Below are 72,089 nucleotides of genomic sequence, written 5' to 3' on the forward strand. Positions count from 1 at the left end.
CCCAACAACCTTACGACCATCAAGCAGTTCTTCCAAAGTCCACACTTTGTTCTCATACATGGATCCTCTCTCTGATTTTATGGACTCTTAGCCATTTGTCGGAATCCGGGCCCACCATCCCTCCTCCATAGCTCGTAGGTTCATTGTTGTCTAGCAACATGACCTCTAAGGCAGGATTACCGTACCACTCCGAAGCAGTACGCGTCCTTGTCGTCCTACGAGGTTCGGTAGTGACTTGATCCGAAGCTTCATGATCACTATCATAAGCTTCCACTTCAATTGGTGTAGGTGCCAGGCGAACAACTTCCTGTGCCCTGCTACACACTGGTTGAAGTGATGGTTCAATAACCTCATCAAGTCTCCACCATCCTCCCACTCAATTCTTTCGAGAGAAACTTTTCCTCAAGAAAGGACCCATTGCTAGAAACAATTACTCTTGCTTCCGGATCTGAGATAGGAGGTATACCCAACCATTTTGGGTATCCTATGAAGATGTATTTATCGGTTTTGGGTTCGAGCTTATCACGATGAAACTTTTTCACATAAGCGTCGCAGCCTCAAACTTTCAAGAAACGACAACTTAGGTTTCTCCAAACCATAGTTCAAACGGTGTCATCTCAACGGAATTACGTGGTGCCCTATTAAAGTGAGTGCGGTTGTCTCTAATGCCTAACCCATGAACGATAGTGGTAATTCGATAAGAGACATCATGGTACGCACCATATCCAATAGGGTGCAACTATGATGTTCGGACACACCATTACACTATGGTGTTCCAGGCGGTATTAATTGTGAAACAATTTCCACAATGTCTTAATTGCGTGCCAAAGCTCGTAACTCAGATACTCATCTCTATGATCATATCATAGACATTTTATCCTCTTGTCACGATGATCTTCAACTTCACTCTGAAACTACTTGAACCATTCAATAATTCAGACTTGTGTTTCATCAAGTAAATATACTCAGTATCTACTTAAATCATCCGTGAAGTAAGAACATAATGATATTCAGTGCATGCCTCAGCACTCATTGGCCTGCACACATCAAAATGCGTTACTTACAACAAGTTGCTATCTTGTTCCATCTTACTGAAAACGAGGCTTTTCAGTCATCTTGCCCATGTGGTATGATTTGCATATCTCAAGTGATTCAAAATCAAGTGAGTCCAAACGATCCATCTGTATGGAGTTTCTTCATGCGTATACACCAATAGACATATTTCGCATGTCTCAAACTTTTCAAAACGAGTGAGTCCAAAGTTCCATCAACATGGAGCTTCTTCATGCGTTTTACACCAATATGACTTACATGGCAGTGCCACAAGTAAGTGGTACTATCATTACTTCCTTATATCTTTTGCATGAAAATGTGTATCACTACGATCGAGATTTCAACAAACCATTCATTTTAGGTGCAAGACCATTGAAGGTATTATTCAAATAAACTGAGTAACCATTATTATCCTTAAATGAATAACCGTACTGCGATAGACATAATCCAATCATGTCTATGCTCAACGCAAACACCAAATCTCGATGGTAGAGGGAGCGTGCGATGCTTGATCACATCAACCTTGGAAACACTTCCAACACATATCGTCAGCTCACCTTTAGCTAGTCTCCGTTTATTCCGTAGCTTTTATTTCGAGTTACTAACACTTAGAAACCGAACCGGTATCTAATACCCTGGTGCTACTAGGAGTACTAGTAAAGTACACATTTAATTCAATGTATATCCAATATACTTCTATCGACCTTGCCAGCCTTCTCATCTACCAAGTATCTAGGGTGGTTCTGCTTCAGTGTCCGTTCCTCTCATTACAAAAGCACTTAGTCTCGGATTTGGGTTCAACCTTGGGTTTCTTCACTAGAGCAGCAACTGTTTTGTCGTTTCATGAAGTATCCCCTGTTGCCCTTGCCCTTCTTGAAACTTACCAACCATCAACAATTGATGCTCCTACTTGACTTCTACTTTCGCGGTGTCAAACATCGTGAACACTTCAAGGATCATCATATCTATCCCTGATATGTTATAGTTCATCACGAAGCTCTAGCAGCTTGGTGGCAATGACTTTGGAGAAACATCACTGTCTCTTTTGGAAGATCAACTCCCACTCGATTCAAGCGATTGTTGTACTCAGACAATCTGAGCACAAGCTCAACGATTGAGATTTTCTCCCTTAGTTTGCAGGCTAAGAAAATCGTCGGAGGCCTTATACCTCTTGACGTGGGCAAGAGCCTGAAATCCCAATTTCAGCCCTCGAAACATCTCACATGTTCCGCGACGTTTCGAAATCGTCTTTGGTGCCTCATCTCTAAACCGTTTAACTGAACTATCACGTAGTTATCAAAACGTGTATGTCAAATGTTCGCCACATCCACAGACGACATTCGAGGTTCAGCACACCGAGCGGTGCATTAAGGACATAAGCCTTCTACGAAGCAACGAGGACAATCCTCAGTTTACGGACCCAGTCCGCATAATTGCTACTATCAACTTTCAACAAAATTTTCTCTAGGAACATATCTAAAACAGTGGAACTAAAGCGTGAGCTATGACATAATTTGCAAAAATCTTTTGACTATGTTCAGGATAATTAAGTTCATCCTATGAACTCCCACTCAGATAGACATCCCTCTAGTCATCTAAGTGATTACATGATCCGAGTCAACTAGGCCGTGTCCGATCATCACGTGAGACGGACTAGTCATCATCGGTGAACATCTTCATGTTGATCATGTCCTCCATACGACTCATGCTTGACCTTTCGGTCTCTTGTGTTCCGAGGCCATGTCTGTACATGCTAGGCTCGTCAAAGTTAACCTAAGTGTTTCGCGTGTGTAAATCTGACTTACACCCGTTGTATGTCAACGTTAGAATCTATCACACCCGATCATCATGTGGTGCTTCGAAATGACGAACTTTCGCAACGGTGCATAGTTAGGGGGAACACTTTCTTGAAATTTTAATGACGGATCATCTTATTTACTACCATCGTTCTAAGCAAATAAGATGTATAAACATGATAAACATCACATGCAATCAAATAGTGACATGATATGGACAATATCATTTTGCTCCTTTTGATCTCCATCTTCGGGGCTCCATGATCATCATCGTCACCGGCATGACACCATGATCTCCATCATCGTGTCTCCATGAAGTTGTCTCGCCAACTTATTACTTCTACTACTATGGCTACCGGTTAGCAATAAAGTAAAGTAATTACATGGCGTTATTCAGTGACACGTAGGTCATGCAATAAATAAAGACAACTTCTATGGCTCCTGCCGGTTGTCATACTCATCGACATGCAAGTCATGATCCCTATTACAAGAACATGATCAATCTCATACATCACATATCATTCATCACATTCTTTTGGCCATATCACATCACATAGCATACCCTGCAAAAACAAGTTAGACGTCCTCTAATTGTTGTTTGCATGTTTTACGTGGCTGCTATGGGTTTCTAGCAAGAACGTTTCTTACCTACGCAAAAACCACAAACGTGATATGCCAATTGCTATTTACCCTTCATAAGGACTCTTTTCATCGAATCCGATCCGACTAAAGTGGGAGAGACTGACACCCGCTAGCCACCTTATGCAACAAGTGCATGTCAGTCGGTGGAACCTGTCTCACGTAAGTGTATGTGTAAGGTCGGTCCGGGCCGCTTCATCCCACAATACCGTCGAAACAAGATTGGACTAGTAACGGTAAGCATATTGAACAAGATCAATGCCCACAACTACTTTGTGTTCTACTCGTGCAAAGAATCTATGCAATAGACCTAGCTCTGATACCATTGTTGGGGAACGTAGCAGAAATTCAAAATTTTCCTACGTGTCACCAAGATCTATCTATGGAGAAACCAGCAACGAGGGGAAGGAGAGTGCATCTACATACCCTTGTAGATCGCTAAGCGGAAGCGTTCAAGTGAACAGGGTTGAAGGAGTCGTACTCGTCGTGATCCAAATCACCGGAGATCCTAGTGCCAAACGGACGGCACCTCCGTGTTCAACACACGTGCAGCCCGGTGACGTCTCCCATGCCTTGATCTAGCAAGGAGAGAGGGAGAGGTTGAGGAAGACTCCATCCAGCAGCAGCACAATGGCGTGGTGGTGGTGGAGGAGCGTGGCAATCTTGCAGCGCTTCGCCAAGCACCGCGACATATGAGGAGAAAGAGAGGTAGGGCTGCGCCAACAGGAGAAGAACTTCGTGTGTTGGGCTGCTCCTTTGCCTCCACTATATATAGGGGGAGAGGGGGCTGCACCCCCACCTAGGTTTCCACCCCTAGGGGCGGAGGCCAGCCCTAGATCCCATCTAGGGGGGCGGCCAAGGGGGGGAGAGGGGGAAACTTGCCCCCCAAGTCAGGTGGAGGCGCCCCCTCCACAAACCCTAGGCGCCTTGGGCCCTTGTGGGGGGGGGCACCAGCCCACCTGGGGCTGGTCCCCTCCCACACTTGGCCCATGCAGCCCTCCGGGGATGGTGGCCCCACTTGGTGGACCCCCGGGACCCTCCCGGTGGTGCCGGTACGTTACCGATAAAACCCGAAACTTTTCCGGTGACCAAAACATGACTTCCCATATATAAATCTTTACCTCCAGACCATTCCGGAACTCCTCGTAACGTCTGAGATCTCATCCGGGACTCCGAACAACATTCGGTAACCACATACAAACTTCCTTTATAACCCTAGCATCATCGAACCTTAAGTGTGTAGACCCTACGGGTTCGGGAATAATGCAGACATGACCGAGACGTTCTCCGGTCAATAACCAACAGCGGGATCTGGATACCCATGTTGGCTCCCACATGTTCCACGATGATCTCATCAGATGAACCACGATGTCGAGGATTCGATCAATCCCGTATACAATTCCCTTTGTCCAGCGGTATTGTACTTGCCCGAGATTCGATCGTCGGTATCCCGATACCTTGTTCAATCTCGTTACCGGCAAGTCTCTTTACTCGTTCCGTAACACATCATCCCGTGATCAACCCCTTGGTCACATTGTGCACATTATGCGGATGTCCTACCGAGTGGGCCTAGAGATACCTCGCCGTTTACACGGAGTGACAAATCCCAGTCTCGATTCGTGCCAACCCAACAGACACTTTCGAAGATACTCGTAGTGCACCTTTATAGCCACCCAGTTACGTTGTGACGTTTGGTGCACCCAAAGCATTCCTATGGTATCCGGGAGTTGCACAATCTCATGGTCTAAGGAAATGATACTTGACATTAGAAAAGCTTTTGCATACGAACTACGATCTTTGTGCTAAGCTTAGGATTGGGTCTTGTCCATCACATCATCCTCCTAATGATGTAATCCCGTTATCAACGACATCCAATGTCCATGGTCAGGAAACCGTAACCATCTATTGATCAATGAGCTAGTCAACTAGAGGCTTACTAGGGACATGGTGTTGTCTATGTACCCACACATGTATCTGAGTTTCCTATCAATACAATTATAGCATGGATAATAAACGATTATCATGAACAAGGAAATATAATAATAATAAATAATTTATTATTGCCTCTAGGGCATATTTCCAACAGTTGCCTCCTTGGTTTTCTCCCCTATATAAGTCCGACAATCCGGCTCTTCTGAAGAGGCTGCCCTAAGGCAGTGTCCTGAAAGATAAAAAGGGAGGGTTATGAAAGTATGTTGCGGTGATACCGCACTATTGACTAAGTCACTGCTGCGCCTCCGCCTGTGCCCATGGCATTTTGAGTGCGTAATAGTGCACGCACGGCACGAATGCTACTTTGATGGGGCTTGAGCGGAGGCCGGACTTCTAGTCGCGCTCTTGGCGTGCCTGGTGATCCTGTTGCGGGGTGCTCCGGACTCGCTTGACAGTGTTCGAGGTTGTCGTCGCCGGATTGGTGGTTTGTCAGAGGAGGCCGCATTGCACTTCTGCCGCTAGGGTTGCAGTGTGCTCTTCTGTATGGAGAGAGCGGTCCATGTTTCCGTTGACTGTTGTGACCCCGCGCGGGCCTGCCATCTTGAGCTTGAGGTATGCATAGTGTGGTACCGCATTGAATCTAGCGAATGCGGTTCGTCCGAGGCATGTGGTAACCACTACGGAAAGGGACGATATCGAAGATTAACTCTTCGCTTCGGAAGTTATCCGGAGATCCGAAGACCACTTCCAATGTTATAGAGCCCGTACAACGAGCCTATACTCCAGGAATTACACCTTTAAAGGTGGTTTTGGTGGGCTTGATCCTTGAAGGGTCGATGCCCATTTTTCACATTGTGTCCTGATAAAGCAGGTTCAGGCTACTGCTGTTGGGGAACGTAGTAATTTCAAAAAAATCCTACGCACACGCAAGATCATGGTGATGCATAGAAACGAGAGGGGATAGTGTTGTCCACGTACCCTCGTAGACCGAAAGCGTAAGTGAGGGAGTCCCGGACTAGGGGGTGTCCGGATAGCCGAACTATCATCATCGGCCGGACTCCAAGACTATGAAGATACAAGATTGAAGACTTCGTCCCGTGTCCGGATGGGACTTTCCTTGGCATGGAAGGCAAGCTTGGCGATACGGATATGTAGATCTCCTACCATTGTAACCGACTCTGTGTAACCCTAGCCCTCTCTGGTGTCTATATAAACTGGATGGCTTTAGTCCGTAGGACGAACAACAATCATACCATAGGCTAGCTTCTAGGGTTTAGCCTCCTTGATCTCCTGGTAGATCTACTCTTGTAACACACATCATCAATATTAATCAAGCAAGACGTAGGGTTTTACCTCCATCAAGAGGGCCCGAACCTGGGTAAAACATCGTGTCCCTTGTCTCCTGTTACCATCCGCCTAGACGCACAGTTCGGGACCCCCTACCCAAGATCCGCCGGTTTTGACACCGACATTGGTGCTCTCGTTGAGAGTTCCTCTGTGTCGTCACCAATAGGCTCGATGGCTTCTTCGATCATCAACAACGACGCAGTCCAAGGCGAGGCCTTCCTCCCCGGACAGATCTTAGTATTCGGCGGCTTTGCACTGCGGGCCAATTCACCTGGCCATCTGGAGCAGATCGAAAGCTACGCCCCTGGCCGTCAGGTCAGATTTGGAAGTTTGAACTTCACAGCTGACATCCGTGGGGACTTGATCTTCGATAGATTCGAGCCACAGCCAAGCGCGCCGCATTGTCACTATGGGCATGATTTAGCTCTGCAGCCGGACAGTACCCTGGAGGCCGCACTCGAGTCTGCTCCAATCTTTAATTCGGAGCCGGCTGCGCAGATCGAGGATGGATGGCTAGGCACCGCCTCGGGGGCTGCAACCTCTACGGCGATAGAGCCGAACACTGCCCTTGTTCCTCATGAAGCTCGTGACTCCGAGGTGCCGGACTCCTCGCCGGACTCCGAACCTCCCGCGCCCCCTCCAATTGAATCCGGTTGGGCGCCGATCATGGAGTTCACTGCCGCGGACATCTTTCAACACTCACCTTTTGGCGACATCCCGAGTTCGCTAAGGTATCTCTCATTATCAGGAGAGCCCTGGCCGGACTGCGGTCAGGACGGTTGGGATGCGGATGACGAAGAAATTCAAAGCCCACCCACCACCCACTTTGTAGCCACTGTCGACGATCTAACCGACATGCTAGACTATGACTCCGAAGACATCGACGGTATGGATGACGATGCTGGAGACAACCAAGAACTAGCGCCTATCGGGCACTAGAAAGCCACCCCAACTCACGACGTATGTGTGGTGGATATACCAACAGGAAGCGATAATGAGGAACAACGGGACGTGGCGAAGGAGAACTCCGCCAACAAAAAACCAAAACGGTGATGCAAGCGCCACCCGAAGTCCCGCATCGATAAAAACGACAGCCATACGGACCCGGCCCTAGAGTAGGGCAAAGCAGTGGATGGCGAACATGCCACCAAGCAATCATCCGAACACGGTGAACTGGACAAGCAACCCATCCCCGGCGAAAACAAGAGCCTAGACGATCTCACGCCGAACACAGCACCAGAGCATAAGAGCCTTCATAAAAGGCTCGTCGCTACTGCAAGAAGTTTGAAGAAGCAAAAGCGGAAGCTCAAAACAGCAGAAGGCGCACTCCGAATGAGATGAAGCAAAGTACTCAATACCATAGATAATTACGACGCTAGTCACCAGGCAAAGAGCTACCCGAAGCGCAAGCTATTGCCCGAATTCGACGAGGAGGCCTTAGAGCCCCCACAGTCAAAAAAGAAAGAGGCCGCCTGGCCGGATAGACGACACGATGACAGGCTAAGAGCAGCAAGGGGCTCCGCACACAAGCCGGCACACGATCAGCATAAAGATTCTCGGAAAAAGGATGACCCGGTCAGGTCTATCTACGGGCCAAGAAAGAAGACTCCAGGAAACAACACAACCCGCCGAGCATTTGAAGACAAAGGCACACCCAAATACAGGGGCGCCGCACACCCACTATATTTCACCGACGAGGTACTGGATCATGAATTTCCAGCGGCACTCAAACCCGTAAACATAGAGGCATATGACGGAACAACAGACCCCGGAGTCTGGATTGAGGATTATATCCTACACATACATATGGCCAGAGGAGACGATCTCCACGCCATAAAATACCTACCCCTCAAGCTCAAAGGGCCAGCTCGGCATTGGCTCAAAAGCCTCCCAGAAAATACCATTGGAAGTTGGGAAGAGCTCGAGGATGCGTTTCGAGCAAATTTTTAGGGGACTTATGTCCGTCCTCCAGATGCAGACGATTTAAGTCACATAACTCAATAGCCCGGAGAGTCAGCATGCAAATTTTGGAACAGGTTCCTCACCAAAAAGAACCAAATAGTCGACTGTCCGGACGCCGAAGCCTTAGCAGCCTTTAAGCTCAACGTCCGAGACGAATGGCTCGCCAGTCACCTCGGCCAGGAAAAACCAAGAACAATAGCCGCACTAACAAGCCTTATGACCCGCTTTTGTGCAGGGGAGGACAGCTGGCTGGCTAGATGCAGCACCAACGACCCGAGTACATCCGAAGTCAAGGATGGAAATGGGAAATCACGACGCGGAAAAGATCAGCGCCGGAATAAGGAACATGGCCCAAATAGCACAGCGGTCAACGCCGGATTCAAAAGCTCACGGCCGAATAACAAAACACTGCCCCTCAAGAGCAACAGTGACGAGCTATCCAACCTAAACAAAATTCTAGATAGGCTATGTCAAATACATAGTACCTCCGGGAAGCCTGCAAACCATACCCACAGAGATTGTTGGGTCTTCAAGCAGTCCGGTCGACTTAACGCCGAACGCAAGGAGCTCGCCACACCAAGCGAAGACGACGAACCCCGCAAGCAGCACGCCGGAAAACAGAAGACTTTCCCATTAGAAGTCAAAATAGTGAATTCACTTCATGTGATAACACGAAAACACAGTGCGGCACCTGCCATACCAGGACAACGTCCGCAGAATGGGGATAGACCCTACAATAGTTCGCCGTAGCAGCACTTCCTTCAAAGGAGTGACGCCAGGCCTTTAAGCCAATTGTACAGGCTCTATACCACTAGAGGTTGTGTTCGGTTCATCCGGTAACCTCCATCGCGAAAAGCTCACTCTCCATGTCGCCCCATTTTACAGTGGCCCTCAAGCACTACTGGGACGCGAAGCTTTCGCTCGCTTTAACGCAATACCACATTACGCGTCTCTTACGCTTAAAATGCCCGGTCCACGCGGCATCATCTCATTAAAGAGAAACTCCGAGTGTTCCTCGACCACGGAGAACGTGAGGTCGCCTTGACAGCCACGGTTAGGCGAGTCCGGCATAAATAAACAAGGGGCTTCCCAGCCGCATACCCCTTTATAAGGGGCTGCGCGTATAAACGATGAGAGCCAATAAAGCTCAACTTCATTCATCTTCCAAATTATACTTTACTTTAAATACATTCTTTGCATGATATTTCTTCCAAACTAAGTCCTTCTCTTTTACAGATGAAGCACGTGCTACACCCGTCCAGGATACAGCACAACGGAGACACAGGCGCAGACGTGCAGCAGGGACCCGTTGCAAGGATTCTTTTCAGATTAAGACCCTGCGTAAACCTTTCTTACTGTCTCTTGTTCATACACATCCCCCGGTTTTCTACCATAACCAAGGAGGAGGCTGGCGTTTTGGCATCGGCCGCGTCAGAAGTTCCTGCCTGTACCTGGACACTAGGGGCTTAGGGCATTGTTTTGCCCGGTATCATAAAGACCGAACACCTCAGGGAGTGTTCGGCGTCTCGAGTTAGGCCTTATATGCATCAGCTCCGAATCATGTCTTTGGTAAAATGTTGGGTTTGCCCGGCTCCTATGTTTTGCTGCCTTACGTTCCGCTCCATCGGCTAACGCGGCACCAGGAGAACTACTACGATTGTGCCCCGGTTCGGCCGGGCGAGCACCTCAGTAGAGAAAGCCGAAAACTGACTGTCATGATATAGCGAGAGACTGGTCAACCACTCGATCGACTATTGGAATGTTTAGAATTCCTCCGCTTGGACAAAGGACCGCTTCTCGGTCAGGCACATACACGCCCCGAGTTCGGAGAGCGCGGTGCCTCTAGGGGCTATATAGTAGCCCCACCATCGAGCTCCTATGGCTAAGTGAAAGTGATAAAGCATTATAGTCCGGTTGCCTAGTTTGCTATGCTATCACCTCCTTCAAAGGACCAAGACGTTGGATTAAGTGTGAAAAAGTGCTTTTCTTTTTTGCAAACACCCCCGCACCATGTGCGTGGGGGCTGAAGCCAAAGACTGCAACGTTCAGGTTATTTATACATATACGGCCGCACAGGAGATAGTTCAATACTTGAACGCACAAGTATAAAAAGCTATGACATTATAAACATAATCTCACAAATCATACACGTCATTTGAACATGACATCTTTCGAGCACTGCGACTCTATTACACGGGCGCCCTGCAGGACTTCCTCAAAATAGTGCTCGGCGGGTAATTGGCTTTTGTCCGAACCCCGGGATGCAACAGCGATGGCATCCATGTCCGCCCAGTATGTCTTCACACGGGGGTGAGCCATCTGTGCACCGTCTATGCATGCCCACCGCTTCATTGCCTTGATATGCGGCACCGCCTCAAGGAATTGTTGCAACAAGCCAAAATAACTCTTCGGCTTGGGCCTTTTCGGCCACAAATGAGCGACCACATTCGTCATGGCAAGTCCGGACAATCTATTCAGCTCAGCCCACTCCGCCAGCCAATCAGCCAACGGGAGTGGACGCTCCGGACTATGGAATTGAGACCAGTAAAGCTCTTCCATTTCATGATCCTTCTGGCTTCGGAAGTGCACGACTGCGTACGCTGCACTCGCCGCCAAATCCAGATAAGGATCCTCCATGCCACACAATTGGCCCAACTGAGAATACTTCAGATCCGTAAACTTCCTACGCAGTATGAAGGGCTTTCCAGCCGTAATGTCTTCGGCCTGACGCAGTTCCTCCTTCATAGCCCGCATCGCACCACGGGCATCCTTGGCCTCGGCGGCGGCCTTCTTCAGGTCCTCTTGCTCCACTCGGCGTTCTCCTTCAAGAACTTCACAGTGGTCGGTAGCATCTTTTAATTTCAAGGCCATTCTGGCCAACTCTTCCCTGCTTCAGCAGTGAGCAGCCTTTTCGGCTTTTAACTCTTCTGCTGCCTTCGAGGCAGCCGCATCACTTATCCTGGCTTGCTCCTTGGCTCGAGCAAGTTCTGCTCGAAGGTCTTCCACCGCAGCGGCGCCATCTGCATCAAGCATACATATTGTAAGGAACGGGCGTCAGCTCCCTTACTAGGCAACCGCGGAGCAACCACTTACCTTGTGGCTCATTAAGTCGTTTATTAACCAGCGTGATGTCCGCATCCGCAACATCGAGTTGCCTTTTCAGTCCGGCAACTCCATCAGTCCGGCTGGCCACCGAACATTCTGCCACCTGCATAGGAAAGGCGATATTCTATAACTGATATTATGATCCTTGGCACGCTGTCGCTTTCAAATAGCATACCAAGTCTCAGGGGCTACTATCTATACAGTACGCACTCTATGTGCAAAACTGTCATAAGGTATGTCATTTGTTGCGTACCTCAAACACCGTCAGCAAACTTATGACGGCCTTATACAACCCGCTCTCGGCGGATGATATCCTCTCAATCACCGTACTCATTAATGTGCGCTGATCTTCTGAGATAGATGCCCTCTCAAGCAAATCCTGCAGCTCCACCGGCCGTACTCCAATTGGTGCCGAACTCCCCGGCCCCGCCGGACTCGGGGAGACCCTCCGTGACGACACCTCAGGGTCTTCCTCCCCGCATGATGGGGCGGCATATGGAGGCGTTTCGCTCTCCATCATCTCCGGATGAAGGTCCCCCGAAGATGAGCTCTGCTGAGATGGGCTAAGATCCGAACTACAAGGTGAAGACTTCGGTTACCTTTAGAAATAAAGCAGGGGTGTCCCCTATTACAAAATCCCCTTTTTTACTTACGGCTCACTGGAGGGCTGATTCCTGTGGGGAGACTGTTCGGCCGGGGCTCTTCCCGGCGCAGGACCTTCCGGCACAGATTTCCTTCCCCGCTTTGAGGCCTTGGCCTCCGGGTCTTCGGAAGTGGTCCTCTTCTCCCCTTGGAAGGAGGGATTCTCGATTCCCCCCTTATTGAAAGCCTCCTTGGCAGAGGTGTTAGTTTCCCTGTGTCCCCCTTTGCTCTCCTCCGAAGGCGCAACCTCCAACATTTTGACTAACACGGGACCCGGTGTGGTCTCAGGGAGGGGGGCCGGACACCGTATCAGTTTTGCTTGCGCTATCCACTCCTGTCCAAGGGATAGCTGGTTAAAAGGCAAACCCATGATAAGTAAATAGACAATATGTCCGGACACAGGGCTACTTACTTGAGTATCTGGGCGATTGCAGCTTAGGCCAGCGTCCTCGGTCAAGTCCGGACGCATCTCTTGTGATCCGAAGAACAGTTTGTACATCTCCACGGGTGTCAAACCCATGAAGTGTTGGAGAGCTCGTGGCCCCTCCGGGTTAAATTCCCACAGGCGGAGGGGGCGACGTTTGCAGGGCAGAAGGTGCCGAATCAGCATAACCTGTGCCACTACGACCAGATTAATCTCCCTTTCTTGGAGGCCTTGAATCCGGTCCTACAACAGGGGTACGTCTTTGGACGGCTCCCAGTTAAGCCCCTTGTTGACCCATGACGTCAGCCGTTGTGGAGGGCCCGAGCGGAAGACGGGCGGCGGCCTCTACCTGCTGCCCCTGGGAGCGGTGATATAGAACCACTCCTGTTGCCACAAGCCGACCTCCTCCTGAAAAGAGCCCTCGGGCCATGGAGCATCGGCCCTCTTGCTTATAATCGCCCTCCGCACTCTGCCTGACGCCCCTCTATCATCCTCGGCTCCACATTGAAGGTTTTGAGCCACAAGCCGAAGTGAGGGGTAGTGCGGTGGAAGGCCTCGCAGACGACAATGAATGATGCGATGTGGAGGATGGACTCCGGAGCCAAGTCATGGAATTCCAGCCCATAGTAAAACATGAGCCCCCTCACGAAGGGATCCATCGGGAAGCCTAAACCCCAACGGAGGTGAGACACGAACACGACGCTCTCGCCGGGCTCGGGAGTAGGATAACTTGCCCTCGGGCAGGCAACCTATGCGAAATCTCATAGGTCAAGTACCGGGCTTCTCTCAGCTTTAGCATGTCTTCTTCCGTAACGGAAGAGGGCATCCACCGGCCTCGTAGGTCAGAGCCGGACATTGTCGAAGGTCGAAAGTGCCTGGATCTGGAGCCCTGGGTGTTGGAACTTGGGGCGAGAGGCGGATTCGATTGAGGATTGAAGAAAAAGAACATGCCTTGGTCTCATTATAAAGAGGAAGAATACCAAGAGCCGTCCCCGTGACCGTTTGGAACCCGCCTTCGATGGAGGGGGTGTGGCAACGGGCGCGGTTGGGTTACCCACGTCCGTATTTATGGGAATCCCGGAATAAGGGGAACACGATCTCTGCTTCGACAAGACGTGCCAAGGAAACCGCTTCGCTAAACGCGCTGAGGTGGTACAATAAAAACAATTCAAGTAAAGGCTTGGTAGTGGTGTGACGTCACGCCACCAAATACGTCAGCAGATTGAACTTGTGTAATATTATTCTCTCTACGGTGGTATGTGGAATTTATTTTGCAGAGCCGGACACTATCCTGGTGTTCACAATCTTCCATAAATTATTCGGAGGAGGAACCCGCCTTGCAATGCCGAAGACAATATGTGCGTCGGACTCGTCGTCATTGAAGCCTGGTTTAGGGGCTACTGAGGGAGTCCCGGACTAGGGGGTGTCTGTATAGCCGAACTATCATCATCGGCCGAACTCCAAGACTATGAAGATACAAGACTGAAGACTTCGTCCCGTGTCCGGATGGGACTTTCCTTGGCGTGGAAGGCAAGCTTGGCGATATGGATATGTAGACCTCCTACCATTGTAACCGACTCTGTGTAACCCTAGCCCTCTCCGGTGTCTATATAAACCGGATGGCTTTAGTCCGTAGGACGAACAACAATCATACCATAGGCTAGCTTCTAGGGTTTAGCCTCCTTGATCTCCTGGTAGATCTACTCTTGTAACACACATCATCAATATTAATCAAGCAGCACGTAGGGTTTTACCTCCATCAAGAGGGCCCGAACCTGGGTAAAACATCGTGTCCCTTGTCTCCTGTTACCATCCGCCTAGACGCACAATTCAGGCTACTGCTGTTGGGGAACGTAGTAATTTCAAAAAAAATCCTACGCACACGCAAGATCATGGTGATGCATAGAAACGAGAGGGGATAGTGTTGTCCACGTACCCTCGTAGACCGAAAGCGGAAGCGTTAGCACAACGCGGCTGATGTAGTCGTACGTCTTCACGGCCCGACCGATCAAGCACCGAAACTACGGGACCTCCGAGTTCTAGCACACGTTCAGCTCGATGACGTCCCTCGAACTCCGATCCAGCCGAGTGTCGAGGGAGAGTTCCGTCAGAACGACGACGTGGCGATGATCTTGATGTTCTACCGTCGCAGGGCTTCGCCTAAGCACCGCTATGATATTATCGAGGTGGACTATGGTGGAGGGGGGCACCGCACACGGCTAAGAGATCCAAGGGATCAACTGTTGTTGTGCCTAGAGGTTCCCCTTGCCCCCGTATATAAAGGAGCAAGGGGGGAGGGGGCGGCCGGCCTAGGAGGGGGCGCGCCAAGGGGAGTTCCACTCACATCGGGAGTAGGACTCCCTCCTTCCTTGTTGGAGTAGGAGAAGGGGAAAGAGGGGGAGAGGAGGAAGGAAAAGGGGGCTGCGCCCCTTGTCCAATTCGGACCAGAGGGGGGGGGGCGCAGGCCTCCTTCATTTTGGTCTCTCTCCTCTATTCTGGTATGGCCCAATAAGGCCCATATACTCCCCGGCGAATTCCCGTAACTCTCCGGTACTCCGAAAAATACCCGAATCACTCGGAACCTTTCCGAACTCCTAATATAGTCGTCCAATATATCGATCTTTACGTCTCGACCATTTAGAGACTCCTCGTCATATCCCCGATCTCATCCAGGACTCCGTACTCCTTCGGTACATCAAACTCATAAACTCATAATATAACTGTCATCGAAACCATAAGCGTGCGGACCCTACGGGTTCGCGAACAATGTAGACATGACCGAGACACGTTTCCGGTCAATAACCAATAGTGGAACCTGGATGCTCATATTGGCTCCCACATATTGTACGAAGATCTTTATCGGTCAAACCGCATAACAACATACGTTGTTCCCTTTGTCATCGGTATGCTACTTGCTCGAGATTCGATCGTCGGTATCCAGTACCTAGTTCAATCTCGTTACCAGCAAGTATCTTTAATCATTACATAATGCATCATTCCGTAACTAACTCATTAGCTACATTGCTTGCAAGGCTTATAGTGATGTGCATTACCAAGAGGGCCCAAAGATACCTCTCCGACAATCGGAGTGACAAATCCTAATCTCGAAATACGGCAACCCAACATGTACCTTTGGAGACACCTGTAGAGCTCCTTTATAATCACCCAGTTGCGTTGTGACGTTTGGTAGCACACAAAGTGTTCCTCCGGTAAACGGGAGTTGCATAATCTCATAGTCATAGGAACATGTATAAGTCATGAAGAAAGCAATAGCAACATACTAAATGATCAAGTGCTAAGCTAACGGAATGGGTCAAGTCAATCACATCATTCTCCTAATGATGTGATCCCGTTAATCAAATGACAACTCTTTGTCCATGGCTAGGAAACATAACCATCTTTGATTAACGAGCTAGTCAAGTAGAGGCATACTAGTCACACTCAGTTTGTCTATGTATTCACACATGTATCATGTTTCTGGTTAATACAATTCTAGCATGAATAATAAACATTTATCATGATATAAGGAAATAAATAATAACTTTATTATTGCCTCTAGGGCATATTTCCTTCAGTCTCCCACTTGCCTTCGGATCTGTGATAGAAGGTGTACCCAATAGTTCGAGCTTATCAGGTTGAAACTTTTTCACATAAGCATCGCAACCCCAAAATTTAAGAAATGACAACTTTGGTTTCTTGCCAAACCGCAGTTCATAAGGCGTCGTCTCGACGGATTTTGATGGTGCCCTATTTAAAGTGAATGCAGCTGTCTCTAATGCATAACCCCAAAACGATAGTGGTAAATCGGTAAGAGACATCATAGATTGCACTATATCCAATAAAGTACTGTTATGACGTTCGGACACACCATTAAGCTATGGTGTTCTAGGTGGCATGAGTTTGTGAAACTATTCCACATTGTTTTAATTGAAGACCAAACTCGTAACTCAAATATTTGTCTCCGCGATCAAATTGCAGAAACTTTATTTTCTTGTTACGATGATTCTCCACTTCAATCCGAAATTCTTTGAACTTTTCAAATGTTTCAGACTTGTGCTTTATTAAGTAGATATACTCATATCTGCTCAATTCATCTTGTGAAGGTGAGAAAATAACGAAACCCGCCACGAGCATTAACACTCATTGGACCGCTACATCGGTATGTATTATTTCCAATAAGTTACTAGCTCGTTCCATTGTTCCGGAGAACGGAGTTTTAGTCATCTTGCCCAAGAGGCACGGTTCGCAAGCATCAAATGATTCATAACCAAGTGATTCTGAAAATCCATCTTTATGGAGTTTCTTCATGCGCTTTACACCGATATGACCCAAACGGCAGTGCCACAAATAAGTTGCACTATCATTATTAACTTTGCATCTTTTGGCATCAATATTATGAATATGTGTATCACTATGATCGAGATCCAATCAAGCTATTTTCATTGGGTGTTTGACCATCGAAGGTTTTATTCATGTAAATAGAACACAAATTATTCTTTGACTTTAAATGAATAACTGTATTGCAATAAACATGATCAAATCATATTCATGCTCAATGCAAACGCCAAATAACATTTATTTAGGTTTAAAACTAATCCCGAAAGTATAGGGAGTGTGCGATGATGATCATATCAATCTTGGAACCACTTCCAATACACATCGTCACTTCACCCTCTACTAGTCTCTGTTTATTCTGTAACTCCTGTTTTGAGTAACTAATTTTAACAACCGAACAAGTATCAAATACTCAGGGGCTACTATAAACACTAGTAAGGTACACATCAATAATCTGTATATCAAATATACCCTTCTTCACTCTCCTCTATTCCCTTATGGCCTCCTTCCTTTTGGTCTCTCTCCTCTATTCCCGTATGGACCAATAAGGCCCATATACTCCTCGGCGAATTCCCGTAACTCTACGGTACTCTGAAAAATACCCGAATCACTCGGAACCTCTCCGAACTCCGAATATAGTCGCCCAATATATCGATTTTTACGTCTCGACCATTTCGAGACTCCTCGTCATGTCCCCGATCTCATCCAGGACTCCGAACTCATTCGGTACATCAAAACTCATAAACTCATAATATAACTGTCATCGAAACCTTACGCATGCGGACCCTACGGGTTCGAGAACAATGTAGACATGATCGAGACACGTTTCCGGTCAATAACCAATAGCGGAACCTGGATGCTCATATTGGCTCCCACATATTCTATGAAGATCTTTATCGGTCAAACCACATAACAACATGCGTTGTTCCCTTTGTCATCTGTATGATACTTGCCCGAGATTCGATCGTCGGTATCCAATACCTAGTTCAATCTCGTTACCGGCAAGTCTCTTTACTCGTTACGTAATGCATCATTCCGTAACTAACTCATTAGCTACATTGCTTGCAAGGCTTATACTGATGTGCATTACCGAGAGGGCCCAGAGATACCTCTCCGACAATCGGAGTGACAAATCCTAATCTCGAAATACGCCAACCCAACATGTACCTTCGGAGACACCTATAGAGCTCCTTTATAATCACCCAGTTACGTTGTGACGTTTGGTAGCACACAAAGTGTTCCTCCGGTAAACGGGAGTTGCATAATCTCATAGTCATAGGAACATGTATAAGTCATGAAGAAAGCAATAGCAACATACTAAACGATCAAGTGCTAAGCTAACGGAATGGGTCAAGTCAATCACATCATTCTCCTAATGATGTGATCCCGTTAATCAAATGACAACTCTTTGTCCATGGCTAGGAAACATGACCATCTTTGATAAACGAGCTAGTCAAGTAGAGGCATACTAGTGACACTCAGTTTGTCTATGTATTCACACATGTATCATGTTTCTGGTTAATACAATTCTAGCATGAATAATAAACATTTATCATGATATAAGGAAATAAATAATAACTTTATTATTGCCTCTAGGGCATATTTCCTTCAACTGCCGCTGTCCATAAGGACTCGCGTGAGGTGGAATCCGTCGATGATTGGGTCTAGGACCAATGCAGCTGAGCCGCCATGACGGATGCTAGTAGGGTGATCCCAGCGATCAAAGGTGATTGGACAAGCTGACCATGGGTTGAATTTGGGGGCGACTGGCTCCATCGCATAGACGTCCCATAGAGCTCGCTTCCATTCCCGCTTGGGAATGTGAGTGGCATAGATCATGTTGACCACTTTCACCTAGGGGGAAATTTCTTCTGTCCCCCCGTGTTCGGATGCCGGGGCTCCTCATCATCGTCGCTGTGCAGCCCCTTGTCCTTGTTTTCGGCGTTTATTTTGCCGGCCTGTTTGAACACCCAACAGTCTCTGTTGGTGTGGTTGGTTGGCTCGTCTGGGGTGCCATGAATTTGGCACGAACGTTCCAGTATGCGGTCCAGACTGGACGGTCCCTGATTGTTTCTTTTGAACGGCTTCTTCTGCTGACCGGATTTGGATCCGCTGAATCCAGCATTGACTATCGTGTCTTCAGTGTTGTCGTCGTTGTTCCGTCGCCTGTGTCTGTTGTGTCGTGGCTTGCCGTTATTGTCACGGACGTCCGAAGTTCCAGAATGTGGCGTGGTGCTGATGCGAGCCAACCAGCTGTCCTCGCCCGCGCAAAAGCGGGTCATTAGTGTCGTGAGAGCTTCCATGGACTTGGGTTTTTCCTGGCCGAGGTGTCGGGCGAGCCACTCGTCACGGATATTATGCTTAAAAGCTGTCAGGGTTCGGCGTCCGGACAGTCGACTATTTGGTTCTTTTTAGTTAGGAACCGAGTCCAGAATTTTCTGGCTGACTCTCCGGGCTGTTGAGTAATGTGGCTCAAATCATCGGCGTCCGGTGTTCGCACGTATGTGCCCTGGAAGTTGTCAAGGAAGGCGTTTTCCAGGTTTTCCCTACTGCCAATGGAATTTTCGGGCAGGCTATTTACCCAGTGCCGGGTGGGTCCTTTGAGCTTAAGGGGAAGATACTTGGTGGTGTGTAGGTTGTCTCCGTGGACCATGTGAATATGGAGAAGGAAATCTTCAATCCATACTACGAGGTCTGTTGTGCCATCGTATGACTCGATGTTTACGGGTTTGAACCCTTCTGGGAATTCATGATCCATCACTTCATCGGTGAAGCAGAGGGGGTGTGCGGCACCTCTGTGCCAGGCTATGTGGCTACGCAGTTCGAATTGGTCTGGGTGGCTGTGTTCGGCCCGGCCGGACTTGTTTATGGTGTGTCCGTCGCGACGGTCATCATCGCGTGCTGAGGCGCGCCCCCGTGATCTGTAGATCGATCTTGGCTGTCCTGTTTTGTTTTCCAGTATATCTTGCAGGTCTTGCCTGTTGCCCCGGGTCGTAGTGTATTGGCGTGGGGGTGCGGGCTGGTGCCGTTTTATCCCGGCCGCGGGGTGGCCGGTCAGCCGTGTGGCACTCGAGTCCGTATTCCTCGGCTGCCAGGACCTCAGTCCATCTATCTGTGAGCAGGTCTTGATCAGCTTGGAGTTGCCGCTACTTCTTTTTCAGGCTCCTCGTAGTGGCCATAAGCCGATGCTTTAAGCACTCCTTCTCCACGGGATCCTCAGGCTCGCCGAACTCGACGTCGCCGAGGCTAATCTCGTCTTCAGAGGGGGGGCATGTAGTTGTACTCCTCCAGATATCCATCGGTCACCTGTTCTTCTGGGCTGACATGCTCATCTTCCTGCTCAGCCTGCTCGAAGGCGGGCTGGTCAGGGTTGTATTCCTCTTTGGCACCATCCGGATTGTTTTTGTCTCCTCAGCCGGTATTGCTGTGGTGGGGCTTGGAGCGGCACCGACGACACCCATGCTTTGTTTTTCTCCCTGAGGGGTTATCCTCCGTTGCCTCATCGCCATTGGTTTCCTTCGGAGTGTCCACCATATATATATATCGTATGAGGAGGTGGCTGTCCACCGCCCTGTGAGCGGTGGTTCCTTTGCTTCCTCTGCATCGTTGTCTATACCGTCGATGTCTTCGGAGTCGAAGTCAAGCTCGTCGGTTAGATCATCGGCCGTGGCAATGAAGTGGGTGGTGGGTGGGCAGTGAATTCCTCCATCGCCTGCTTCCCACTCAAGCCGGACATGGTTCGGCCAAGAGCCTCCTGATAAGGAGAGAGACTTTAATGAGTTCAGCATGTCGCCAAAGGGCGAGTGCTGGAAGCTATCCTCAGCGGTAAACTCCATTACCAGATCCCAACCAGGCTCGGCGGGCTCGGGAGCGCGCGGACTGGAACCTATAACCGGATACGATTCCGGGGATCCGGAGTCACATGCTTCCTTAGAAGTGAAGCCTGTGTTTGGCTCTACCGCCGATGTGTATGCGGCCTGTAGGGCGGGGTCCATCCACCCGTCTGTGGGCCATGCAGTCTGCTCAGGATTTCGGTCCGGGACTACTGCAGGGGTGATATCCCGAGCATTGTCTGACAGCAGGTCTAAGCCGTGCTCATCGTGACTGTCCGGCGCTCCTGGCACATGCCCGAATCCGTCGAAGATCAAGTCTCCGCGAATGTCCGCCGTGTAGTTCAGGTTTCCGAACCTGACCTGGTGGCCATGGGCGTAGCTGTCGATCTGCTCCAGATTTCCAAGCGAATTGGCCTGCAGTGCGAAGCCACCGAACACGAAGATCTGTATGGGGAGAAAAGTCTCACCCTAGACCGTGTTGTTGACGATTGAAGGTGCCATCAAGCCTTGCAGCAGCGACACAGAGGAACTCTCAATGAAAGCACCAATGTCGGTGTCAAAACCGGCGGATCTCGGGTAGGGGGTCCCGATCTGTGTGTCTTAGCCTGATGGTAACAGGAAGCAAGGGACACAATGTTTACCCAGGTTCGGGCCCTCTCGATGGAGGTAAAACCCTACTTCCTGATTGATTAATATTGATGATATGAGTAGTACAAGAGTAGATCTACCACGAGATCGTAGAGGCTAAACCCTAGAAGCTAGCCTATGATGATTATGATTGTAATTGTGATCGGCCTTCTAAGGACCAACCTCTCCGGTTTATATAGACACCGGAGAGGGCTAGGGTTTACACGGAGTCGGTTACAAGGAAGGAAATACAATATCCGGACCACCAAGCTTGTCTTCCACGCAAAGGAGAGTCCCATACGGACACAGAACGAAGTCTTGAGTCTTGTATCTTCACGCTTCAATAGTCCGGACGATGTATATAGTCCGGCTGTCCGGATACCCCCTAATCCAGGACTCCCTCAGGTGATGCTAAGACTTGGTATAATTCTCTTGCTCCTGGTTGTGTGCGTAGTCTCCAGGATATGATTTATTACTTCTCTGCTAAATATTTCCCTGCTCATAAGAAACAAGCTGCCTTGCGGGACATATATAATTTTGTGCAAATCAAAGAAGAGAGTCTCCCACAAGCTTGGGGGAGGCTTCTCCGATTACTTAATGCTTTGCCTGATCATCCTCTTAAGAAAAATGAAATACTTGATATCTTTTATAATGGACTAACCGATGCTTCCAAGGACTACTTGGATAGTTGTGCTGGTTGTGTTTTCAGGGAAAGAACAGTCAACGAAGCTGAATTGCTATTGAATAATATGTTGACTAATGAAAATAATTGGACTCTTCCTGAGCCAATTCCTGAGGCAATTCCTAAACCAATTAAGCCAACTCCTGAGCCTATTCCTAAACCCACTCTGAAGAAGAGTTCTGTTTTATTTCTCAGTCCTGAAGATATGCAAGAGGCAAAGAAATCAATGAAAGAAAAAAGTATTAAAGCTGAAGATGTTAAGGATTTACCACCTATTGAAGAAATACATGGTCTTAATATACCGCTTGTTGAAGAACCACATTGTCTTGATAACCTGACACAGGTAGTAAAGGTAAATTCTCTCTATAGATATGATAAAGTTGAAATCCCCTATACTAAATTTCATAGCCCATGCTTAGATGAATTTGATGATTTTATGGCTAGACAAGAAAGTTTTAATGCTTATGTTGGTAGAGAGTTAAAGAATAATGCTATTGAGATAGGACACGTGAGCTATCATACGGCTAGAGTTAAAGGTGAACTCAAACTCGTTAGCAAATATGCTTCTATGGTTGCTACTCAAGTTGAGCAAGTACTTAAAGCTCAAAATGATTTGTTTGATGAATTAAATAATAAACATGACTTTGCTGTTAGAGTGGCTACTAGAACTGGTAGAATGACTCAGGAACCTTTGTATCCTGAAGGCCACCCTAAGAGAATCGAGCAAGATTCTCAGAGAAATAATCTAGAGGCACCTAGTTCTTCTAAAAAGAAGAAAAAGAAAAATAGTAGGACTTTGCATGCTTCTAGTGAACCTACTGTAGACACACCTGAGAATCCCAATGATATTTCTATCTCTAATGCTGCAACACAATCAGGTGATGAACACGAACCTAGTGATGATGTTAATAATAATGTTCATGTAGATGCTCAACCTAGCAAAAATAATGAAGTACAGATTGAACCTGCTGTTGATCTTGATAACCCAGATTCAAAGAATCAACGTTATGATAAGAGAGATTTTGTTGCTAGGAAGCACGGTAGAGAAAGAGAACCATGGGTTCAAAAATGCATGCCCTTTCCTCCTAAACCATCCAAGACAAAGGATCATGAGGATTTTGAGCGCTTTACTGAAATGATTAGACCTATTTTCTTACGTATGTGCTTAACTGATATGCTCAAAGTGAATCCTTATGCTAAGTATATGAAGGATATCATTACAAATAAAAGAAAGATACCAGAAGCTGAAATTTCCACCCTGCTTGCTAATTACACTTTTAAAGGTGGAATACCAAAGAAACTTGGAGATCCGGGCGTACCAACTATACCATGCTCTATTAAAAGAAATTATGTTAGAACTGCCTTATGTGATCTTGGAGCCGGTGTTAGTGTTATGCCTCTCTCTTTATATCGTAGACTTGAATTGAATAAGTTGACACCTACTAAAATATCTCTGCAAATGGCTGATAAATCAACTGCTATACCTGTCGGTACTTGTGAGGATGTGTCTGTTGTGGTTGCAAATGTCACTATTTTAACGGACTTTGTTATTCTTGATACTCCCGAGGACGATAGTATGTCGATTATCATTGGTAGACCTTTTTGAATACTGCAGGGGCTGTTATTGATTGCAATAAAGGCAATGTCACTTTTCATGTTAATGGTAATGAGCATACGGTACACTTTCCGAGGAAACAATCTCATGTTCATAGCATCAATTCTATTGGAAAAGTTACAACTATTATTCTTGGAGGTTTTGAATTTCCTCTCCCTACTGTCAAGAAAAAGTATGATATTCTTATTGTTGGGGATGTTCATATCCCCGTTGAGGTAACTTAGTGTTATTCGAAATTTCTCCGGTTCCGTGTTATTCGGAATTAGTTTGTTAACAAGACTTGATCAACTTGTTAGTGGATTCATTTTGATGATCATGAGATGGACGAAACTAGAAAGCACAACCTTGTGTATCCTCTTTTTACTTTCTGTTATTTAGATTTAATAAAGAAAAAATAGTATTATCTGTCTATTTTCTGAATTATCCGTGCAATAAAAAATATCCCGAAAATAAAGTGCTCCAAATGCCCTGCAAATTTAGTATGATTTTTATGGAATATTTGAGGATTTTAGGCACTGAAATCACTACAGGAGGGGCAAGCACCAGGCCACGAGAGTGGAGGGCGCGCCCACCTTCCCTGGGCGCGCCACCCTGTCTCGTGGGCCCCTGGTGGCCCCCCTCCACTTATGCCACCACCCACACACTCCATCTTCTTCCCAAAAAATCCCCATCCAGATCAAGCACGAGTTCTAGCTCATTTTGCTGCGATTTTCGATCTCCTTGCTCAAAGCTCCATTCACAAAACTGCTTTGGGAGATTGTTGCTTGGTATGTGACTCCTCCATTGGTCCAATTAGTTTTTCTTCTAGTGCTTTATTCATTGCAAATTTTTGCTGCATAGGTGACCATGTTCTTGAGCTTGCATGTTAAATTTATGAGGTCCCAAGTAATTCTAATGCTTGATATAGGCTCTAGGCACTTGTAGGAGTAGTTGCTATCAATCTTGTTTAGTTTTATTCACTTATATTTTGAAGTTACTAAAATTTTCAGAAAATGTTAAGGAGGCTTTTGAGGGGCTCTTCTAGCCAAGGCTCTCAGGAAAAACAAGCTAAAGAGAAGGAAAAAGCCAAGTATAATCTTCCTCGTGTAGCGGAAGTACGGCCGTGTGAATGGCCATGCGATAATTTCTTGAAAGAAGCTGGAATTCATGAAGATTTTTATTCTTTGATCGAGAATGCAGACCTCACAGATTTCCTCCACGACCGGATCGATTAGTATCTCTTACTTACCAATACTTTCGTGCAAATTGTTTATTGTTATCCTAAGAAGTCACCGCCTTCTGTATCATTTCATTTATATGATGAATTCAGAGAAATGTCTTTACGTAATTTTTACGCGGTATATAGGATACCCTTTGAGGGAGAATTAGAGGAACCCCATCGTAAAGATGTGGATGGCTTTGTTAACACTATCACTGTAGAGGATCCACAGAAGGGTTCCGATGCGAAAATCTCTAGCATACACTTTCCTGTTTTACGCTACTTTGCCATATTTGCTAGTAGATGCTTGATTGGTCGTGGAAATAGTGGAAACTTTAGTATTCCTGATATTATCATACTTCAACATGCCTTGTTTGGAGATAATAGTTTTAGTATGGGTGCCGTCATTGCTAAACTGCTAAGCCTGAATCGTACAAAAGGCCCCATATTTGGAGGTATCTATGCTTCACGTCTTGCTAGACATTTTGAGATACCTATTAAGCACCATGAGAAAGAGGAGACAAAATTGCCTCCTTACATTTTAGATTACAAGAGCATGGTAGCACACGCGTTTATTGTTGACAACAAAGAGAAGATGCTCTTGTATAACCTTAGATTTAATAAGAAACACAATGAGACTATTATTTTGCCTGCGCCTCTATTGTTTGATTTGATTGCAGATAATTTTCTTGTTACACCGGAAGCGGTGTACGCTCATCGAGGGCAAGTATCCACTCCAGAACCTGAACCTGAGCTGGAACCTGAACTGGACCCTTATCGTGCATCATCCTACTAGTGGGACCCGGAGATGGCTAGCCAGTGGTATCCTGATTACACCTCCCAGTACATCGGGAAAAGTAGCAGCGGTCCTTGGTATTAGACCAACTTAGGCCAAAAGCCTAAGCTTGGGGGAGTACGTATTTCTCACCGACTTTACATTCATGTTCACACACTAGTCGTCGGTGCTCATACTCTTTCATTGTATTATCCATGCTAGTTTCATTTCCTTTTTCGCGCTTTCTTCTTGTGTGTTTGATAAACCTTAAGAAAAAACCAAAAAAAATAGTTAGTTTAATTTTCATGCTTGTAGTAAAAATTAAAATGAAAACCCAAAAGGATTTCTCATTCTTCTTCTACTTGTTAGGAGCTTTCCCGTGTAAATAGTTTTATTTTCTTTTCTTTCCTTTGGGGGTTGAAAGACCATATTGAAAATGTTTAGTGGCTCTCATATGCATGATTGTTTTATTTAACTTAGAGCCCATATTACCCTGTCTTCTCTCTTGAGTTGAATGCTTGTAGTTTCCAGCTTAGTCCAATGCACGTGCACTATTATTATTATATACATCGTTCGAACGTGTAAGTGAAAGGCAATAATGACGATATATGATGGACTTATTAAGATGAGAAAAGCTTGTATGAACTCGACCTCTCTTGTTTTTGTAAATATGATGAGTTCATCATTCCTGATTTAGCTTATTATGAAGTAAACATATTTGTAATGACATTTAGAGATTATAGTTGCTTGTGCCATGCTTGATTAGTTATGAGTTATAATGGTTTACCTTGCATGCCAACATGCTATTAGAATGATTTTGATGTGGTATGATGGGATGGTATCCTCCTTTAAATAAATTGAGTGACTCGACTTGGTACATGTTCACGCATGTTGTTGAAACAAATCAACATAGCCTTCATGATATTTATGTTCATGGTGGATTATATCCTACTCATGCTTGTACTCGGTGCGAATTAATTTTAATGCATGTTTATGACTGTTGTCGCTCTCTCGGTTGGTCACTTCCCAGTCTTTTGCTAGCCTTCACCTATACTAAGCGGGAATACTGCTTGTGCATCCAAACTCCTTAAACCCCAAAGTTGTCCCATATGAGTCCACCATACCTTCCTATATGCGGTATTTAGCTGCCGTTCCAAGTAAATTTGTATGTGCCATACTCCAAACCTTCAAATGAAATTCTGTTTTGTATGCTTGAGCAACTCATGTTTCAACTAGGGCCGCCTATATCTTCCATGCTAGGTGGGTTATTCTCAAGAGGAGTGGACTCCGCTCCTCATTCACGAGAAAGGGCCGGTAACCAGGATGCCCAGTCCCTTGATCCAAAAAGATCAAAGCAAAAAAATAATTAAACAAAACTCCCCTAGGGCTGTTGTTAGTTGGAGGCACTCGTTGTTTCGAGCAAGCCATGCTTGATGCTTTTTGGTGGTTGGGGGAGTATAAACCTTTACCATTCTGTTTGGGAACTGCCTATAATGCATGTAGTATGGAAGATACATCCATCTCATAGTTGTTGCTTTGACAGTGAAAGTATGCCGCTCAAAATGTTATTCAATATCTATTTTAAAATCGAGCTCTGGCACCTCTACCAATCCCTGCTTCCCTCTGTGAAGGGTATATCTATTTACTTTTATGTTGAGTCACCACCCTTCTTATTTAAAAGCACCCGCTGGAGGGCACACTATCATTTGCATTCATTACTATTGGTTTATATTGGGTATGACTTGACTGGATCTCTTTTACCATGAATTACAATGTTTAGTCAGTCCTTGATCTTCAAAGGTGCTCTGCATTTATGTTTTGCGGTGTCAGAAAGGGCTAGAGAGATACCATTTTGTTATATCATGTTATGGTTATTTTGAGAAAGTGTTAGTCATCCGAGTTTTATTATTATGGCTCACTAGCTGATTATGCTATTGATATGAGTAATTGTGAGACCTAAGTGTTATTGTGAGTATGGTTAGTTCATAATATTTGCTGAAACCTGAATGATGGCTTTGCATGTTTACAACAACAAGAGCAAACAGAGTTTGTAAAAGTTTTTCTTTATCACTTTCTTTATCAACTGAATTGCTTGAGGACAAGAAACGGTTTAAGCTTGGGGGAGTTGATACGTCTCCAACGTATCTACTTTTCCAAACACTTTTGCCCTTGTTTTGGACTCTAACTTGCATGATTTAATGAAACTAACTCGGGCTAACGCTGTTTTCAGCAGAACTGCCATGATGTTGTTTTATGTGAAGAGAACAAAAGTTCTCGGAATGTCCTGAAAATACACAGAGGCACTTTTTGGAAAATATAAAAAATACTGGCGAACGAATCAAGACCAGGGGCCCACACCCTGTCCACGAGAGTGGGGGGCTCGCCCACCCCCCCTGGGCGCGCCCCCATGTCTCGTGGGCCCCCTGAGGCTCCGCCAACCTCAACTCCAACTCCATATATTCCGTCTCGCGGAGAAAAAAATCAGAGAGAAAGTTTCATCGCGTTTTATGATACGGAGCCGCCGCCAAGCCCTAATCTCTCTCGGGAGGGCTGATCTAGAGTCCATTCGGGGCTCCGGAGAGGGGGATTCGTCGCCGTCATCATCATCAACCATCCTCCATCACCAATTTCATGATGCTCACCGCCGTGCGTGAGTAATTCCAATTGTAGGCTTGCTGGACGGTGATGGGTTGGATGATATTTACCATGTAATCAAGTTAGTTTTGTTAGGGTTTGATCCCTAGTATCCACTATGTTCTGAGATTGATGTTGCTATGACTTTGCTATGCTTAATGCTTGTCACTAGGGCCCGAGTGCCATGATTGCAGATCTGAACCTATTATGTTTTCATGAACATATGTGTGTTCTTGATCTATCTTGCAAGTCTATAGTCACCTATTATGTGTTATGATCCGACAACCCCGAAGTGACAATAATCGGGATACTTCTCGGTGATGACCATAGTTTGAGGAGTTCATGTATTCATTATGTGCTAATGCTTTGTTCCGGTTCTCTATTAAAAGGAGGCCTTAATATCCCTTAGTTTCCGCTCGGACCCCGCTGCCACGGGAGGGTAGGACAAAAGATGTCATGCAAGTTCTTTTCCATAAGCACGTATGACTATATTCGGAATACATGCCTACATTACATTGATGAACTGGAGCTAGTTCTGTATCACCCTATGTTATAGCTATTACATGAGGAATCGCATCCGGCATAATTATCCATCACTGATCCAATGCCTACGAGCTTTTCACATATTGTGCTTCGCTTATTTACTTTTCCGTTGCTACTGTTACAATAACTACAAAACCCAAAATATTACATTTGCTACCGTTACCTTTGTTATCATACTACTTTGCTACTAAATACTTTGCTCCAGATACTAAGTTATCTAGGTGTGGTTGAATTGACAACTCAACTGCTAATACTCAAGAATATTCTTTGGCTCCCCTTGTGTCGAATCAATAAATTTGGGTTGAATACTTTACCCTAGAAAGCTGTTGCGATCCCCTACACTAGTGGGTTATCAAGGCGTACTTGTACAAGTAATGCGATAATGAAATAAGGCTATTTACCATGCCATGACCAAGGGCGAGCTGCATGCGGGAATTCAAAACAGGTATAACAATCGTTAGCAGAGACCACCTGGGGTTCCCTTGTACGTCAAAGCTCCTTGCCTTGTTGGTGTGTCCGTCCCGTGATGGCTCCGATGATCAGGTTATCAGAAAAGCCTCGAGAAGAGAAAAACCTGAAAGAAAAAGAAAGAGTGAAGGTATGCGGATCCAGGGACGGTTGAGCCGCATTATGGACCACGGTCTGTCTGTGCCTCTGTCCATGCCCATGGTATTTTAAGTGCATATTTATGTACGCGTGGCACAAATGTCACCGCTTGATTGGGACTGGGACAGAGGCCGAATTGCTAGTCAAGCTCTGGATGAGCTGGACTGTCCTGTTGCAGAGTAGTTCGGACTCGCTTGACGGTGTCTGGGAGTTTTACTGCCGAATTGAGGTTCTGCCTAAAAGGCTGCTCTATACTTCTGCTGCAAGGGCCGCGGTGTGCTCCTCAGTACGGAGGAAGCGTTCCGTATTTCTGTTGACCGTTATGACACCGCGTGGTCCGGGCATTTTGAGCTTGAGGTAGGCGTAGTGCGGCACCGCATTGAATCAAGCGAATGCGGTTCGTCCGAGTAGTGCATGATAGCCACTGCGGAAGGGGATGATATCGAAGATCAACTCTTCGCTTCGGAAATTATCCGGGGATCCAAAGACCACTTCCAGTGTGATTGAGCCCGTACAGCAGGCCTCTACACCTGGTATGACACCTTTAAAGGTGGTTTTTGTGGGCCTGATCATTGAGGGATCGATAACCATTTTGCACACTGTATCCTGATAGAGCAGGTTCGGGCTGCTGCCACCATCCATGAGGACTCGCGTAAGGTAGAATCCATCAATAATTGGGTTGAGGACCAGTGTGGCTGAACCGCCATGACGGATACTGGCTGGATGGTCCCTGCGATCTAAGGTGATTGGACAGGACGACCATGGGTTGAATTTTGGGGCGACTGGCTCCATCGCGTAGACATCCGTGAGTGCATGCTTGCACTCCCTCTTGGGGATATGGGTGGCGTATATCATATTTATCGTTTTAACTTGGGGGAAACTTCTTCTGTCCCCGTGCGTTCAGTGGCCAGTGCTCCTCGTCATCATTATTGCTTTGCGACTCCTTTTCCCTGTTCTCGGCATTAAACTTGCCGGCCTATCTGAAGACCCAATACTCTCTCTTGGTATGATTGGCTGGTTTATCAGGAGTGCCGTGGATTTGACATGGACGATCGAGTATGCGGTCCAAACTGGACGGGCCCAGATTATTTCTCTTAAATGGCTTCTTCAGCTGACTGTACTTAGAGCCACTGAATCCGGTGTTGATCACCGTGTCTTCGGTGTTGTCACCGTTGTTTTGATGCTTGTGTCTATTGCGTCGGGGCTTGCCGTAGCTGTTTTTGGTTTTAGATGTGCCATGTTCGCTTGTATTGTTGTTGCTACGGGCTAGCCAGCTACCTTCGCCCGCACAGAAGCGGGTCATGAGTGCCGTAAGGGCTGACATGGACTTCGGTTTTTCTTGGCCGAGGTGTCTGGCCAGCCATTCGTCGCGGATGCTGTGCTTAAAGGCCGCTAGGGCTTCGGCATGCGGACAGTCGATGATTTCATTCTTTTTATTTAAGAACCTAGTCCAGAATTTCCTGGCTGACTCTTCGGGTTGTTGAACTATGTGACTTAAGTCGTCGGAATCTGGAGGTCAGACGTATGTGCCTTGGAAGTTGTCGAGGAAGGCATCCTCCAAGGCCTCCCAGCTGCCAATGGAGTTTTTGGGCAGACTGTTCAACCAGTACCTAGCTGGTCCTTTGAGTTTGAGCGGAGGTACTTGATGGCATGAAGATCATCACCGCGGGCCATATGATATGGAGAAGAAAGTCCTCAATCCATACTGCGGGGTCTGTTATGCCATCATATGATTCGATGTTTACGGGTTTAAACCCTTCTGGGAAATCGTGTCTCATTACTTCGTCAGTGAAGCAAAGGGGGTGTGCAGCGCCTCTATATCAGGCCAAGTCGTGACGTAGCTCGGATGGAGTTCGTCTGCGGTTTTCGGCCCGGACGTGGTTACGTTGTCATGTTCAGCCGGATGGCCATTGTCACCCCATCTTGGCACGCCCCCATGATCCATAGATTGATCTTGTCTGACCTGCTCTATTTTCCAAGTCTTTCTGTAGGTCATGTGTATATCCCCGAGCTGTTGTATTTCTGTTTGTTTGGCGAGGTGTTCGGCTGGTGTTCGGCTCGAGGTTCCGCTTTGTCTCGGCCACGTGGTGGCCGGTCAGCCGCATTGTACCTTGGTTGAATAGGCTCCTGCGCCTCGTCATCAAACTGTGGTAACAGTTTGCGCTTCGGGTAGCTTTTGGTTGGGCGCTCGAGGCCATATTCCTCGGCTGCCAGGACATCAGTCCATCTTTCATTGAGCAGGTCAACTTGAAGCTGCTGCTGCTTCTTTTTCAGGCTCCTTGCAGTGGCTATTAGCCGGTGGTTAAAGCGCTCCTGCTCGACGGGCTCCTCAGGCACGTTAAAGTCTTTGTCGCCGAGGCTCACCTCATCCTCGGAGAGCGGAAGGTAATTACTGTCCTCCACATCTTCATTCGTGGCCTGTTCATCAGGGCTAGCTTTCCCATCTTCCCGTTCCTCCTGTTCGGAGGTTTGCTCTACGGGGTCTTCATTGTCTTCAGCGTCGTCCGGAATCTTATTTTCTCCTGTGACGGTATTGCTGTTTTTACTACGGTGTGGCTTAGAGCGGCGCCATTGACATCAGCGCTTTGGCTGTATCCCAGGAGGTTTATCCTCGACTGGATTTTCATCGTCGCCGTTATTTTCTTTGGGTGTATCCACCATGTATATGTCGTACGAGGAGGTGGCTGTCCAACGCCCTGTGGGCGGTGGTTCCTGCTCCTCTTCGGCATCGTCGTCCATACCATCGATGTCTTCGGAGTCGTAATCAAGCATGTCGGTTAAGTCATCGACAATGGCTACAAAGTGGGTGGTGGGTGGGAAACGAAGTTCTTTGTCGTCCGCTTCCCTTTCGAGGCGGACATAGTTCGGCCGAGAGTCCCCTGACAAGGAGAGGGACTTCAATGAGTTTAACACGTCGCCAAAAGCCGAGTGCTAGAAGATGTCCACGGAGTTGAACTCCAAGACCGGTGCCCAATCAGGTTCAATGGCCGTGGATGCACGTGGTCCGGAACACATGGCCGGAGACGAGTCCGAGGTTCCAGTGACGCAAGCCAAGCTTGATGTTCGGTCTGTGTGCGGCTTGAGTGCCGCTGAGTCTGCGACATCCGTGACGGGGTTTAGCTTCCCGTCTTCGGACGACGCAGCCTGCTCCGGATCTAGGGCTAGAGCAGTCACATGCGCTATCTCCTATGCATGGCCAGATGACAGATCTAGGTCATGTTCATCGCGGTGGCCGGGGACAGCCGTCATGGGCTCGAACCTGTCGAAGATCAAGTCTCCACGGATATCGACCACAAAATTTAGGCTTCCAAATCTAACATGATTACCAGGGACGTAGCTATCAATCTGCTCTAGGTGGCCAAGCGAGTTGGCCTGCAGTGCGAAGCCGCCGAATACGAAGATCTGTCTGGGGAAGAAGATCTCCCCCTGGGCTGCGTTATGGGAGATGATTGATGGAGCCATGAAGCCTTCTGGTGACGACGCAGCGGAACTCTCAATGAAAGCACCAATGTCGGTGTCAAAACCGGCGGATCTCGGGTAGGGGGTCCCGAACTGTGCGTCTAAGGCTAATGGTAACAGGAGGCAGGGGACACAATATTTACCTAGCACTACTAGGGAAAACCCTAGCAGTAGCACTTGTTTTGTGCTCACTAGTAGCGCGGGTAGGTGCGCTACTAATAAGGCGCTACAGCCATTGTTTAGCAGTAACGCGTGCCCGCACGCGCTACTCCTAGGAAAAATAGCTACAGCGTTTGTTCAATCCCACGCTACTGCTAATGTAACTACTGGTAGCGTGTTTTCTCTCCATCGCTACTAGTATTCTTTTTATTATTTTTTATTTTTAGTGTATTTATGCGCCATCGTACAAATATTGGCAATACCATTTATGAGGTTTACATCATTATGTCCATAACAGTGTGTCAAATGAAGGTGGATTAGGTTCAAGTGGAGGCAATATGTGGTGCATGTCAAAAGTATACTACTAATCCAAACTTGATCTAGTTTGGACTAGTAGTACTTTCGATGTGCACCACATGTTGCCTCCACTTGAATCTAATCCGCCAGCACAAGCTATTTAATCAGCATCATAGTCATTACCACCAACAGTATTTATTTAATCACGACTAACACTAGCTAATAATGATCATCATAGTCATTACATAGTCATTACCACCAACACTAGCTATTTTATCATCATGGTAATAGTGTAGCACATCATCATCTTCAAACTCATTTCTAGCCAGCTAATCACTCCTGCTACTCTCTCTCAGGTAAAATAACATAAAACATGTGTAGCTCTCCTCCTTGATCAAGTTGGAGCATGCAGATGAACCGGTCTCCTAATCGTGGGTTGCGCTTCTGCTTGCTGCCCCCTAGTACTTGTCTGCGCTCCCCCATCACATATTTGGTTCAGTCTTGCACTATTAAGCATCCGTCGCTAATCTTGAATGCACTAGAGTAATCTGTAGGATATCTTGGTCGTAAGCTAATAATACTCATGGTACCTTTAGTCTCGATCCCATAAGGCACAACATTCATCGGGAGTCCCTGTTGAAGAACAACGTATGGTAACATACTTAGCAATGAAGTTTAGCTTCAAAAATAATGTATGGAAAAGATGCACTGAGGACAAAATAGTAAAAATCTTACCATCCTAAATAATGTATGGAAATAATGTGACCGTAGTTCATTACGAACACTATTGGTCGCACGTTTTCAGTACTAACATTTCTAAATGCAGAAAGAAATTTGTCTTGACAGTATCAAGATCCGCAAGCCATGAAACATAATGACTGAGCTCCTCGCAGTTGAGTTCAGCCCCGGCACAGTACACGGTCCTGTCTATCAAGCGCTGGACATGTTTGCTTGCACCGAAATAAGCTGACAATACAAATTAGTTGTCAACTATTTTTGAATAAATAATATCATGCTTAAATTATAAGTTGAAGCAAATGTCATGCTTAATTACGAAAAAAGACTTGTCATTGTGACTTACTGTATCCACTTCGAAGTTCTCGTCAAGCTTGATGCGCGCTCGTCTTCGCAGTATTTGCAAATACCGAAATCCTTTTCGTTGTCAGACATTTCCTATGTTCATAGTTAAAACATTAATTGAAAATCGATCGAAGACAACTACCAGGATACTCAACACACAAATCCGGGGCACTCAATATTTCCTACATATTCTGGCACAAGTCATGCCAAAATTCACGGAAAAATCCGGCATGACCTTTGCTAAAATAGGACATATCAAGCGCCTCAAATTTGCCGGAACGGAAATGAATCAACACTCCGGCAAAACATAGGCCACTCGGAGGTGTAACCTGCAAACATGATCGGCCACTTGGATATTGAGCAACACAAGATATATATTTCAAAATATCTTATAGGACTCAAATTAGCATGCATTCAATAAGCAAAAGTAAATCATCTCATGCGTCCGTACATCGTCGAATATTATCACTAATACATCATGAATAGTGTCATACATATAACATCACTAATACAACTAAAACCCTAGCATACGACGGGTATCGGCGCGGGCGATGGACACCCACAGAGAAGGAACCATCACGGGACCATAGCTCCAGTGAGATCCCTGGAGAACCTGCCAGGTATTGGAGAACCTGTGCTCCAACGCAAACAAGTAGCGACGGACGTGCGCGTCCTCCTCACTGACACGGTAACGCACCACCTCCGCGGAGTCCTCGAGCCTCTGGACCATCACTGGCCCACGCGACCGCCACCAAAGAAGGTTCGGGTCAACGACAGGCTGGCTCCTCACCAACCTGCGCCCCCTGGTAGGTAGCGCCTCCCAGTACCACCCCGGCAGAGCCCAGTCCCGGACATGGCCCATCTGGTCAAGCAGGTGTCGTCCTCCGCCGACTCGACGACGAGGATGCAGGATAGGCATCGTCCACGTCGAGGCGGGAAAAATTTCTTTAACTAAAAAATAGCAACAAGTTCTTACTAACTAGTTCTATTAATTCAACAAGTTCTTACTAAAAATAAACTTACTATAAATAAAAATATTCTAGTACCTAATTAGTACCTAGTTCTTACTAACTAATTAGTACCTAGGAACTAGTGCCCTAATTAATTACCATCTAATTTGATGAACCTATAGGGGTGGAAAGTGGTAGCGGATATTCCAATTATCCAACTATAAAGTGAAGTAAGTGGTCAAATTTTACTCGTTTTATGATTCATCTTAGAAATTTGATTCGTTTCCACCCTTACATGAACCCTAACTCATTTGAGCCGCATCCGCATCCGATTTGTTTCCACTCTTACATGAACCCTAACTAATTTGATGCAACTAAAATATAAAGAAACCCTAGGCATAGGTAGGGGAGAGGGAGGAGCAGGTGTGCTCACCTCAGGTGCCTGCGACGACGGAGGGGCAGGGCGGCGTCGAGGTCAGGGTCGGGGCTCGGGCGCGCCGCGGATGGCGGCGTCGAGGTCGGGGTCGGGGGCGGCGTCCGGGGCGGTGTTGAGGTCGGGGGCGAGGGCGGCGTTGAATCTGGGGTCGGGGCGGCGTAGAGGCTGTGCGGAGAGCGTGCGGCGGCCGACGGGCGACGGCGGCGGCGAGAGTGGAGAGTTGGATTTGAGGGAAGTGGCCGTGGGGAAGGACGAACCCCGTGGTTAAGTCAGAAGTAGCAGTAGCGCGTTCCAGGAAGAGCGCTGCTGCTATGTTAGCTACAGCATGTTCTGGGATACACGCTACTGCTACTCCTTTCTCTTTTTTCCCCTTTTTCATTTAGTTTTCTTCACATTTTATTTTTTTCCTTTCATCTTATTCTATTTCTTTCATTTTCAATTACCTTTGTATTTTCTTTCCATTTAATTTTATATCCTTTAGCAGTAGCGAGTTTAGATTAAAACGCGCTGCTACAAATAAAGTAGCGGTAGCGCGGTTCGTTATAGGTCGCTACTACTATGTGTAGCCTATCGGCTAAGCCGTGGGAATTTTAGTAGTAATGTGTTTAGATCAAGAAGCGCTACTGCTAGAACTTTATCTGCAGCGCAGTTTTCTCAGGCGCGCTACTGCTACTTAGCACCAGCGTGCTTTTTTGACCCTCGCTACTGCTAAAGTTCTGTGTATAAGGTTTTCCCTAGTAGTGTAGGTTCGGGCCCTCTCGATGGAGGTAATCCCCTACTTCCTGCTTGATTGATCTTGATGAATATGAGTATTGCAAGAGTTGATCTACCACGAGATCGTAATGGATAAACCCTAGAAGTCTAACCTATGAGGTTATGATTGTTGTGGCTAAATCCTAGAAGCCTAAACCCTCTGGTTTATATAGACACCGGGGGGGAGTAGGGTCATACAAAGTCGGTTACAGAGAAAGGAATCTACATATCCGAATCGCCAAGCTTGCCTTCCACGCCAAGGAGAGTCCCATCTGGATACGGGACGAAGTCTTCTATCTTGTATCTTCATAGCCCAACAGTCCGGCCAAAGTATATAGTCCGGCTGACTGAGGACCCCTTAATCCAGGACTCCCTCAGACCACATTGGCCATGCCCACATGGTCACAAAAGTTGGGGTCATCTCATGCATGCCTCCACATGCACCATGTACAAGCAGGACCATTCGGTTCTGCCGGAGGGCGGGTCTGAAAGTGGTTTTCCCTGCCAGTCCCACCAATTAGGAAGTCATAAATAGGACAACATTTAATCATACATATTTGAAATGAAATTGAAAACTATGAGAAGAAGTGATATGGAATTATGAAACATGAAAAACAATTAGTAATAAGAAGGAGAAAACACAAAATAACAGAAAAGCCAAATTAAAAGGGAAAGAGGAACAATACATTTGAATATATAATATTGTAGAAATGATAGAGATACTATATTGTTGAACATATACTAGTATACAATAACTAATAGGTGTCACAAAGATTATATTTTTTAAGGAAAAAACAATGATATTTATTTTGAGGGAAGAACCAATGTAGGTAGGTGGGCCGGCCTAGACCGCAAATACATGTGGGATCCATTTTTTGGGGGCCCACAACGCCGTGCTTTCCATGCACGTCGATCACATGCACGTTGATCACGGGAGTAGTTGCCGTTCTGTTACACAATTCCGGGATCATGCTAATCCATATGTTCCTAATCCCTATGATTGAGGAGCACGTTCAGCCTCGCTTCAACGGAGGAAAATATAGATCCCGAGATTCGCCACAGGAAAGTTACGACAACCTAGGAGTCGACCTCGTATATAATCTCCACCTGCTCGCACATGTCGTCGACTAGATCGCCTCCTGCCGACGAGTCATCGACAGCTCCGTCCGCCGCATCCCACAGGCTACAAAACCCCCGAGAAGATCAAGTTCGTCCACACGGGCTGGCCGCCCTTGACGAACTACGTCGACAATGCATCATCGACTTTTTTTATCTTCATCGACCGATCAAGTAAGTTGTCCTCCTTACCGCCTTCATAGCAAGCTAGTTCCTCCGTCTCGTTGCTTTGATGGACTTAGGTTTATCATATATTTTCAACTAGTATCAACTCGACTAGATGTGTTCTGACTAGATGGGTAGATGAACTAAATCTTTGGTTCTTTCATAGCATGGTAGAATAAGATGTTGTTTCTCGAGAAGCATGATGCAATAGATTTTTTATCACATGATCCAATTATAGTTTTGTCACATGATCCAATAATATTATTGTGCACATAGAACATTAAAGAGTTAAGCATTAGATGTTGATGAACCTCAAATAGGTATCACTGCTATAGACTGTAGTTATTTACAGCTGATCAATTTGTCACCCTGTTAATAAGACAACCAGAAGAATTTCTAACAGTTTACCATATTAAATTTATTGATTATATAATTTATCTGATACTCAAAGAACTTGATCAGATGCAAGTAAATTCAATTACCAATTGTAGTTATTTTTTTATAGCCTCATATCAGCACACACTTGGCTGCATCTTGCAGTATACATGGTTCTAGTTTTATATTTACATTCGTGTTATTTTTGCATTAGTGTTAGCTACAGTCAGAAAGTTTTAAATTTTTGCATGTCTATTGTTATTTTTGCATTAGTGTTCGCTAATGTCACGAAGTTTTATATTTTCTTTCAACAGGATGGACGAGCTGAATGGAGAAATAGTATGCGCTATTGAAAAATGGTGCAAGCGTGTTGCCGCTCTATCAAGCGGTCAATGCGCTAGAGTCGCTGATACAATATTGCGCAACATGCTGCAAATACCATCTAGTAAGATGCGTACCCTACTGATTAGGTATATGGTTGAGCATTTTGATGCCAGCACGGCCAGATTCATTATACAACAGCAGGTTGGGGAGGTAACTCTCGGTGCGGTCGACGTCGAGTGCATCTTTAAACTGGAGAACCACGGACTGTGGGCTTCGGACATTTTGATTGAAGAAGGCGAGGACATTAAGGAGCGGGTGCCGCCACAATTTCTCATTAAGACAATAGGAAACATAGTGATAGATGATCTCATTGGGGACATAACTAAAAGTAAATCCACCAACGATGATTTCCTTCGGAAATTAGTCCTTGTCGTGTTAGGAACAATTATTGCTCCCATGTCGATCAAGATTGTGCCAAAGCAGTACTACGCTTTGGTCAATGATGTGAGACGTATTTCAAAGATTAACTGGAATGCGTTCACCCCGCGTGTTCTCCTTGATTGCCTTCGCATAGTCGAGAAAGGCAAACACCTCCGCCAATGGCCGAAAAGCAATTTGGCTCTGTTGCAGGTACACATATGAGACCTATTGCATAATGTCAATTATTATATCATTGCAATTTTATGTGATGTATTGTACTAACTATTTTTTGTAGTACTTGTACTGGGAGAAGGTGCAACCTGTCGAAGGTGATTGCGCATATAATCCCAACTTGTCCATACAACCTCTTATGAGGAATTGGACCGAAGGTGCATCCACTAGGAGAGATCGGTTAGACTATTACAATGGGCGCGGCCGTGGTAACGTCAAGGTAAGTCATTCTGTTCTATCTTTCTTAAATGTTTTGTAACTAAATAATATTTACGTTTGATTCATCACATGTACTTCAATATCGCATGTAGATCGAGAATAATAACACCCAAGAGTATAGGGCGCAGGAGCCCAAAATCCCAAATAATGCGCCTACCATGAATCCAAAAACCAAGCCCGCAAATGGAAACGCAAAGAATTCGACGACAGCCCAATCTCGTAAGATTTGATGGAGCTTCTAATGAAGCGGTGCATGGACTTCATACACACCCAAATGAGGTAAATCCCTGATCAAGTTACTGAGGTGTCACACCCTAACTTTATAGTTTACAGTAGGTTTGCTGTTTAGAACCATGCAAGCATTACTAACTTTATATTTCTATTGCAGAGGTTGTTGGAGAAGTTGAACAAAGCATGTGACATCTACAAGCCGGCTTCTGCCATGCCATCCGCGGACAATGATGTGGATGAAGAACTGGATTCGTTCGAGAACGCTCCATATGAAAAGAAGGAATCCGTTTACAAGGATGACATAGACCCACACGGAGAGCCTGGCATTGGCATGACGCAGCCTGATGAAGTGGTTCCCAACCATAAAAGCGTAACTGAGGTACTATGTATATATATTTCTGTCTATAATTTTCTCGTTTAATTTTTTACGTGCTGAAATGTTTACACGATTTTGTTTGCCAAACAGAAAACCCCATCGAAGATGAATGGACAAAAGGAAGCTACACCTATTAAGCGTAATGATGAATGTCGCGCTACACCCGAAAACCCTTGGGTCGTTGGTACTTCTACTCAAGAACCTTCATCGAACAAAGACATTTGCCCATCTTCTGTCAGCAAGTTTATGGCTAAGGCGAATGGAAGAAGGGTCCAACAATCGATAAGGATGAGGAAGTTATGTCCGGTAAGCGGAAGCGGACCATTCCCAAGAAATTTGAATCCCCCTACGCACTTGACAAGGCCAGCATGCGTACCAACCGTGGTCAGAAACCCTCCGGTACTATACTGCTAATAGAGGTATCGTAACTAACTTTCTTAATTTGTTATTTACTACAAATGCATATGACCACCATTGTTGACATTCATATTATTTCATGCAGCTCTGTTTTCTGACAATCATGTGCCGGAGGTTGTGGCAGATGAGTTGACGCCGGAAATAATTGATGTAGCTGTTTCATTTGTCGAGTTTGCTGCTAGCACCGAGAAGAATAAGGAAAAAAAGTTTACTACAGTGAACGGCGTGGCATATCTCTGACTTCCAAAAGGATTCGACCGGTACTAACTTATAGATGGTTGTCGGACGATGTAAGTACTACTTGCATGTCCTGTTATTAAAATACTCAATAATCTATGTCTCAACTTTCAACATGTAATGCCCTGATATTCTATGAAGGTTATTGATGCTTATATGGGACATTTGGAGCTGCGCGTTGGTCATGATTGTTACCTCTGTCCAGCGTGGAGGTCCAAATTCCTTGTAGATCGTGCTATCGCATGAGATGATCCATTGTTGTCGAGCTGCAACATGGATAGTGCTCTGTCCAAAGCTGGAGCAGTTAATAGAGTCACGAAAGAGTATACTGTGCATGATAAGGTACGTTACGTTTGTAATTCTTCACTACAAGACATTTCATCAAGTATTTTATTTGATCCATAATGGTTTTTTGCACTGTAGACGTATATCGCGTTGAATCTCAACAATGCCCACTGGATGACCGTGGTAATGCACATGATCAAGCAAGAATTCCAAGTTCTCGATTCGCTCTATCCTCTGGAGCTGACCAAAAAGACTGTGAAAGCACTGGTAATGTAACCAACATTTGTACCATTGGTCTTACATGTTGTTTATGATTCTTCTTTAACAATATCCTCTTTATAGCGAATGGCTATAGCACACGATATGCGTCAAGCAAATTTTATTACACCAAGGAAATATCCGGACGTAAGTAAGTGGCCTATCAGTGAGTATGACATGCCCAGCAAGAGGATGGGTTAGTTAATAGGGCATCATGCACATTCAAACAACAACACACATGTTCGTATTGCCCACCGCTAATGTTTGCATATGTACCAGGAACTCTTGTGGCCTTTTTGTCACAGATGGTCTAGAACATTGGGATGGGGACCGAATGACCCGCGATTTTTCACTTGTATGCTGTTATTTACGTTTGTAGGCTAGCTAGTATGGTCGTGTAGCAACTTCGGTTCATATAACCTTTATGTCATTTTTTGCATGCCATCATTGACGCTAGGAGAACACGTTTCGTCGCCGAGTTGATTATGTCACCTTCGAACACGATGGAGTGTGTGAAGAACAAAATTCGCGAAATCGCAAGGAAAATGTGCACCTGAAGAATTCATGCGGCATGCAAGATTCATGTTTTAGTGGTTTGGTTTAGTCCGGACAAAGGTTTTGACGACATGATTATCTTAGGGTATTTTATGCAAGATCAATATTAAAAATATCCGCGTTGGCATTTTAGGTGCTGGTGTGCCAGTATACGAATGTATACAAATAAAAAAATAAAACAAAGCACACAAAATGATGCGGAGAAAACTTGTAAATCTTTATTGTTGAGGATACACAAATCTCATTTTACATGCTTTTGATATAGCATCTGACATACAAAAGACAATTGCATATTTCTCAACTCGTAGGGCCTCGTAAGGACCACTAGTTAATTACATTCATAGATTCATATCTATGAAAGACCTCCGATTAAGCTGGCTCAAACAGTCATCATCATTATCAAACTCATGGCTTGTGTCTCCAAGGCAAAAAGAATATGCAAACGCGCTCCAAAAATAATAATCTCGCCATGCCAGAAATTTAAGGATTCATGCACCAATCAAACGTAGAATGTAGATCAAGTCTCAAGGAGAAAATAAAATGGATAGTTTCGCCTTGTCGGTCACGAACATCATGTATCCTGCCTCGTCGGTCAGGAAATGTATGTGAGTTCCGTCCTCGTCGGTCGTGGAAAAAAGTGTTCTGAGCGTGGACTTGAAGATGGACCCTCATTTGATTGAGAAACATGGTTCTGCAAAATTTTGTCAATGGCGTCTTATTTATCCTGGTGTAGATGGCCATGTCTTTATTATTCTCACAATAAAATCATCACCCTTTGCATGTCACACGATCTACTTGACATTAGTAGTGGCCTTTGATGCTTTGCATGATGCTTGACTTTGTATCTGTGTAGCTGCGCTGCTGCCCCCTAGGAACTGGCTTTGCATACCATCCCGAATGTAATATAACAAAGATGTTGTTGATGAATTTGATGCGTCCACGGCGACGATGTGATCGCCATGTAGAGCCATGAGACGCTAAACTCTCTTTCTTTTGGTTTGCTGATCTGACAATGAGACATCCGCGGTGATGACTTGATCGCCGTGTAGTGCCGCAAGACATCAAACTCTTTTTTTATACAGACCAAACCATAAGACATCCGTGACGACGATTTGATCACCGTGTAGAGTCACAAAGTGCAATGCCTCTTTTTCTCACACTGGACCATGAAACGCCTGCAGCAATCGCCGTGTAGAGCCGCTAGATACCATCAAACTCTTTTTCTATAGATCGGGTCATAGAACGTCCGCGGCGACGATTAGATCGCCATATAGAGCCGCGGGATGCCACCAAATTCTTTTTATAGATCAAGCAATGAAATGTCCGCGGCGATGATTAAATCGCCATGTAGAGCCGCAGGACGCCCCGCTAGATACCATCAAACTATTTTTCTGGAGATCGGGTCATAGAATGTCCGCGGCGACGATTAGATCACCATGTAGAGGCGCGGCATGCCGCCGAATTCTTTTTATAGATCAAGCAATGAAATGTCCGCGGCGACGATTAGATCGCCATGTAGAGCCGCAGGATGCCGTCGATTTTTTTTGTAGATCAAGCAATGGAATATCCGCGGCGACTATTGGATCGCCATGTAGAGCCGCAAGATGCCGCAAAAAGAAATGAACAAAGAGAAGAAACAAATGAAGGAAATAAGTGATCATATGCAACCTTCATATTATTTACTCACCATATGGCTGTGTCATCGACGCCGGGCACAGAGGGAAGCGCCAGACGAGAAATGAAGATGTGTGTATGTGTGAGTGCTGAGATGGAGATGATACGAAGTCTGTGTGTGTGCTGAGTGGTATGGTGGATGGTGGTGAGATGAGCGCGTAAATGGTGCGTGCGTTGTGAGTTAGCTGGACCCCCTTCGCAGTCACTGGAGCAGCCTTTTTATAGTATCGTCTCCACCGGCTAGCTATGCGAATAGATAGAAAGATAAGCACGAGAGATTAGCATCGTCGTCGCTGCTGTTAGTAACAAACCATATCTTATCATTTCAAAAAAAAAAACCATATCTTATCTCCAATCTCTCGGCGTTGTTGAACAAAAAACAACAAACTCTGACCGCATGCCTGGGCCAATACTTATCTCTTCGTAGATTTATTCAAGCCCAGCTGATTGATTTTCTCTATCCTAGCGACCACGAACCTTGGTTTTGTGCCAACATCAACACGTCCAACTAGCAGCAGACCTGTACAAGATTTTACTACTTCAACACACAAAACGTTCGCCTGGATAGTTGTTGACCGGTTGGACCGTGCACGCACACACGATTTATTCCATTAGCAAACTGGTTGATCGGCTACTACTAAATCCATTTGATCAACAAAGTGCATGCGTTAACGTGACTAGGCCTGAAAATTCATAAACATAATATGTTTTCTCTTTTCCCCTTGAAGATCACCAAATATATATTTACGAGAGAAATTTGCTTTTCTTATCAATTATATACTCACTGACATAATCTGACGAAGGTCTGCTCATACCAAATAGATTAAATATATCTGTGCATCATATGGTAAACAGAAAAAGGAGTCAAACAAATGCCCCTCGCCAAGTTGAGTTCAAATGCAAAGCAATTTGGACTTAACTTTGGCGAAACAGTATTACCATATCACATCCCTAGAACTCAATCTCAACTGACTGAAATAACTCAAGTGACCCAAACCATCATGCGGACTTAAAGCTTTGTTCCCATCCTCAATAATCAGGTCACCCTGCAGATTCTATGTCAAGAACCGTCATTATCCTAACTCTCCACAGCTCAGCTCTTAAAACTTCCCCCCAAGTTCGGTACGCACGCAGCCGTAACTCAATGGGCGCAAAAGAACGAGGGCTCCTCCATCGTAATTATCAGGTGAAGCTAATTAATTGTTCTGTTTTGCAATGCATTTCTCTTATTTTTAACAGATTGTACTTGACTGATAGCATCACCATCAGCTAGCAATCTTCTATACTAGCAATCGTGAAATACCATATGATTGTCCCATGCATCAGACTTACTGCTTGACTGCCATAATGTAAATGGAAACAATGTTGGGTGAGAACACAGCAAAATTCCCTGCCGTGCTGCAATGTTGATCGTGGCTCATATCGTAAAACCATACTATAAGCTGACAGTATACGTATTATTCAGGTTGAATCAGTAGCAGGTGAGCCCATAGCGAAAAAATCCATGCTGCGACCACACCATGAAAATCAAATATCCAATTGAGATTGTTGGTGTCAAAACCGGCGGATCTCGGGTAGGGGGTCCCGATCTGTGCGTCTAAGGCTAATAGTAACAGAAGGCAAGGGACACAATGTTTTACCCAGGTTTGGGCCCTCTCGATGGAGGTAAAACCCTACTTCCTGCTTGATTGATCTTGATGATATGAGTATTATAAGAGTTGATCTACCACGAGATCGTAGAGGCTAAACCCTAGAAGCTAGCCTATGATGATTATGATTGTTATGATCGTCCATATACGGACAAAACCCTCCGGTTTATATAGACAACGGAGGGGGCTAGGGTTTACACAGAGTCCATTACAAAGAAGGAGATCTAATATCCGGATCGCCAAACTTGTCTTCCACGCAAAGGAGAGTCCCATCCGGACAAGGGACAAAGTCTTGAGTCTTGTATCTTCATGGTCCAATAGTCCGGCCAAAATATATAGTCTGGCTGTCTGGATACCCCCTAATCCAGGACTGCCTCAGTAGCCCCTGAACCAGGCTTCAATGACGATGAGTCCGGTGCGCAGTTTGTCTTCGGCATTGCAAGGCGGGTTCCATCTCCGAATACTCCAAAGTAGATTGAGGATTGTGCCCGGCATTGTGAGATAATTTCCGCACACCACCGTAGAGAGCATAGTACTTCATAAATCTGATCTGCTGACAATTTTTGTACGGCGTGCTCCTGCATCGTGGCCCGGCCCAACATGAACCAGTTTTTCTTGGCCTGCCTCGATACGCGTCGCGAGGCGGTTTTATTGGCACACCTTGCCAAAGCAGAGATCGTGCCCCCCTTATCGCGGGATCTTCCATCAATACAGGCGCGTGCAACCCCACGATGCTTGTTGGTATGACTCCGTGTTTTTAGGTGAGTCCCAAGCGGTTACGCTGAGGACGCTTGATATTCACTCCCTTATAAAGGGGCCAAGGCCTATCCCTCTTTTCCACCACTTTACGCTTTTTCGCATCTCGAGTTCTAACACCCGGAGCCCAAACTCAAGCACTTCGGATCTTCAATCATGTCCGGATCCAACCTTCAAGGCCGGTGGATGGCCTCCTCGGTCACAGAGGAGGACATCACGAAGCTTAGGGAGGTCAGATATCTGACCGCCGACATCAAGCACAGGCTTCCTGCTCCAGGGCAGGTCATCCCTACTCCCGAGGCCAACGAGAGCGTCGTATTTGTTTCTCACTTCCTCCGTGGCTTAGGCTTCACCCACGATCCCTTTGTGAGAGGGCTCATGTTCTATTACGGGCTAGATTTTCATGATCTAGCTCCGGACGCCATCCTTCACATCTCGTCGTTCATCATTGTGTGCAAGGCTTTTCTCCACGTCACCCCACACTTTGGCTTATGGCTCAAGACCTTCAATGTGAAGCCGAAGATGATTGAGGGGCGACACGCGGAGTGCGGAGGTGCTGTAATAAGCAGGAACATCGACGCCCCATGGCCAGAGGGCTCCTTCCCAGAGGTGTCCGATCTATGGCAGCGGAGGTGGTTTTATGTCACGGCTCCCAGAGGCACAAAGTGGGTGGCTGCCCTCGACTTCTGCTCGGGCCCTCCGCCTCAACTGGCGTCATGGGCCAATGTAGGACGGGATTGGGGGCCTGCTAATGATGTACCAACACTGCAGAGCCGTATCTGGGAGCTTCTTGAGAGGGACATTAGCCTTGTCAGCATAATTCAGGTAATGCTAGTCCGACGGATATTGCCGTGCAAACGCCGGCCTTTCCGGATGTGGGAGTTCAATCCAGAAGGTCCGCGGACTATTCTGCACTTCTTCGGCCTGACGCTCGAAGGGATGTGTAAGTTATTCTTCGGACCACAAGTGACACCACCGAGGATGCGGGTCTGAGCTGCAATCACCTAGATACCCAAGTAAGTAATCCAGAAACCGAACACTTCGTTTATATCTATCATAATCATTATTCTGTAAATCCTCCATGGCTAGGAATGGCTCAGGAAGGCGGAGAGAATCAGGTGTCCGGCGCCACTTCCCGAAGGCTCGCCTAGTCCCGCCATAGCCAAGATGCTTGGTCGTGTGCTAAGTAAAGTGCCCTCGGGGAAAGGCGAAGGGAAGAATAGAGAAGCAGAACTTCACACATTGCACATCCACACCGGGGGAATTGCTACCTCCCCAAAGGAGAATAGTCGGGGAGGGGAATCTAAGTTCTCCTCCCCTCGCGGGAAGAAGAGGGCCGCCTCCAAAGGCTTGGAGACGGAGGCGCCCAGACAAGGGAAGAAAACTTCACCAGGGGGGCCTGCCCCGAAGGGCGTCTTCACCGCGCCATGCCCGCAAATGGGCCAGCCCTCAACCGAGATGTAAGTTAATCGTAAATACAAAGCTAGTGCTTCCTCCTCCAAGAACAGTAACCAGGATCCATTCTTTGCAGTCCGGCTAGCATATCTTCTCGAAAGAGTTCGTGTTCGGGGGATCTCCTTCCATAGTCCGGCCAAAGTATATAGTCTGGCTGTCTGGATACCCCCTAATCCAGGACTGCCTCAGTAGCCCCTGAACCAGGCTTCAATGACGATGAGTCCGGTGCGCAGTTTGTCTTCGGCATTGCAAGGCGGGTTCCATCTCCGAATACTCCAAAGTAGATTGAGGATTGTGCCCGGCATTGTGAGATAATTTCCGCACACCACCGTAGAGAGCATAGTACTTCATAAATCTGATCTGCTGACAATTTTTGTACGGCGTGCTCCTGCATCGTGGCCCGGCCCAACATGAACCGGTTTTTCTTGGCCTGCCTCGATACGCGTCGCGAGGCGGTTTTATTGGCACACCTTGCCAAAGCAGAGATCGTGCCCCCCTTATCGCGGGATCTTCCATCAATACAGGCGCGTGCAACCCCACGATGCTTGTTGGTATGACTCCGTGTTTTTAGGTGAGTCCCAAGCGGTTACGCTGAGGACGCTTGATATTCACTCCCTTATAAAGGGGCCAAGGCCTATCCCTCTTTTCCACCACTTTACGCTTTTTCGCATCTCGAGTTCTAACACCCGGAGCCCAAACTCAAGCACTTCGGATCTTCAATCATGTCCGGATCCAACCTTCAAGGCCGGTGGATGGCCTCCTCGGTCACAGAGGAGGACATCACGAAGCTTAGGGAGGTCAGATATCTGACCGCCGACATCAAGCACAGGCTTCCTGCTCCAGGGCAGGTCATCCCTACTCCCGAGGCCAACGAGAGCGTCGTATTTGTTTCTCACTTCCTCCGTGGCTTAGGCTTCACCCACGATCCCTTTGTGAGAGGGCTCATGTTCTATTACGGGCTAGATTTTCATGATCTAGCTCCGGACGCCATCCTTCACATCTCGTCGTTCATCATTGTGTGCAAGGCTTTTCTCCACGTCACCCCACACTTTGGCTTATGGCTCAAGACCTTCAATGTGAAGCCGAAGATGATTGAGGGGCGACACGCGGAGTGCGGAGGTGCTGTAATAAGCAGGAACATCGACGCCCCATGGCCAGAGGGCTCCTTCCCAGAGGTGTCCGATCTATGGCAGCGGAGGTGGTTTTATGTCACGGCTCCCAGAGGCACAAAGTGGGTGGCTGCCCTCGACTTCTGCTCGGGCCCTCCGCCTCAACTAGCGTCATGGGCCAATGTAGGACGGGATTGGGGGCCTGCTAATGATGTACCAACACTGCAGAGCCGTATTTGGGAGCTTCTTGAGAGGGACATTAGCCTTGTCAGCATAATTCAGGTAATGCTAGTCCGACGGATATTGCCGTGCAAACGCCGGCCTTTCCGGATGTGGGAGTTCAATCCAGAAGGTCCGCGGACTATTCTGCACTTCTTCGGCCTGACGCTCGAAGGGATGTGTAAGTTATTCTTCGGACCACAAGTGACACCACCGAGGATGCGGGTCTGAGCTGCAATCACCTAGATACCCAAGTAAGTAATCCAGAAACCGAACACTTCGTTTATATCTATCATAATCATTATTCTGTAAATCCTCCATGGCTAGGAATGGCTCAGGAAGGCGGAGAGAATCAGGTGTCCGGCGCCACTTCCCGAAGGCTCGCCTAGTCCCGCCATAGCCAAGATGCTTGGTCGTGTGCTAAGTAAAGTGCCCTCGGGGAAAGGCGAAGGGAAGAATAGAGAAGCAGAACTTCACACATTGCACATCCACACCGGGGGAATTGCTACCTCCCCAAAGGAGAATAGTCGGGGAGGGGAATCTAAGTTCTCCTCCCCTCGCGGGAAGAAGAGGGCCGCCTCCAAAGGCTTGGAGACGGAGGCGCCCAGACAAGGGAAGAAAACTTCACCAGGGGGGCCTGCCCCGAAGGGCGTCTTCACCGCGCCATGCCCGCAAATGGGCCAGCCCTCAACCGAGATGTAAGTTAATCGTAAATACAAAGCTAGTGCTTCCTCCTCCAAGAACAGTAACCAGGATCCATTCTTTGCAGTCCGGCTAGCATATCTTCTCGAAAGAGTTCGTGTTCGGGGGATCTCCTTCCATAGTCCGGCCAAAGTATATAGTCTGGCTGTCTGGATACCCCCTAATCCAGGACTGCCTCAGTAGCCCCTGAACCAGGCTTCAATGACGATGAGTCCGGTGCGCAGTTTGTCTTCGGCATTGCAAGGCGGGTTCCATCTCCGAATACTCCAAAGTAGATTGAGGATTGTGCCCGGCATTGTGAGATAATTTCCGCACACCACCGTAGAGAGCATAGTACTTCATAAATCTGATCTGCTGACAATTTTTGTACGGCGTGCTCCTGCATCGTGGCCCGGCCCAACATGAACCGGTTTTTCTTGGCCTGCCTCGATACGCGTCGCGAGGCGGTTTTATTGGCACACCTTGCCAAAGCAGAGATCGTGCCCCCCTTATCGCGGGATCTTCCATCAATACAGGCGCGTGCAACCCCACGATGCTTGTTGGTATGACTCCGTGTTTTTAGGTGAGTCCCAAGCGGTTACGCTGAGGACGCTTGATATTCACTCCCTTATAAAGGGGCCAAGGCCTATCCCTCTTTTCCACCACTTTACGCTTTTTCGCATCTCGAGTTCTAACACCCGGAGCCCAAACTCAAGCACTTCGGATCTTCAATCATGTCCGGATCCAACCTTCAAGGCCGGTGGATGGCCTCCTCGGTCACAGAGGAGGACATCACGAAGCTTAGGGAGGTCAGATATCTGACCGCCGACATCAAGCACAGGCTTCCTGCTCCAGGGCAGGTCATCCCTACTCCCGAGGCCAACGAGAGCGTCGTATTTGTTTCTCACTTCCTCCGTGGCTTAGGCTTCACCCACGATCCCTTTGTGAGAGGGCTCATGTTCTATTACGGGCTAGATTTTCATGATCTAGCTCCGGACGCCATCCTTCACATCTCGTCGTTCATCATTGTGTGCAAGGCTTTTCTCCACGTCACCCCACACTTTGGCTTATGGCTCAAGACCTTCAATGTGAAGCCGAAGATGATTGAGGGGCGACACGCGGAGTGCGGAGGTGCTGTAATAAGCAGGAACATCGACGCCCCATGGCCAGAGGGCTCCTTCCCAGAGGTGTCCGATCTATGGCAGCGGAGGTGGTTTTATGTCACGGCTCCCAGAGGCACAAAGTGGGTGGCTGCCCTCGACTTCTGCTCGGGCCCTCCGCCTCAACTAGCGTCATGGGCCAATGTAGGACGGGATTGGGGGCCTGCTAATGATGTACCAACACTGCAGAGCCGTATTTGGGAGCTTCTTGAGAGGGACATTAGCCTTGTCAGCATAATTCAGGTAATGCTAGTCCGACGGATATTGCCGTGCAAACGCCGGCCTTTCCGGATGTGGGAGTTCAATCCAGAAGGTCCGCGGACTATTCTGCACTTCTTCGGCCTGACGCTCGAAGGGATGTGTAAGTTATTCTTCGGACCACAAGTGACACCACCGAGGATGCGGGTCTGAGCTGCAATCACCTAGATACCCAAGTAAGTAATCCAGAAACCGAACACTTCGTTTATATCTATCATAATCATTATTCTGTAAATCCTCCATGGCTAGGAATGGCTCAGGAAGGCGGAGAGAATCAGGTGTCCGGCGCCACTTCCCGAAGGCTCGCCTAGTCCCGCCATAGCCAAGATGCTTGGTCGTGTGCTAAGTAAAGTGCCCTCGGGGAAAGGCGAAGGGAAGAATAGAGAAGCAGAACTTCACACATTGCACATCCACACCGGGGGAATTGCTACCTCCCCAAAGGAGAATAGTCGGGGAGGGGAATCTAAGTTCTCCTCCCCTCGCGGGAAGAAGAGGGCCGCCTCCAAAGGCTTGGAGACGGAGGCGCCCAGACAAGGGAAGAAAACTTCACCAGGGGGGCCTGCCCCGAAGGGCGTCTTCACCGCGCCATGCCCGCAAATGGGCCAGCCCTCAACCGAGATGTAAGTTAATCGTAAATACAAAGCTAGTGCTTCCTCCTCCAAGAACAGTAACCAGGATCCATTCTTTGCAGTCCGGCTAGCATATCTTCTCGAAAGAGTTCGTGTTCGGGGGATCTCCTTCCATAGATGATGGAGAGAGAAACCCCACGAACCTCTCCGCCTCATGGGGCGGGCGACCCCGAGGTGTCGTCACGGAGGAGTCCAGATTTGCCGAGGCCAGAAGCTAGTACTTCGGCCGCCCTGAGCCAGGAGCGTTCGGCTCCCATGGGGGGCAATAAGGAAGGTCCGACACAGTTCGGAGACCGGCCGGATACGCTGTCGGGCCTTCTGGAGCGAGCTGCTCTCTCGGAGGATCACCATTCATTAATGAGCACGGTGCTTAAGAAGATTTCATCCACCACAAGCGGGTTGAATGAAGCTTTTACGAGCCTGCTCAGAGGCTTTGAGGTATGAAACGAAATACGTAATTCTTGATTTGTGGCGCATGCGCTAGGTGTGCTCCATATGGATAGTAGCCCCTGAGACTCTGGTTGCCAGCCCGAGGCGGCAAACGGAGGATCACATCGTTGAGTAATGATCATACTGTGTTTATGCACATGTAGCTAAGGGTCCGGCAGCCGACCGGTCCGTTGAAGTCACCGAACTGAGGTGAAATATTGGAGTTATTGATGCCGATATCACACTTGTGAACGAGCGGCTTAACGAGTCGCAAGGTATGTGCTCTGCTTTCTTTATTTGTTATAGGAAAAACCAAGAGGAGCATAATGTTAATGTTATATGCTTGGACTGTAGACGGAGCTGCTGCCGTGGAAGCCGTGAGGGCGGAACTTGCCCTGGCCAAGGAACAAGCCCGGGCTAGCAATGCGGCTGCCCTAAAGGCAGCTGAAGAGTTGAGATCCGTACAGGCTGCTCGTCACCGAAGCGAAGACAAAATAGCCGAGATGGTTGTGGAGCTGAAAAATGCCGCCGCCCGGTATGAGCTCCTTGAAAAAGATAATAAGGCTAATTCGGCTGCCCTGAAAAAGGCTCTTGATGCGGCCAAGGAGACGTGTTCCGAAATTAGGGATGCACGGGAGGAGCTTCGATAGGCCGGAGAAATCGCGGCTGGAAACCCTTATTTGTTGCGGATGAAGTTTTTAGATCCGAAGTACGCTCCTCTGGATCAACGTTGGAGTCCTGCAGACGCCTATGCGGATTTGGCGAAGAGTACGGCTGATGCGGCCAAGTTTTTTGAGGATCAAAAAGATAATGAAGTGGAAAAGCTGTTATGGTCGCAATTCAGCGCTCCAATGCACACATTGCCGTTGAGTGAGAGGATGGCTGCTGTGGCCGATCTCCATAGGCTGTCCGGTCTTGCAATGCAGTCTGTAATAGACCACTATGGCCAAAGGGGCCTAAGTCGGACAGTTATCTTGGTTTAGTGCAACAATTCCTTGGTGCCGTATCACGGATCGATGCCATGAAGAGGTCAGCGTGCATAGAGGGTGCACGGATGGCTCTTGCTGGCGTTAAAGCATATTGGACAGATATGGAGGCCACCATCATTGCGACCCAGAATCCGATGGGAGGATAGGATCCAGCCGAGCACTACTTGGAGTAGGTAGTAGAAGGTGCTCTCTTAATAGAGGCTCAGTGCTCGAAGAATGTCATGTTCGAGTGACAAATCGTTTCATTGTAAAAACAATGTTATTTGACTTATGGAGGCTATGTTTATACTTTTCGCCCGAAAGTGTTATTGTGCCTCCTGTGCGGCCGTTTTATGTATATATGCAATTTTGAAAGTAAGCAGTCGTTGGCTTCATCCCCCACGCATATAATGCGGGGGTGTTCGCGAAAATATGCGTAATCACACTTGATCCAACGTCTTGGTCCATTAAGGAGGTGATCGCACGTCGAACTAGGCAACCAGACTATATAGCTTTAACACTATCGCTTAGCCATAGTAGTTTGACGGTGGGGCTACTGTGTAGCCCCTGGTACTTTTGCGTGCATCCGAATATGGGCGCGTGTGTACATGACCGGGGAACGGTCCTTCCTTAATGCGGAGGAATCCTAAAGATTCCGCTGAGTCTTCGAGTGGTTGAACAGTCTCTCGCTATATCATGACAGTCAGTTTTCGGCTTTCTCTACTGAGGTGCTCATCCGGAATAACCAGGGCACAATCGCAGTAGTTCTCCTTTGGCTGCCCTAGCCGATAAGCACGGAACGTAAGGCGGCAAACCCAGGAGCCGGGCAAACCCAACATTTGACCAAAGACATGATTCGGAGCTGATGCATATAAGGCCAAACTCGCGACGTCGAACACTCCTGAAGGTATTCGGACTTTGTAACATATACTGGGCTGAGTGACGCCCTTTATTATGAACCCTGTATTTCTAGGTACATGCATTAGTCTGTCGTGGTGGAATGCCAATAACGGCAGTATCCTCTGTGGGTGTAGTACCCATGGGATGTGTTAGCAACAAGAGACAATAAAGAAGGTTTACACATGGGCTTAATCTAAAGAGAAACCTTTGAGCGGGGCCCTGCTGCACGTCTGCGCCTTTGTCTCCATTGTGCCGTGTCCTGGGAGGGTGTCACACGAATGGTGCCTGCAAAAAGGAAAACTCGTGTAGAAGAGAATGACGTAAGCGTGCGAAGAGTTGGCTATCACCAATGTATAGTAAAAGTGTAAGACATTGGCCTGTTAGTAAGGTCAAGCCAAGAGTTGGGCTTTATTAAATATCTATAGCCCCTGGTGTCCTCTATGGGATTACATGTGTGGCGCCCAGATCAGGTTTATCTGGGCTACCGGACTCGTCTAACCGTGTCCGTGGTCTTAACGACCAATCATGCTTTCTGGTATTTAGATGCTGCTTAGAATCCGGCTGTTGGAGCCGTCTCATACTCTTCCGCGCATAAGGAATACTCTATATTTCCGTTGACGGTGATGACACCACGTGGACTGGGCATCTTGAGTTTAAGGTAGGCGTAGTGCGGTATTGCGTTGAAGCGGGCGAAGGCCGTTCTCCCGAGCAATGCATGATAACCACTTTGGAGGGGGGCGATGCTGAAGAGTAGTTCTTCGCTTCTGAAGTTGCCTGGGGAACCGAATGTCACCTCTAGTACGAGGGAGCCCCTGCAGCGGGCTTCGACGCCTGGTATCACCCCTTCAAAGGTGGTGTTACATTGGCTGATTCTGGATGGGTCTATCCCCATCCTGCGGACAGTGTCCTGGTATATTAGATTAAGACTACTGCCGCCGTCCATGAGAACCCTAGTGAGATGGTATCCGTCGATTATTAGGTCGAGCACCAAGGCAGCTGATCCTCCGTGTTGCATGCTAGTCGGGTAGTCCCTGTGATCGTAGGTGATCGGGAAGGTCGACCAGTGGTTAAGTTGGGGGCGACGGGCTCTATAGCGTACGCATCTCTGAGCGCGCGTTCGCGCCTTCTCGTGGGTATGTGAGTCGCGTGGATCATGTTTACTATTTTTACCTCTGGTGGGAATTTTTTCTGTCCCCCAGTGTTCGGCTGGCGAGGCTCATCCTTGTCTTCACTTGGTGTTTCCCTTCCCTTGTGTTCGGCATTTAATTTGCCGGCTTGCTTAAAGACCTAGCATTCTCTATGAGTGTGGTTCACAGGTTTTTCGGAGGTGCCATGAATTTGGCATAGTCTGTCCAGGATTTTGTTCAGGCCGGATGGTCCCTCTTTGCTGCCTTTAAATGGCTTCTTTTGTTGACCGGGTCGAGAGCCCCTGAACCTGGCGTTGACCATTGTGTTGTCCGGACTTTCTTCCTTGTTTCAATGTTTGTTTTTATTGCGCCGTGGCTTCCCGTTGCCATCCCTGATTTTGGATGTACTTGGGTCGCTGGTGCCTCTACGGGCCAACTAGCTGTCTTCACCCGCGCAAAAGCGGGTCATAAGGCTTGTTAAGGCTGCCATTGTCCTCGGCTTTTCTTGGCCGAGGTGTCTGGCGAGCCACTCGTCCCGGATTCTATGCTTGAAGGCCGCTAGGGCTTCGGCATGCGGACAGTCGACAATTTGATTCTTCTTAGTGAGGAATTTGTTCCAAAGCTTGTGGGAGGACTCTCCGGGCTGTTGAATTATGTGACTTAAATCGTACGCGTCCGGAGGTCGGACATAGGTCCCTTGAAAATTGGCCCTGAAAGCATCCTCGAGTTCCTCCCAACTTCCGATTGAATTTTCGGGGAGGCTTTTCAACCAGTGTCGAGCTGGTCCCTTCAATTTGAGGGGAAGGTATTTGATGGCGTGGAGGTCGTCCCCTCGAGCCATGTGGATATGCAGGATAAAATCCTCAATCGAGACCCCGGGGTCTGTCGTTCCGTCATATGCCTCTATGTTCATAGGTTTAAAACCCTGTGGAAATTCGTGGTCCAGTACCTCTTCGGTGAAGCACAGAGGGTGAGCAGCCCCTCTGTATCTGGACGTGTTGTGGCGTGTCGTCGGCTGTTGTTGTGTCCGGTGCTGATTCCAAACTGGTACTTGATCAGTCTGATCATTTTGGTGACCATAGTCCTGCGCCGGGGCGTGTCCTCTAGATCCATAGATGGACCTGGTCGCGCCGACCTTTTTATCCAGGAGCTCACATAGATCATGTGCAGCGTCAGTAGCTGCTCTATTGCGATTACGAAGTGGTTGGTTCGACCTACTGGCCGTATTGTTCTTCGGTGGAACAGCGTCGTCGTCGAATTCAAGTAGCAGCTTACGCTTTGGATAGCTCTTTGTGTGGCGATCATCGCCGTAGTTTTCTTTAGTGTCTAGTATTTTATTCCATCTGCAATTGAGCATTTCCTGTGCGACTTTAAGCCTTTGATTCTGCTTCTTTAGACTTCTCACGGTGGCCATAAGCCTTCTGTGGAGGTTATCACGTTTCAAACGTGTTTCCGAGATGACGAATGCGTCGTCGTCCGGACTGTGCTCCTTTCCCGGGGCAGTTTGATGAGTTCGTCCCTCGGGATTACTGTGATCGGGCATCTGCTCCGGGCTGTGTTCGGCGTGACCTGGCTCATCCTGCTCCATCGCTGGGTCCATACGGTCGTTGTTGCCTTCGGAGTTGACTGGGGTGTCGATCTTTCTAGCGCTATTATTGCTATTTTTACTGTGACTGAACTTAGAGCGGCGTCTGCGCCGTCATTTTGGTTTTTGTCTGGGGGTTTTATCCTCCGTTCTGTCGCCATCATCCTCCTTAGGCGTATCCACCATGTATATATCATATGATGAGGTGGCAGTCCAGCGCCCCGTGGGTGGTGGTTCTGAATCGTCTCCTGCGCCGACGTCCATACCATCGGTGTCATCAAAGTCAAAATCGAGCATGTTTGTTACGTCGTCGATAGTGGCTATGAAGTGGGTGGTGGGTGGGCAACGAATTTCTTTGTTGCCTTCTTCCCCCTTGAGCCGGACATAGTTCGGCCAAGACTGACAAGGAGAGAGACTTTAATGAGTTCAGCATGTCGCCAAAGGGAGAGTGATGGAAGATATCCACAGCGGCAAATTCCATTACTGGAGCCCAGCCAGAACCAGCGGGTTCGGGGGCGCGTGGTCTGGGACCTACAACCGGACACAAGTCCAGGGGTCCGGATACACAGGCTTCCTTGGGGATGAAGTCTGTGTTCGGCTCTACCGCCGATGAGTGTGTGGCCTCCGGGGCAGGGTCCATCCACCCGTCCTCGGACGACACAATCTACCCTGGATTTAGGTCCGTGGATCCTATACGCGCGATATCCCGATTATTGTCTAACAGCAGGTCTAAGCCGTGCTCATCGTGACTGTTCGGCGCTCCTGGCGTAGGCCCGAATCCGTCGAAGATTAAGTCTCCGTGGACATCGGCCGTGTAGTTCAAGTTTCTGAACCTGACCTGATGGCCAGGGGCGTAGCTGTCGATCTGCTCCAGATGGCCGAGCGAATTGGCCCGCAGTGCGAAGTCGCCGAACACAAAGATCTGTCCGGGGAGAAGAGTCTCACCCTTGACCACATCGTTGTTGATGATTGAAGGAGCCATCGAGCCTTTGCAGCGACGACACAGAGGAACTCTCAATGAATGCACCAATGTCGGTGTCAAAACCAGCGGATCTCGGGTAGGGGGTCCCGATCTGTGCGTCTAAGGCTAATGGTAACAGGAGGCAAGGGACACAATGTTTTACCGAGGTTTGGGCCGTCTCGATGGAGGTAAAACCCTACTTCCTGCTTGATTGATCTTGATGATATGAGTATTACAAGAGTTGATCTACCACGAGATTGTAGAGGCTAAACCCTAGAAGCTAGCCTATGATGATTATGATTGTTATGATCGTCCATATACGGACAAAACCCTCCGGTTTATATAGACACCGGAGGGGGCTAGGGTTTACACAGAGTTGGTTACAAAGAAGGAGATCTAATATCCGGATCGCCACGCTTGTCTTCCACGGAAAGGAGAGTCCCATCCGGACACGGGACGAAGTCTTGAGTCTTGTATCTTCATGGTCCAATAGTCCGGCCAAAGTATATAGTCTGGCTGTCCGGATACCCCCTAATCCAGGACTCTCTCAGAGACCATGATGGTGCCAGCCAAAAGGATGATTGTATTTAATGACTGTCATGGTATGTATAATCCGGATTCTAGCGAAGTACCGTGCCATTATAGTGAACTCTCTCTGCGACCATGCTACTGCTTTGGTGCCAACCAGAGAATTCCATGCCTAATCATTACAAATAAAAAAATCTTGAGTTGGGGCAAAAGAACCTGCCTTAATTCAAGGGAATTTATCAATTCTACTGCGAATCATGCTCATAGTGCCAGCCAGTGGAACCGAACAGTTGCTGGGTTACGGCGAACATCATGCCACTCCCCAAGAATTTTAAAAAGTCATCATAGCGACGAAGGTTTGAAACCAAATAAAGTATGATTACCTCAAATCACAATTTAAAATACATACATGTCTTGCACCACTAATGCCATAAGACTGAATAATAAAAGAGATAAAAGGCAGATAGAAAAAAAAACACAGTGATGGCAAACAGAGTTACACGAACACCTTGTTTTTTTTTGTTTTTTTGTTGGTTTGTGGGCTCCACCTTCAATTGTTAGACTATGAGGTGCCCACGGGTAAAGTTGCAAGGGATATTCATAAGCCTTTCATATGCCCAAGTGATCGTATGCCCGGACCTCGTGATCAACGTATAGAAGTGTGGATTCAGACCACTCATGGTTGTCATTGCTTTGTATAACTCCTATTGCTATTTATCACCCTTCATGAATGTTCTCATAAGATGTAGTTCTCATGAATATGTCTCTTGGACTTTAAACCCCACACCAAAAATTGTTGCTCTGCCTGACCTCACTCAGGCGATCAGTCCACATGCAACTAAAACTCATGTGCCAAAGTCTGAACATTGGGAAGGGGAGTCCTTTATTTTATTTTATTTTAGGGCGAACTGTGGCCCCTTTTTAGTTTTATTTAAATTTTGTTTAGATGAAAAATAATCCATGGTCAGCAATGAGGATGCTGTATGGACACCAAGCCAAAAAAAACATTCTTTTTATTACATTCTCCTGAACTTGCCCTTGGGCTGCTAGGCAAAATACTTCCTGAGGAACTTGCCATTGATAGGAAGCATTGGACACACACCTTCTTGATGAATGAGTTGATAAGCGCCACCATCATAAAACTGTTCAATGACATATGTCTCCTCGCATTTGGGCTCAAATTTTCCTTTACCTTTTCCTATGAGCACAATAGGACGCCGAAGAACCAGCACCAGTTCTCCTTTTCTGAAAACTCGCGACTTGACGAGTTTATCATAGGCTCGTACCATATTCTTGCGATAAAGCTCAAGATTTTGAAGTACACGTAGGCGCCCCCCTCTTCATGAGTTTGGAGAATGGCTGGATTCGACCCGAGAGATTCGATATGAAACGTCGAATATATGCCAGCTTTCCCTGCAAAGATTTCAACTCATTTAAATTTTGTGGTGGTGCCATTTGGACAATTGCTTTAATTATTTTTGGCTGAATCTTTATACCACGATGGTGGACAATAAAACCTAGAAACACACCCGACTGAATAGCGAAAGCACATTTGAGGGGGTTCATCTTCAATTGATGCTTCCTCAATCTTTCAAACATGACCTGAAGATCCTCCATGTGCCTTCCTTGTTCTACTCTTTACTACCATATCATCAATGTAACACTCAATCGGACCGATGTATGAGGTCACCAAGCACGTGAGTCATGGCCCTTTGGTAGGTAGAACCAGCATTTTTTAAACCAAACGGCATTACTGTATAATAGAAGTTGCCCCTGGGCGTTCTAAAAGCCGTGTCGATGGCATCATGTTCATCCATCTTAATCTGATTATACCCGGAAAATCCATCCATGAATGAAAGAGAACTGTATCCTGTAGTTGAATCAATCACCATCTCCGTCACTGGGATGGGGAAGTCATCCTTAGGGCAAGCACCGTACTGCTTACTTCTCATGGGCTCCGGTAGTACCTTTCCTGCCCGCAAGTTCATATGTACCTCCATTTGTTGTTTCCCCAGTGTTGTATCAGTTTGCAATGCCTCACGTTCTTCCTTTGTGAACACTACTTTAGTCTTAGAGTCATCTGTACTTTCACTAGAGGCAACCATGTTGCATGTAGCATTTTCTGTACTTAATTGCGGTCCATCCGACAAATCATTTTCTACATCATGGTGTGACTGGTCCCAGTTTTTGCGGGAAAAACTAGGCTAAAGTGGGATGTACATGCCTTGCCCGAGGAAAAGATTCATCCCCCTCAAACCTGGGAATAAATCATGGCGGCATACAACGACGACTCAAGTTGGGCCTCCCTCTACTTGCTGACGTATATTGTAAGATGGGCGGAGAGCTCATGGTTCCCTGATGCACCTTTGTTTGATTATGTCGATGAACTCTGCTCCAAGAGTGTGAGCTATCTTCTGAAACTGTAGGTGTAAGACGAAGTCCCTGAAACAGATGCTGAACTTCAGAAAATTGCATCGAATATGCCTCTTCTGAACCATGTTTCTGTAGTACCTCTGCTTTGCTAGTGGACACCATGTTTACTTGATGATAATCAGGATTTACGGCTTGCAGATCAAGATTCAACTTCTTCTCGTCGAGTGCCCTTTGCAACCATTCTTTAAAAGCAACACAATCTTCTACTACATGACCAACATATCTATGATACGGGCAATATAACGGATTCACTGTCATACCCGCCTGGTGGGGCCGCTGTGGTTCAGGCAAGTTCAAAGCCCCTTGTTGTAATAGCTGATTAAAGAAATTTTTAACAAAGTCTCTCCTGAATATATATTGCTTTTTAAGCAATTCTTGAATACTAGGATGGGTTCTCTGCCCCTGTTCATTCCTTACTCCAAGAGCCTGCATATTTTGGCGAGGTGCTGCAGCCATCGTGGATAGCCTGATAGTATTACTTTCTGCTTGTATTTTAGGCTTATTCCCATTATTAAATGGTTTCGTCGCTGACTGAAACTTCTTCGAGTAATCTGAAGTGCCTGAATTTTTGTATAACTCCATAATATGTGGAGCCTTCTCAAATTCTAATTTGGTGGCAGCAACAACATTACCGAGTGCACTGAAAGTTTTAGGCTCGCGCCTAGAAACCTCCAACGACCAATGTTGCTGCATTCCGTGCACACACATGTCAACGACATCTTCTGGGTGCATCTCTCTAGTCAAGCGCACATAACTGTTACGAAATCGGACGATATAGTCATCTATCTTTTCATCTCTTCTCTGTTTTAGCTGTGACAACTCCACAAGGGATGTATCTTTGCTCATGCTAATGAAATGAGATTTAAAAGATCCTTCATTGTTTGCCAACTGCGTATTGAACCAGCAGGTAAACGACTATACCAATGAAAGGCCGGACCTGTCAATGATGATGAAAACTGACGAAGTAAAAGCGAGGGCGAATTGGCTGTGTCACTACACGCTGCTTCAAAATAGACGAGGTGTTCCCTTGCATTAGCATTACCATCAAATTGCCTGAGTTTTGGTCGGCGCCATCCAGCAGGAAAAGCTACCTTGTCATGCCATGCCTCATATGGCTTCTCCAACTCACTTTCAAGGGTTCTAAGTGTTTGTTCTTCTGCAATTTGCTTCATTTTTCTGTTGATCAACTCTTCAGTGATGTCATGATAATCTCTTAGTGTCCCTAATGCAGGAGCTGCTGATATAGGATGTGTAGGTGCAATTGGCACATTTAGATGCATCCCTCCTGTGAATTAAGGCTGCTGAAATCCACCGGTTGCACAAGGTGTATGCTGGTGTTGTGCCATAGCTTCCAACTCAACAATTTGCGGATCCACGACTTGTGGTGGAGGATTAGCAGGTTGCGTCCCTTTACAACAAGTTTTGCAATTATATTAAATAGTTGACCGATCTTTGTATCAATAGCATCCATCCTTCTACGTGCTTCCCCGTTTAGAGCACCTGAAGTTCCTTCTTGATGGTGTAAAGATCAAGCCCTCTCTTCTTCAATCACAATCACAACTGGTTCTGGTGGCAAGTCATGTTGTTTCCCTGCATCATCTTGTGCAATGGCTGCCAGACCTAGCTCGTCCTGGTTAGTATGGACATGAACTGACGCAAGATTAATTGCCCGTACAACATCCTCATCATCCAAAGGCTCTGAGGCATCAACCTTTGGTAGTGATGAGGATGACTCCGCGTCTGATCTTTCATCACTAGTTTGTTCATCCGTGGGATCAATAATCTGCAGTTATAGTTTGTCGAGGCTTTCTGCAATTTGTTGGACCTGATTCTGATCAGCAGGAAGACGAGAACTAATACTGGCATAAGGTCTGCCATACTCGCTTGTGCGTAACAAAATTTTATCTTCCGAAGTTTTATCACCCCTTGATGTCAGCGGAAGAAATGATGCTGTTACCATTGCACCACTCCTCTGTTTTATCACAACATGCTTTCCTAGATGTTCTTTTTCACAGGGTAAATTTCTCATGAATGATGGAGTAGGATTAGGCAGGATTTCCTCGTCTGACGAGTAAGAGAACTCATGGCGAACAAGTGGTGGCTCCCACTCTGAATCTGAATTTTGCACCGACCGGACTGTCGTCACACGACATGCTACATTATTAATCCTGTTTAAATCCTTGCTAGATCGCCTTCTTCCATTCCCATCATTCCTGAACCTAGTAGCGTCTGATCCGTTATCTCAAGGGATCAGTGCATTATTTGATACTTGTGGAGCTAAATGAGAACCACCTCTTGGCCTTTCTGTACTGAGGTTCCTTTGCTCAACCCTTAGTGGTTTGGGAGGCAGATGCTCTATCAATCCATTATATCTCTCATTCCTTTTCAAATTTGGAGAAATCTGAAGTGTCACGCTTTCATTATCCTTATAAATTCGGCAATCAGCCCTCACACGGACCTGCACATGTCTTAGCACCAAATCTTGCAATTCTTGATACATCGCTTCACGAGTCCTCCTTCTTCTCTCACGTTTAAGCTGATTAACTGTCGATGCATAAGGGACCCTTGGGGTTACATCAAAGGTCGGTGCCCCCCGTGAAGACCTTGCATGTTCCCAAGGTGCTGCTATCATGGGGTCATGTTGCCTTGGTAGAGAAAACCGCTGTGGAACCCGGTTTGAGGACTCAATGTTTTGTGAAGATGCTTTTACTCGCCACTGAGGCTTGTATATTCTTGTTTCAGGCAAGGGGTAGCAGCGATCTCGACGATTCCCATGTGGTCAGGGAGTGTTTCCACGATAAAGAGCATATGCGGATGATGGCCTATTCCTAGGTGGAAGATGCTGATGTTCATTTTGAAGTCTGCTTTGCATTGCTCTGATCTGATGTTGCATTTGTTCTAGCTAAAGTCGAAGTTCCTCTGCTCTGGGCGCTGGTATTTCATTTGTTAAAACCGCAAACCTGTTATTGTTCTGCAAAGTAGAGTGATGTCTCTCTGAGGTCTGAAAACAAGGCACACATACTTGCTGATCCCGAGTGATGGAGCTTTGTTGAGAACACAATCTTGCCCCTGTTCGCTCCTCAATGATGCGTCTTCAAAATTCATTCATTATAGTTTCTTTGACCAGTTCACAACACTGGCCCCTGGTTCGGGAGAAAGAACAAGAAATTCCTCGCTCATATCAGTGTACTGTTGATCCTGACGCCTACTCACATCTGAACTCTCAGGTGGTGCGTCACGTCCGGCAACGCGAGCCCTTAACTGTGACTGCAACTTCTTCACTTGTTGCCTCTTCCTTCTGTAATTGCGGTGTGCGTTCTTTTTGTTCAGAGCCCGAGCTCGTGCAATGCTAGAATTCAGATGATGCTTGACATTATCCAGCCCTTGAAGGAGTTCGGCTTCAGTAGTATGTGCAGTTTGGGTTCTGAACACTGAGAGGCGTTGCTTATGTTCAGCGTTCGGAGCAGCTCCTGGGAATTTCAGTAACTTCCTAGCATCCGTCATTAATACTTGACACTCTCCCCTAGACCTTGCATCTATGTACTTCTGAACTTTCTTGGCATCATTCAAATCCGAGGAGTGGTCTGCCTCGTACACGTACATCTTGGAGCCAAAGCTTGAAACTACAACCGGTGGTAATGAACCAAACCAAAAGACAAAAGGCTCCATTTGCTTTGCGTCAGCCTTCTAGTTGGTGAAGCCCCCATCTACACGAGATGTACATGTTAGATGTGTATAGTTACTTGTGTACATCCTCATTGTATAAGGGGCTTTTCTGCACTTTACTACATCTGTATATGTACTGGCCTTTGTCCCTCAATAAAGCCAGTTGCTCATTCATCCAGCATGGTATCAAATGCTAGGCTAGCCTCTCTCCCTCGCACGATGCAACTCCGTGCTCGTACCTAGTGTGCCTCGTCAACTCCTGCAGCCGGCCATCTCTCTGTCCGTCGCCGTTGCTCCCGGCCTGCCTGCTCTCTCTTTGTCAGGGTGCCGCTGCCCTGGATCCGTTCTGGCCCTCGCCGTCCCCAGCCCGTCCGGCTGTCGTCGCCACCCGGCCTCGCCGTCCCCCGCCCGCCTAGCTGCCATGGTGACCCGGCCTCACCGTCCCCAGCTCGTCCAGCTGCCGCCGCCTCCCGGCCTGGCCGTCCCCGGCCCATCCGGCTGCCTGGCTGGCCCCCGGCCTGGCTGGTGCCTCTGCTTGCGGGCGCCCCTGCCGTCGCCATCCCGTCCTGCTACCTGGCAGGCCCCAGGCCTGGCTGCGTAGCCTCCTGCCGCCGCCCCTCCCGGTTCCTTCTTGCGGCCCTTGTCTCGGGCGACCAGCGTCTCCTCGATCCAGAATCGGGGGTCCTGGCTCGAGTGTCTGAGCCTCATCCCCCGATCCAGATCCGTTGACCAAAAAAAAGGAGCTATCTCAGTATGTCATCTTCGGGCTATGTGGTTGTTCCTCGCTGCTCGGTGATCTTTGATGGCACCAACTATGCTGAGTTTGTGGGCTTCATGTGTATCCATATGTGCGGTCTTCTGCTATGGGGCATGCTCTCTGGCGAGGTAGCTTGTCCGCCCTGCCTTGTTGCTCCGGTGGCTCCTGTTCCGCCGGTTCCGCCGGTGCTTGCTGTTGATGCTTCTTAGGCTAATCGGGATGCAGCCAAGGCCCTTGATGACGCTGCAGTTGATGCTTATGATCAGCAGGTATCTGCATATTTTGATACTCTTTCTATCTACCGGGATGAACTGTCTTCTTGCACTCAGTGGTGCAATGATTATGCTCGAGCTGTTGCTGTTCTCACAGCGAGTGTCCTCCCTCAGTTTGCTTCAGAGTTCATGGGCCTCGGTACTGTTGCAGCAATGTGGTCCTACATTTGTCAGCGCTATCAGCCCTCTGGCGATGCCCTATACCTCTCTGTGGTGCGTCAGGAGCATGCTCTCCAGCAGTGTGACTCGTCTATTGATGAGTTCTACTCACAGTGTTTTGTCATCTGGCGTCAGCTTGACTCATTGAGGACCGTTGTTTGTGGAACTTGTCGTTGCTGTCAGACTACGTGGTCTGACTTGGAGTTTCAGCGGGTCCATGAGTTCTTATCTCGTCTCCGCTCTGAGTTTGAGCCCAGACGTGCTCACTTGCTTGCTCGTGGTCATGTTCCTATCTCGGAGGTGCTTGCCGAGCTTCGTGCTGAGGAGACCCGCCTTCGCTCTGCCGGTTTGCTGGTGGTCACGTCTGTGTTGGCTGCTCGGTCTCCTGTGTCGTCTGCTCGGCTCACCGCTCCCCCGCTCCTACCCACACCTTCAAGGGGGTGGGTCGCCTTGCTTATACTGAGAGGGGCCGGTCGCGCCGTGACACCTTCTGTGGCTACTGCTCTCGGCCAGGTCATCCAGAGTCTAATTGCCGTGAGAAGAAGCGAGACCAGAGGCGCTCCTCTTCTAGTGGGACTCCTGGATCTTCCTCGACTCTGTCAGTCACCGACCAGGACATTGTGAGGCTCAAGCGTCTCTTGGCTTCCTCAGGCTCTTTGTCGACCAGTTACGCTGCTGCTGTGACTACATCCACTTCTCCACCACCGCAGGCATCTACACAGTCAGGTACATCTTCGTGGGTTCTGGATTCTGGAGCCTCCTTTCATATGTCTTCTGATTCTTCTGTGTTGTCTTCTCTTCCACCTCTTGATTCGCCTGTTAATGTTCTTACTGCCGATGGCACACCTCTTCCTATTACTAGTCGTGGTCTTCTTTCCACTCCATCTTTTTTTGTTCCTAGTCTTTCACATGTTCCTCGCCTTACCATGAATCTTTTTTCCGCTGCCCAACTTACTGACTCTGGTTGTTGTGTAATTCTTGATACCGACTCTTGCTCCATTCAGGATCATTGCGCCAAGACATTGGTTGGTGCTGGCCCCCGGCTCCGTGAGTCAGAGGGCCTTTGGGAGGTTGACTGGCTTTGTGTTCCTTCCGCTGCCACTACTTCTGCCAGCTCCCATGCTCTTGTTGTTTCTTCGTCTGTGTACTTCCAGTAGTGGCATCATCGCCTTGGTCACATTTGTGGCTCTCGCTTGTCTTCTTTAGTTCGCCAGGGCCTCTTAGGGTCTATATCTGGAGATGTTTCCTTACATTGTCATGGTTGTAGACTTGTCAAACAGACCCAGTTACCTTATCCTACTAGCGAGTCTGTATCTCAGTGTCCTTTTGACTTAGTTCATTCTGATGTCTGGGGTCCTGCTCCCTTTGATTCGAAAGGTGGTCATCGCTACTATGTTTTGTTTATTGATGATTTCTCTCGTTACATTTGGCTCTACTTCATGAAATCTCATAGCGAGGTTCTCTCTATATACAAACTATTTGTTGCCATGGTTCACACCCATTTTTCCATGCCCATTCGTACCTTTCGTGCTGACTCCACTTGAGAGTATATCTTCCAGCTGTTGTGTGGTTTTCTCGCGGAATAGGGTACTCTTGACCAGTTCTCATGTTGTGGTGCTCATGCTCAGAATGGCGTTGCCGAACATAAGCATCGTCATCTTCTTGAGACGGCTCGTGCGCTGATGATTGTCGCTTCTCTTCCACCCCACTTTTGGGATGAGTCTGTTTCTGCATCCACCTATCTTATCAACATTTAGCCATCGACTGCTCTGCAGGGTGGTATGCCTATGGAGTGTCTCACTGGTCGATCTCCTGACTACTCAGCTCTTCGTATGTTTGGATGTGTGTGCTATGTTCTTCTTGCCCCGCGAGAACGCACCAAACTGACTGCTTAGTCGGTTGAGTGCGTTTTCCTTGGCTACAGTGATGAGCACAAGGGCTATCGCTGTTGGGACCCTGTTGGTCGCCGCTTGCACATCTCGCATGATGTGACCTTTGACGAATATTGCTCTTACTACCCACGTCCTTCTTCCTCGAGCTTCTCTGTGGACGATATTTCTTTTCTTCTTCTTCCCGATACACTCTGCTATGTGACTCATGTTTCACCTCCTCCTCATGCACCTCTCCTTCCTTCTCCTTCACCACCGACCCCATCTTCCCCCTCCTCCTCCTCCACCTCTCCACCATCATCTCCAGTCTATCGCCCTCTATCACCGTTTCCTCTCCACTATACTCGTCGTCCTCGTATTGAGGATGCTTCCCCTGATGTGTCTAACGCGCCTTCCACCTCTGGTGAACCTCTGTTCACGCCTACCCCGGTTCACAACCTCTGTGCTCGGCCTCGCCCTCCGCCTGATCGCTACTCTCCTGATCGGTACGGTCTCTCTGTTCTTGCTAAGCCCACCTCCTATCAGAATGACATGACTCAACCTGAATGGGAGCTTGCAATGGCCGAAGAGCTTGCGGCTCTTGAGCGCTCTGGCACATGGGATCTGGTTTCCCTCCCTTCTGGTGTTCGTCCCATCACCTGCAAGTGGGTCTACAAGGTCAAGACTCGCTCCGATGGTTCTCTTGAGCGTTACAAAGCTCGTCTTGTGGCCCGTGGTTTTCAGCAGGAGCAGGGACGCGATTATGATGAGACATTCGCTCCTGTGGCCCACATGACCACTATCTGCACTCTCCTTGCTGTAGCCTCTGTTCGTCATTGGTCTATCTATCAACTTGATGTCCAGAACGCTTTTCTCAATGGCGAGTTACGTGAGGAGGTTTATATGCATCCACCACCGGGGTACTATGCTCCTGATGGCATGGTCTGTAGACTTCGTCGCTCTCTCTATGGTCTTAAACACGCCCCTCGCGACTAGTTTGAGCGCTTTGCCTCTGTGGTGACTTCCGCTGGTTTCTTGCCCAGTGATCATGATCCCGCGTTGTTTGTCCACACGTCTCCTCGTGGTCGGACTCTTCTCCTTCTCTATGTTGATGACATGATCATCACTGGTGACGACTCTGAGTACATTGCCTTTGTTAAGGCTCGCCTTCGAGACCAGTTCGTCATGACTGACCTTGGTCCTCTTTGATATTTTCTTGGGATTGAGATCTCCTCGACCTCTGATGGCTTCTACATCTCCCAAGAAAAATATATTCAGCATCTCCTTGCTCACGCTGCTCTCGGTGATGAACGCACCGTTGTGACTCCTATGGAGCTCAACATTCAGCTTCGTGCCTCTATTGGTGACCCTCTTCCTAATCCCACTCGCTATCGTCACCTCGTTGGTAGTCTTGTCTATCTTGCTGTTACGCGTCTTGACATCTCCTATCCTGTCCACATCCTGAGTCAGTTTGTTTCAGCCCCTACCTCTGTCCACTATAGTCACCTCCTCCGTGTTCTACGATATCTTCGTGGCACGATCTCTCAGCACCTCTTCTTTCCCCGCTCCAGCTCTCTTGAGCTCTAGGCCTACTCTGATGCTACCTGGGCTAGTGATCCCTCTGACCGACGCTCGCTGTCTACTTATTGTGTCTTTCTTGGTGGCTCTCTTATTGCCTGGAAGACAAAGAAACAGACTGCAGTTTCTCGCTCGAGTACAGAGGCTGAGTTGCGAGCCATGGCTATGTTGACGGCTGAGGTGATCTGGCTATGGTGGTTACTTGAGGATTTTGGTGTGTCTGCTACTACCTTGACTCCCCTACTGTCAGACAGTACCGGTGCTATCATTATTGTGCGTGACCCGGTGAAGCATGAGCTCACCAAGCACATCGGCGTGGATGCCCACTTTGTGCGTGCTCCTATGCAGGATCAGACTCTCGCTCTTCACTATGTGCCCTCTGAGTTACAGTTGGCTGACTTCTTCATGAAGGCACAGACTTGAGCGCAGCATGGCTTTTTTCTCTCCAAACTCAATGTTGTTGATCCACCATGAGTTTGAGGGGGGGGGGTGTTAGATGTGTATAGTTACTTGTGTACATCCCCATTGTATAAGGGGCATTTATACACTTTACCACATATGTATATGTACTGGCCTTTGGCCCTCAGTAAAGCCAGTTGCTCATTCATCCAACAGTACACTGGTTAGAACTTCACCACACCACATTATCAGCCAAACAAAAAAGGTGCCAAGGAGACAGATCATGAGTAGATTCTGATAGCTGATGACGAGCAGCGAAGATGGGAGGAGAGTCGGGTCCCACTGGGCGTGCCATTTGTTTTATGCGAGATCAATATTAAATATATCCGCGTTGGCATTTTAGGTGCGGGTGTGCCAGTATACGAGTGTATACAAATAAAAAAATAAAACAAAGCACACAAAATGATGCGGAGAAAACTTGTAAATCTTTATTGCCGAGGATACACAAATCTCATTTTACATGCTTTTGATATAGCATCTGACATACAAAAGACAATTGCATATTTCTCAACTCCTAGGGCCTCGAAAGGACCTCTAGTTAATTACATTCATAGATTCATATCTATGAAGGACCTCCGATTAAGCTACCTCAGACAGTCATCATTATTATCAAATTCATGGCTTGTGTCTCCAAGGCAAAAAGAATATGCAAACACGCTCGAAAAATAATAATCTCGCCATGCCAGAAATTTACGGATTCATGCACCAATCAAACATAGAATGTAGATCAAGTCTCAAGGAGAAAATAAAATGGATAGTTCCACCTTGTCCGTCATGAATATCATGTATCCTGCCTTATCGGTCAGGAAATGTATGTGAGTTCCGGCCTCGTCGGTCGCGGAAAAAAGTGTTCTAAGCGTGGACTTGAAGATGAACCCTCATTTGATTGAGAAACATGGTTCTGCAAAATTTTGTCAATGGCGTCTTATTTATTCTGGTGTAGATGGCCATGTCTTTATTATTCTCACAATAAAATCATCACCCTTTGCATGTCACACGATCTACTTGACATCAGTAGTGGCCTTTGATGCTTTGCATGATGCTTGACTTTCTATCTGTGTAGCTGCGCTGCTGTCCCCTAGGAACTGACTTTGCATACCATCTCTAATGTAATATAACAAAGATATTGTTGATAAATTTGATGCGTCCACGGTGACGATGTGATCGCCATGTAGAGCCATGAGACGCTAAACTCTCTTTCTTTTGGTTTGCTGATCTGACAATGAGACATCCGCGGTGATGCCTTGATCGCCGTGTAGTGCCGCAAGACATCAAACTCTTTTTTTTATACACACCAAACCATAAGACATCCGTGATGACGATTTGATCACCGTGTAGAGTCACGAAGTGCAATGCCTCTTTTTCTCACACTGCACCATGAAGCGCCTGCAGCAATTGCCGTGTAGAACCGCTAGATACAATCAAACTCTTTTTCTGTAGATCGGGTCATAGAACGTCCGCGGCGACGATTAAATCGCCATGTAGAGCTGCGGGATGACGCCGAATTCTTTTTATAGATCAAGCAATGAAATGTCCGCGGTGACGATTAGATCGCCATGTAGAGCCGCAGGACGCCCCGCTAGATACCATCAAACTCTTTTTCTGTAGATCGGGTCATAGAACGTTCGCGGCGACGATTAGATCACCATGTAGAGCCGCGGGATGCCGCCAAATTCTTTTTATAGATCAAGCAATGAAATGTCCGCGGCGACGATTAGATCGCCATATGTAGAGCCGCAGGACGCCGTCGATTTTTGTTGTAGATCAAGCAATGGAATATCCGCGGCGACCATTGGATCCCCATGTAGAGCCGCAAGATGCCGCAAAAAGAAATGAACAAAGAGAAGAAACAAATAAAGGAAATAAGTGATCATATGCAACCTTCATATGATTTACTCACCATATGGCTGTGTCATCGACGCAAGGCACAGAGGGAAGCGCCAGACGAGAAATGAATATGTGTGTATGTGTGAGTGCTGAGATGAGATGATACGAAGTCTGTGTGTGTGTGCGCGCGTGCTGAGTGGTATGGTGGATGGTGGTGAGATGAGCGCGTAAATGGTGCGTGCGTTGTGAGTGAGCTGGACCCCCTTCGCAGTGACTGGAGCAGCCTTTTTATAGCATTGTATCCACCGGCTAGCTATGCGAATAGATAGAAAGATAAGGGCATGTTTTTTTTTCAAAAAAGGGGGCTCCCCAGCCTCTGCATCAGAATGATGCATACGGCCATCTTATTAACCAAATAAAAAAAATTGCCAACAAGGTTTCAAAGTCTCCATCTGAAAAAAGAAAAAGACGGCTCACACAGAGGCTAAAAGGCTAGATACCCAAACTAGCCAGGAAAAGACGCCACAACCGGCTGGCTAAAAAAAGATAGGTGAACTAATTGCCTATCCTATTACATGACCGCCATCCAAACCGGTTGAAGATATCCCGAGCCATCATCTCCCAACAGATGGATCCAGTAACCAAATGCTCCCTGGCCTCCATCGGTGTGAGTAGCGACCACTAACGGATGACTGCTGTAGCTCGGAAAATAACCTGCAAAAAATGAATTCGTGATGTTCTGCTAAAAACCAAATCATTTCTGCAATTTCAGATAGTCCACAACATAGCGCAAACTCCAACCCGAATATGTCGTGCTAAGTCAGGCTCAACCCCATTAAGCCATGTCCCAAATAATGCGTTGACAGAATTCGATGGAGTAATATTGAAAGC

This window comes from Triticum dicoccoides, chromosome 2B (assembly GCF_002162155.2).
Source record: "Triticum dicoccoides isolate Atlit2015 ecotype Zavitan chromosome 2B, WEW_v2.0, whole genome shotgun sequence".
Lineage (NCBI taxonomy): Eukaryota > Viridiplantae > Streptophyta > Magnoliopsida > Poales > Poaceae > Triticum > Triticum dicoccoides.